The sequence below is a fragment of the Physcomitrium patens genome, chromosome 17, assembly GCF_059467195.1.
Source record: "Physcomitrium patens ecotype Gransden chromosome 17, ASM5946719v1, whole genome shotgun sequence".
NCBI classification, from domain to species: Eukaryota; Viridiplantae; Streptophyta; class Bryopsida; order Funariales; family Funariaceae; genus Physcomitrium; species Physcomitrium patens.
In genome coordinates this window covers 1,076,779-1,148,137 of record NC_143426.1, presented here as the reverse complement: position 1 = coordinate 1,148,137, position 71,359 = coordinate 1,076,779, and the positions used below count along the sequence as shown (strand labels likewise).

The 71,359-nt window shown below is 35.6% G+C and overlaps 6 protein-coding genes across 25 annotated transcripts; 3 read left to right on the top strand and 3 right to left on the bottom strand.

Moving 5' to 3' along the window:
• Positions 1-1,426: 1,426 nt before the first annotated feature.
• On the bottom strand, positions 1,427-4,810 carry LOC112294333 (uncharacterized). The gene has a single exon (XM_024544639.3). The coding sequence runs from the start codon at positions 2,678-2,680 to the stop codon at positions 1,745-1,747; it is 936 nt and encodes a 311-aa protein (XP_024400407.1). The 5' UTR covers positions 2,681-4,810; the 3' UTR covers positions 1,427-1,744.
• Positions 4,811-18,149: 13,339 nt separating this feature from the next.
• Positions 18,150-24,842, top strand: LOC112294600 (protein unc-13 homolog). 8 transcript variants are annotated; one of them, XR_012219433.2, is made up of 9 exons: positions 18,150-18,424; positions 19,031-19,281; positions 19,630-19,793; positions 20,011-21,161; positions 21,295-21,741; positions 21,931-22,120; positions 22,320-23,254; positions 23,810-23,989; positions 24,350-24,842. XR_012219433.2 is itself a non-coding variant. In XM_024545239.3 (8 exons), exons 3-7 carry the CDS (start codon positions 19,691-19,693, stop codon positions 23,252-23,254), a joined length of 2,826 nt encoding a protein of 941 aa, XP_024401007.1. In that variant the 5' UTR covers positions 18,150-18,424; positions 19,031-19,281; positions 19,630-19,690; the 3' UTR covers positions 23,810-24,240. The 8 variants fall into 8 exon arrangements, 4 of the variants coding, with proteins under 4 accessions (XP_024401007.1, XP_090100124.1, XP_024401010.1 ...); XR_012219434.2 differs by having other exon boundaries at positions 24,326-24,842; XR_012219432.2 differs by having other exon boundaries at positions 24,316-24,842.
• Positions 24,843-25,832: 990 nt separating this feature from the next.
• LOC112294356 (uncharacterized protein C7D4.12c) lies at positions 25,833-31,132 on the top strand. 9 transcript variants are annotated; one of them, XR_016498088.1, is made up of 9 exons: positions 25,834-26,793; positions 26,938-27,155; positions 27,277-27,502; positions 28,689-28,909; positions 29,110-29,325; positions 29,546-29,652; positions 29,813-29,866; positions 30,006-30,089; positions 30,488-31,132. XR_016498088.1 is itself a non-coding variant. In XM_090243999.1 (8 exons), the coding sequence occupies exons 2-7, from the start codon at positions 27,005-27,007 to the stop codon at positions 30,045-30,047; spliced, it is 963 nt and encodes a 320-aa protein (XP_090100125.1). In that variant the 5' UTR covers positions 25,834-26,793; positions 26,938-27,004; the 3' UTR covers positions 30,048-30,089; positions 30,488-31,132. The 9 variants fall into 9 exon arrangements, 1 of the variants encoding a protein (XP_090100125.1); XR_016498086.1 differs by lacking the exon at positions 29,813-29,866 and having other exon boundaries at positions 25,833-26,793; positions 29,928-30,089; XR_016498087.1 differs by having other exon boundaries at positions 29,813-30,089.
• A 9,290-nt stretch (positions 31,133-40,422) lies between these two features.
• On the bottom strand, positions 40,423-48,366 carry LOC112294346 (uncharacterized). Of its 4 annotated transcripts, none has more exons than XM_090243997.1 (13): positions 48,240-48,366; positions 46,851-47,170; positions 46,269-46,469; positions 45,889-46,011; positions 45,662-45,699; positions 45,276-45,408; positions 45,066-45,125; positions 44,294-44,889; positions 42,938-43,927; positions 41,769-42,774; positions 41,406-41,465; positions 41,049-41,191; positions 40,423-40,892 (listed from the first exon to the last, which is right to left on the bottom strand). In XM_090243997.1, the coding sequence occupies exons 2-13, from the start codon at positions 46,926-46,928 to the stop codon at positions 40,661-40,663; spliced, it is 3,660 nt and encodes a 1,219-aa protein (XP_090100123.1). In that variant the 5' UTR covers positions 46,929-47,170; positions 48,240-48,366; the 3' UTR covers positions 40,423-40,660. The 4 variants fall into 4 exon arrangements, with proteins under 4 accessions (XP_090100123.1, XP_090100121.1, XP_024400429.3 ...); XM_090243995.1 differs by having other exon boundaries at positions 47,841-48,310; XM_024544661.3 differs by lacking the exon at positions 48,240-48,366 and adding an exon at positions 47,841-48,225 and having other exon boundaries at positions 46,851-47,004.
• Positions 48,201-49,944, top strand: LOC112294345 (uncharacterized). Its single transcript, XM_024544659.3, has 3 exons — positions 48,201-48,331; positions 48,583-48,716; positions 49,474-49,944. Exons 1-3 carry the CDS (start codon positions 48,201-48,203, stop codon positions 49,560-49,562), a joined length of 354 nt encoding a protein of 117 aa, XP_024400427.2. The 3' UTR covers positions 49,563-49,944.
• Positions 49,945-53,479: 3,535 nt separating this feature from the next.
• Positions 53,480-56,095, bottom strand: LOC112294644 (uncharacterized). 2 transcript variants are annotated; one of them, XM_024545334.3, is made up of 2 exons: positions 55,639-56,095; positions 53,480-55,500 (listed from the first exon to the last, which is right to left on the bottom strand). In XM_024545334.3, the coding sequence occupies exon 2, from the start codon at positions 54,869-54,871 to the stop codon at positions 53,975-53,977; it is 897 nt and encodes a 298-aa protein (XP_024401102.1). In that variant the 5' UTR covers positions 54,872-55,500; positions 55,639-56,095; the 3' UTR covers positions 53,480-53,974. The 2 variants fall into 2 exon arrangements, with proteins under 2 accessions (XP_024401102.1, XP_024401103.1); XM_024545335.3 differs by having other exon boundaries at positions 55,898-56,095.
• Positions 56,096-71,359: the final 15,264 nt, after the last annotated feature.

Here is a 71,359-nt window from a genome sequence, read left to right as displayed (position 1 = left end):
CATAGAAAATTCTATAAGCTTTAGGAGAATTTTTGAATGCTTTAATAAATACTAAAAAAGATGCTTAAAAGATGCTTTTTAAATATTTGAATTATCAATTTTTATAAATATTATTTATATTTAGTCAAAAGATCTTGTTTTATTTACAATAAAAATAGCTTTATGGTAGGTTAGAAGAAAAAAAATTGCCACAAGAAATTGCACTAGAAACATTTATGATTAAAACTTATGAAAAAGCTATATTTGACTTACTAATCATCTATTTGTTTGTACTATTATTTTAAAAATGTATATATTCTTATTTTTTAACTTTCCTGTTTTATATTCTTTCAATTATGATAAAATTTTAAAAGATAAGAGAACTTAAATAGAATAATGCAATATCAACTTACAAAAAGATGATTTACAACCTCTTCCATGTTCAAATTATACAAAATAATAAAATACTTTTTTCTTTTTAGAGAATTTTTTTTTAAGTTATGAAAAATGATTGCTGATATTCAATATGTTGATTTAGCTACATGCTAAAAAAAATTTGATATAAAAACAAAAATAAAATGGCTAACTGTTTTGAAATTGAACAAGATTTTAGAGTATAGTTGCACACATGTAACAAAAGTACAAGGCCATAAAATCATTGGAAAAAAAAAAAAAAAAAAAAAAAAAAAAAAATTGAGAAATTGAAGTGTTAGACAATAGATTTTCTTAAGTATTTGACTTCACATGCAAGACTGGACAAAGTGATTTACAAACACTGCGACAAAAGAAATCTCTAAACCCTTTTTATTAAAATCAACGTTACTTATTAAAAGCTTTTTGCATAGTTATATTTTGATAAGGCTTAAAAATAACTCTGCCACAATCATCTAAAAAGCTTTTAAAATATTTATGAGCTGATTGAGAGGTTTTTATTTTTTTTTTAAAAAGAAAGAGGTTTTATAAAGATAGAGGAATAGTAAGAAGGTTTGCAATTTGATTATGTTCTAGTCTTTTGTAAACTTCTAAAGTCATGTTTTTAAAATGAAATTTAAAAGACAGATATATGATTTATTATAACAAAATTATTATTGTTATTATTTTTTTGAATATGTTTTTTTGTACTCAATGTATACAATTTTCAACTTAAAAAATCACTATTTTTTATGAACAAATAATTTTTTTTTTATATTACCTAGACTTTAGTATAACTTCCATGGCATTGAATGCAAGTGAATAAAAATGGATATAACATGTAATAATTGGATTTCAAATTTTAGCCTCTTTTTTAATAAGATTATTGTAGCATGGATTCATGATATATATACAACAAGTGTCTAAATCCATTTGAGATATGGAGGAAAAATACTTCTGTTAAAACAATCTTGACAAGTTCTCTGCAATTTGAAACAAAATACAAAAGATACATTGAGTTTAGTTCCTATGCAAGTTTTTGTGTATTTCATAATATTCCAGTTATGAAATCATTGATTACAAAGATAAGAACAACCAATTTTAGCAATAAACGAGTTTTCACTTGTGAAAGATTCGGAGTTGAATTTCATGAAAATACGTTATAGCCCAACAACGTATTTAAAGGAATTGGAGTTCTATGTGACGCATAATTGCATGTATCATTGTTGATAGATTTGAATTTTAAGTGATGTTATTTAAGCTTAGAGGGTGTCAAAATCGGCTTTAACATGCCTCAATTTAAAGCTAAAAAGTACGTTGGGGAGGTTGCACCCCAGGGTGGGAAATTAGGGTTTCAGAGCTTCTGAGCGACTGTTTTCACGGCATCGGCAAGTGCAACAAGCACTCGAGCCAAGATCGCGGTATCCTTGGGCTTTGGATTCTCCATCTCCACCGCCTCTTGGCGCCTGTCACTCCTGTCCATCACCTTCATCAAGCAATCGATAATCTCCTTAGACCCGTCTTTCATCGCATGCACAAAATCGTTTAAGACGACAGGATTGTCTAAGCTGGCTCTCGTCTGCTGCTGCTGCTGCTGCCGTTCGTGATGCATCTTCTTCCCCCTTCTCTTCCCATTCGAATCGGTATCCATGGATTCCATATCATTGCCCTCACTGCTCCCGAAATTGTCCTTGGTTAACAAGTTAGGGGTGGAACTGGATACGGGAGTTTTGAATTCTCGATCTTTCCATCTTACTCTGTCCTTTTTTTCCTCTTTCTCATTCTGGATGGCGTGAAGACTGTAGAAAACAATCTCGTCCATCTGCGGCGGCAGGCTGGCATCCTTGCGCTCCTTGTTGGTCATGTCTTTGAAGTAATCTTTTGCACCACCGCCGCTAACGTACTGCCACTCACGCACAGCTTTGTAATCCTTCATCATGTTTTCCCACTTGTCTTGGCACTGGCTGCCGCTCCGTTCCATCTCCTTGGTCTCCATGTGCATCGCCACAATTCGCCATTTCTCAGCTGCTGGCAGCTTTACTCCTTGGCTCTTGTATTCCTGGCAACGCTCCCGTTCTTCTTTCTTCGCTTCGATCAGTGTCAGCATTTCTGTGACCGTCCATGGCGCACTCCGACTTCGTTTCTTGTTACCTCCACACCTTCCGTTTAGGCCAGAGTCGACGGTACCCACACATCCGAGATTGTGCAGCTGTAGCTGAGTTCCATTCACTGGGCCACAAACATCTTGCTGTATAGGATCTGAGGCCTCGCAGGTCCCGTTCTCCTCCATCCGCTGTTCTTACAGGGAATCTCGCATACTGCAGTTGATTGAGCGTTTTTCTTCCACCGTTAGGTCTGATGCAGACGGCTCCCTCTCCCATTCATACCCTATCCTCACCACTCGCATCGATTTTCGCCCTCTCTTGAGTCAGGAAGTTTCTGAATCCATTTACGTGAAAATCCTTGCTCAAAAAAATAAATAAAAATAAAAATAAAAACTTCTTACTCCCCTGATCCCTCGTCACCTGCATTAGTACTTCAACATGATGTATACGCAGATTTGCGACACTAAAGATCTAGTTCCTCTTAACGTTATTGCAGGTCCAATCTATCTGTTGCATCGCATCCTCACTCGTTCGCAGAGAAACATGTAGCACTTGCACTGACAATGGCAGCAGCTCTCGAGATGTCGCGTTACATCAAGCGCTGCTTCATTGTGAGTGGCTAGAAGTTTGAAGCGTGACGCATGGGTTTCTAATATTTGTTGAAATTATGAAGACCCTTCACGTTTGATCGCTTTGTGGCGTGCACCGATCTCTGAATGCGCGCACAGCAAAAAGAAAAAAGAAAAAATGAATAACTGGGAGGTATGATGTCTGGATTGGGAATTCCATGCGATGCGGAACTTGTAGCTAGATCTCCGTGGATAAACTGAAAATAGGGCAGGAACTGGTGCCCTGCTGTTTAGTGGTAGTTAACTGAACTGCAAAAGTACCAACCGCTCCCAGGCTTTCCAAACTGTCTCTGCTTAACTCACAACTTTCATGCGGTCATTTGTAGGATCTGCATCTTCCAACTCAATCCGATCCATCGACTTGTATGTTGAAAGGAGGAGCACCAGATCACCTCTCTGAGGCAGTTTAGTTTCTTTTGTAACCTCGCTTAGATTATTGTAATTTGAACCTATCCTACAGATTGAGTGATTCCAGACTCAAGGCAGGCCAATTCACGCGGTTGTGGACATGCGATTGTGCAAAGAAAATCCATTCAAACCAAATTAATTCGAAAATAGTTCAACTAAGTCTCGATCACGGTCTATGTTCTCATTCTGAAAGTACCTGATCCTTTCCATGAACTGCAATTGGATCTCTCTTTCTGAAGCCTACAGTTCTCACTTCAAAATGACGTCTGTCGTTGGCAAAATTGTTTCCCCTCATTACCTGCTCTCGAAGATTATGAGGTATGATCAGTGGGATCGTCAAGTCTCATGCGGTGCCCACGGTTTTCGACCACTGGTGAATTTTTCTCACGATGTCACTGGTCCGCACAGCCGACAACGTGCCATTTTCTCTCTACGTTCTATTGGATGAATCACGCTCAGTTAGGCTTCAGCATTTCTCATTCCGCATGTATATCATGAATTGTTTCCGCATCAGTGTAGCAAATTCATGCACGAACGATCTAACATTTGAAGGATCATGCTTCCTTGGTGTTGATTAAGAAATGACGACATTGAAACCAGATGATGATGCATGGTGAATCGCCAACCTGTCTACCGACTGCCAACAATCCTAACAGTCAGCCTAGGGTTCACAACAATTCATGAACGCAACAATTTCCTTTATCACAGCCTGAGAACAATCTCTGACTGCTCTAGAAATGCCGCAAACAAGTTGCCTCATGGCCGATACTGCAGTCCAAAGTTACAAAGAAGGTAATGTGCATTCCACGACGCGCATTGAGTCGAAAGTTGAAGAAGCTTGAAAGATTGTTTGCGTGTTTCCTTGAATTGGCAAACTTGATATGCTGCGATCGATCGCTGGAGCGTCGCTGCGATTGACGATAGATTCGCTCGGCTGTGACTTGCCGATGTCAAGCCCGCTTCGCACCATCTGCTGGAGCTCCAAAGAGTTCTGCAAACGATGTCTACAAAAACTAGACCAGAGTGAGTATTGTCTTTTTACTTCTTTTCTTTTTCTTTAATTTTTTAAAACACTTTATGGAAATTCATTTTTTTACTAGAGCTTCTTTATCTATTTAACATTCAAAAATTACAAGTGTCTTCATAATCGCATTAATTTTGTGCTCCAAAAAGTGACAAAAAGGAAGAAACATAAAATGAAATAAAAGAAAAGAAAAGAATAGATGAATGGAAGGGTGATGAGTGTGGACATTGAATGAAGTGTCGAACGAATGAACGAGCTAGACGATGAGGATAAGACGAACGCGGTCACGCTGCAGCAATGAAACCCGGCGTCGAAGCAGGCTACGAAATCGGTGTGTCGGCGGGTCATTGGATGCATCCGGCATCGAATTGCTGGAGAGCAGCAAGGAGGCTTCGTGTTGTGCTCACTTACTGCTAAAAGCCCAATTTCACAGACAGACCATTCTCTGGAGTGTTGTTGTTGTTGTCCATGTGCAGCTGGAGCTCCGCCTGGAAGGTTCAGGGTTGAAGTGAATTGTGCAGCTTTCCTTTGTGTTTTGTTTTCTCACGATTGCCATGGACTATACGTCTTCTTCTCTGACCAATCTACACTTGCGAGAGTTGCTTACGTTCCACCTGCTGTTCTCTTCTACATTGTAAGTGGGTGTGACACAGGAAGTCTGCATTCGTTTTCGTGAAGATAACCTGGAAAACACCTGAACGAACTGAACAGTGCACAGAACTTCTCACAGCCGGCAAGACGTTGCTTGATTCACAACCTTGGAATCGTTTATGCTGCTACTTTCACATGTCTGCTGAGCTGCACCCATTCATTTATATCTGTTCAACCTGGACAATATAAAAATACAGCTTAAGATCAAACTATTCAGAGTCACAACAGTGCATAGCATTCAGCACCTTAATCCAGGATAATAGGGTAGCAAACAGCCGAATTTTAGCATCGTGGGTAAGGGTCATCAGTTTCGAGAGTGGAGGTGATTTTAGCACATATTCAGCTTTAGTGAACTTCTTCAACGGTTGTGGAGAAACCTCCTCCACAGAGAGGTCTATATCTGGTTGCAAAATTATTTTAGAATCTGAAGCACAAATGGGGCACAAGAGCTTTGTATATTCAGGTTCAATAGGGTTGGCATAATGAACAGAAATCAGTGTATGTGTGAGAGTAAAAAGTTCTCTTTTTGTTCAATTCGAAAAGATGGTTTTCAAACAATTCGAATTGTTTAGCGATTCAAGGTCAAGCAAAATGATATTTTCCAGAGTATTGGTTATACCAATGAAAGTCTCTTTGCTTGCGATCTTGAAAAGTGTTAATTTGTTTAAGGTTTATCAAATATTAATTGATGTTTATTCAAGCATCTAAATATTTTCTTGTGATTTTGTTCAAAATTAAATGCTTGTTGGTTTGAAAAGTGAATTGAGTATTAGGATATATGTTTTATGGTTGAGAACTTGTCTCAATTTTTTTTTCACTGCCCAAACTTAAGTACCATTAGGCTCCTTGTTACACCCCAGTTCTAATTAACTAGATTGTCACATCCTAGGATGGGATTCCTAGTCCAAACAAAAATTGCTCACAAAGCAATTAAGCTATCACAACATCTTCCTCTCACTCATTTAAACAACACAAATATATGCTTACGATTAATTGTATACAACATACCTCCACATACATGATACGCACACTATAATACAAAACCAATACAACAAAATTTTGTGAGAAGTGGTAGCTTTCTTCTTCATTATGTAAAACTTGATTACATATTCTAACATATGGAAATTATTTATAATCAATACTTCTTGCTCAATTTCTATTGACTAGTATCAAGATAATGCAATCTATTGAAAATGTGGTAGCTTGGTTAACTAGAGCTTTGTCTTCTTAACAAAAAAAACATGTCCTCAAATCAAACTTCAAAAATTGAGATACTCCTTTCCTTACTTCTTCAATTAAACTTCTCCATTTGTTGATTTTCTAATCAATTCTTATACAACTGGTCATTGTTTAAACTTTCAACATCTAAAATTTTTTACCTACAACTATCTTCTAAAACATCTAATTTTCAACTATCTTAACAATTATCACAATATCAATGCATCAAGGGCTAATCAAATTTTATGTATCATCTAAAGTCATATGCTTACCAATTCAAGTACAATTAGCTTTGAATCTTTATTTTTGTATTATAATACAATTATTAGCTCAAAGATAAAAAAAAATATTATATTATAGAGGAGCTTAAATAAAAATATTGTAGCAAATTATCTTAAAAATATAGATAATAGACAAGGAAGTAATAAAAATTAATAAGTGTTAATGCTATATTTTTGTAAAAAAAACTTCTATTTACTTTAAAGGACTATACATAAGGCAAATCAAAATGCAGAAGAAAAAGAATTGATATAGAAATTTTTAGAAAAGACTTAAGGTAGTTTTTAGCAAAATTTATCTTAAAAAAATAAGAATTGATACTAAAATAGGACTCATTATGAATCCTCATTAAAATAAGACACTAAGGCACAAACTTACATAGCTATAGTGATTCTAGAGTTCTTTGATTAATTGGAGAGTTGAATTTGAAAGCAAACTTATAAGAATATTTTTTGGGCATTAATTTTAGGTAAATTAAGTTTATATTAAAGTTGTAAAGGCTTTACAAAGTTGGGGTTGTTTTAAAGATGACTTTGGATTTTAAAAAATACAAAGAATTCATATTTTGGAGAATTGTGTGAGATTGATGGATGATCTAAAGATAGAATATTGTTATTGTATGAATAATATTGTGTTCAATTTGTTTTATAAAAGTTAGAAACATAGTCCTTAGAACCTTCTAGAGACAAGTTTCTAGAACCTTTTAGAAGCAAGTCTCTGGAACCTTCTAGAAGCTTCTTAGTTGGTAGAAGATGTTAAGAACATAGTCTTTAGAACCTTCTAGAGATAAGTTTCTAGAACCTTCTAGAAGCAAGTCTCTGGAACCTTCTAGAAGCTTCCTAGTTGATAGAAGTTACTTGAGAAGCTTCCTAAATAGGAGTATATATTGGAATCGAGGCTGAAGAGTTCTTCAATCTCGACAACACATCTCTTGGAGCTCTAGCTCACCTCTCTGGTGTTGTTCTTGTATTCATCTAATTAATCTAGGTCTTGCCAGTTCTTCTTGAACTTCTTGTTAGATCTCGAGTTTGTATTTCTGTGTCCGTGATAGTTTGTCGAGACTTCACTCACCTCAGATATCAGAGTTAGTTTCTTCCTCGTTAAAGTGCGGATTACCCCTCTGCTTGGAAGTGTACTAGCATTTTAGAGGTTGCGGATTACCCTCCTCTAAATTGATATTTCTTTTGTTATAATATTGGAGTCTTATTCTTCTTGGAGAGAGTAGATTACTCCTTTTCTTAAAGCTCTTAAGGCATTTTAGAGGTTGCGGAGTACCCTCCTCTAAACCAATATTGTCTTCTTGTAGAGTCATTTCTGTCTTTCTCTTAGAATGGCCAAAAGCCAAGACATGAGTATGATGGAAAGTTCGAAGTCCAAGTTATATGCTATCATGAATGCCCTCGCTACATTATCACAAAGAATTGCAGAGATTGAAGGAGTCGTGGCAAGGCTTCATAATGATGGAGCCTCTGAGATGGCACAATCTAGGTTGCACCAGCCTCAAATTTCTGCACTTGGAGAAGCAACTTTGCCTCAAGTTCGACAAGCACCGTTGGTTCTACAACATAAGGAGCTCCGAGTTAGCCTTCCCGACAAGTTCGATGGTATACGTTCCAAGTTTCGAGGATTTTTCAATAAAATCAGGTTGATAACAGTTTTACAGCTCGAATGCTATCCAATGGAGGAGTCACATGTTGGGCTTGTTAGAACCTTACTTACAGGGCAAGCTCTATCATGGTTTGCTCCTTTGTTTGAGAAACGATCGTCCATACTAAAAGACTTTGAAACCTTTTTGGAGGCATTTGCGGAAGCATTTGATGAACACAACAAGGTTCGATGGGCTACAACAAAGATCCGGTCACCACGATGTCGTATTACGTGCTTTCCTGCTCGAGAACGAGCCGGGCGTCTGGCTGTAGAAGGTAGTATGGAGATTCACCGATAGTCAAGCAGTCTATCAGTTTTTGACTGCTGGAATATAAACGACTGCAACAATGTACCGTAAATCTATACGGATGCTCTTCGACTACTTGTCGAAGTCTTTTTTTTTTTTTTTTTTTTGCCCCAGCTGGTAGGTCTCTAGACATTACAGAGAACCCCGAACAACCCAAACTGTTAATCTTCAATACCCCTTTGTACTTACGATCTTGTATCCACTGACTGTCCTGTTAGATTAACCCAATAAATTTCATTCACTCCGCATACTCAATCCTATAGACACCCTTTTAATCCTTCAATCACAGACGTAACTCGATTTTACAAAACAGTCAAGAGTATTCAAACCCACTTCATTTAAAAATCCCGATTCACCATTACAACACTGACTTCAGCAGCAATTGCCTTAGTCTTCCCAAAACTCTACGAAGAAGAAAAATCCAAATTCTATGTCTTTCCTTCCCCGACCCGAAGCATGAAGCTCCTCTCTCTAATTCCCTTGATCTTCAAAAACCTCCAATGAAAACCGAATTGGTAACCTTGCAGAAGCTTGAAAACTAGCTCCCCTCCCCGATTCCCCCCTAATCTTATCCTCTGAATTTCTTCAATCTTCCGTCTTAGATCCGGAATTGGCTCCCACCTCAAGCTTGGATCCAAAATTGGCTCTCGTCGTCAAGCTTTCTCCTCCGTTTTTACCTTTAAGAAATCCATTTACCGAAAACAACGTTCCCTGAAATGGCACAGAAAACAGGACAGCCTGAAACAGAATCGAACCCCGTAATCGAGACCACATTGAGTCGCCCGACCAATTCAGGTCCTATATTGGGAAAGATGCCCGTAGTAACCTGGATGTTCCCATAATTGGGTCAAATTGGTCCTCGCGTCAGATTGGCTAAGACTCGTAGTAAGACCTGGATTTCCCGTAATTAGACTGCATTGGGTTGACCGGCCAATTCAGGTCTCATATTGGATAAGAGGACCCGGATTGGATTATCGAAATTGGATCCAATTGGCTCCTCGAACCCGTCGTGTGAATTGGTCCTTCTCTTCTTGCTCACTTCCGTTATTGGAATCGAACGGAGCATTTCAGTATGCCTCGGCTGACTGTAACGGAGTGACTGAACCTGACCACTCAGTATTTGTACTGGAGTTGGTTGATGCTCCCAATATTCGAGGTAACTGAATATTAATAAAATTCCCTTTTTTTTTTATTTTCACTGTATACTCGTGTTACAACACGACAACGATAAGGGATGCGCTCTACATTAGTCTATGCATCGGACTTCAGACAATTAGCATGCCCCATCAATTGGGATGAAGAAGCGTTGATGAGTCAATTCTACTGGGGTTTAAGGAATGATGTGAAGGATTTGCTGTTAACTCTTCCTGATCCACAAACACTCAACGAAGCTATTAGCCAAGCTGTAAAGTGCGATAACTACCTATTCCAACGCTGCCAAGACCAACGTTGAAGACAACATACGGTTCGCTACGCCCCAACTATGTCAGCAAGCAGCGTGAATTCACTTTCAGAGGTAGAAGACATGCAAATTGATGTGGTACGTGTCAAATCCCTTACCCAAGAAGAAAAAAAGCAACGTATAGAGGAAGGTCTATGCTTGTATTGCGGTGAAGAAGGCCAAAAAGTTGAAAACTGCCCCAAGAAGCAAAATCAACATATTGTCAGGACTAGAGGCACGTTTGTTTAGGAAAATGAGGATGCCCAGCCACAATAAGAACCCTGCGGCTGGATAGTAAAATATCGCAACAACAACCAGGTTCCTTTCTTTCCGCTCAACCTGCCCTTTGCTTTACAATCCCTTTACTTATTGGCCTTCAGAAACTGAGAACCTTAGCATTATTAGATTCAAGAGCATCTACTTGTTTCTTAAACGAAGAATTTGCAAAGTGTCATAAGATCCCTTTAGTACAAAAATCTAGACCTGTTCATGTTGAGGACATAGATGGGCGACCTTTATTGTCTGGTAGTGTCACCCATGAATAATAACCTATAGAAGTGATGTTTAAGGGCCATAGTAGTCATATTATTTTCAATATTATTAGAACCCCATCAAATCCTGTTATTCTTGGTCTTTCCTAATTAGAAAAGCATAACCCATCCATAGATTGGAGGTTGAGGAAGATGACCTTTCCCACAAAACCACCCAAGAGCAAGCCTAGTAGAAAACCCCGAATAGAGAAATCCTTATTCATTGGAGCAAGAGCGTTTATAAGATCATCCAAGGAAGGCATACCGTTTGTCATTTATGCAACTCCAACTACCGGGGAGAAGATCTCGACAACAAGTATACCTGAGCAATATAAAGATTTTAAAGACGTATTTCAAAAGAAGAATGCTGACATACTACCGGAACATCAACCATATGATTGTGCCATAGACTTGCAAGAAGGAGCACAACCGCCTTTTGGCCCAATCTACAATCTATTGCAGATGGAGTTGGCGGAGTTACGGAAATATATCAACGAGAATCTAGCCAAGAACTTCATCTGTCATTCAAAATCGTCAACTGGAGCATCCATCTTATTTGTGAAGAAGAAAGATAGCTCGTTGCGGATGTGCGTGGACTATCGAGGCCTCAACAAGGTAACAAAGAAAAATCGTTATCCATTACGCTCGATTTCTGGTCTCTTAGAACAACTTGGATGTGCAAGGATCTTTACAAAAATTGATCTAAGGGGAGCTTATAACCTCGTACGAATCAAAGAAGGAGATGAGTGGAAGACATCGTTCCGTACAAGGTATGGCCACTTTGAGCATAATATCATGCCCTTTGGTCTTACCAATGCTCCAGCGGTCTTTCAACATATGATGAATGACATTTTCCAAAAACACCTTGACGATTTTGTTGTCATCTATTTGGATGATATTTTGATATTCTCTAAAAACGAGGAAGAGCATGAAAAGCACGTTCGTTTGGTCTTGGAGAAACTACGCGAGCGAGGACTATATGCCAAGTTGGAGAAGTGTTTATTTCACCAAATAGAGATGGAGTTTATGGGATTCGTTGCGACTACGGAAGGCTTGAAGATGGACCCCAAGAAGGTGGAAGCAATCGTATCTTGGGAGGTTTTGAAGACGGTTAGAGACATACATTGCTTTCTTAGTTTTGTCAACTTCTATCGGATCTTCATCAAGAATTACTCTCAAGTTGCTGCTCCTCTCACTCGATTGACATGCAAGGATAAGTTGGAATGGGGACCTCTAGCTGAGAAGGCGTTTCAAGACCTGAAGACCGCATTTACTTTGGCTCCAATCTTAGTACATCTAGACTTTACAAAGGTCTTTTACTTAGAAACTGATGGTTTGGATTTTGCTTTGGAAGTTGTACTTTCACAAATGAGAGCAGACAAGAAGCTCCATCCGGTTGCATTCTATTCTCGAAAGTTCTCTGCTGCTGAAATCAATTATGAGATCCACGATAAGGAACTTCTTGTTATAGTGGATTCTTTCCAAGAATGGCGTCACTTTCTTGAAGGAGCTGCATACCTAGTGACCATATATACAGATCACAAGAATTTGGAGTATTTCATGCCGGCTCATGTTTTAAATCGACGTCAAGCTCGGTGAGTATGTTGCTATCTAGGTTCGATTTTGTTATCACTTATCGACCTGAAAAGTAGCAAGGACTATCTTATGCCTTGTCGAGGAGATCGTATCTTATACCAAAGATTGGAGAAGTAGCGTTTGATCAACAATGTATGACATTGTTGAAGCCAGAGCAATTTCAGCTTTCGACTACTATTGTGTCAATTGATGGTGAGTTCCTGAATCAGGTACGTGTTGTGACTATTGAAGTTTCAGTAGGCATTGATATTAAGCAATGTGCCAATCATGACAAGTTCAAGGTGAAGGGAGATCTTTTATACTTTTAGGAGTGGTTATATATCCCAAAAAGACCAGCACGACTCCGAGTTCTTCAATCTCGCCATGATTTTCCAACTGCGAGACATTTTGGATTCAACAAGACCTTGGAGCTTATTTCTCGAGATTTTTGGTGGCCCCAAATGTGGAAGGATGTGAAAGATTTTGTCCTCTCCTGCAACATCTGTTCAAGATCCAAGAATCCTCGGCATCACCCTTATGGACTCCTACAGCCATTTTCGATTCCATGTCGACCATGGTCTCCAATTTCCATGGACTTCATCAAGGACCTGCCATCATCGAACTCATTTGACAGCATCTTTGTCGTGGTAGATCGGCTTACAAAGATAGCGCACTTTGTCCCTTGCAAGAAGACATCGTCCAGTGAAGTCACAACAAGACTCTTTCTCGATAATGTGTATCAATATCATGGACTACCAGATGAAATCGTATCAGATCGAGAAACTGAGTTCGTATCAAAGTTTTGGAGATCTGTCTTTGAGATACTAAAGCTGGATATCAAGCTTTCTTCGGCTTTTCATCCTCAAACTGACGGCCAAATGGAACAGGTGAACCAAGTCTTGGAACAATACTTACGATGCAGCATCAACTATCAGCAAGACGATTGGACCACATATTTGCCGCTAATCGAGTTTGCATACAACAACACCCTCCCTACGTCGACTCAATACACATCATTCTTTTCCAACTATGGGTATCATCTGAAGCTTGATTTATTAAATCCGTCAACAAATAACAATCCAACAGTTGAAGGATTTGTGAAATACCTATCAGAGCTTCAAAATACGTTGAAGCTTCAATTACAATCCACTCAAGAATCCTACAAGGCATCTACAGATAGATTTCGGAATCAAACACCTACTTTCAAAATTGGAGATAAAGCATGGCTTCTTCGACAGAATATCAAGACCAAGCGACCATGTGATAAGTTGGACTATCGAAGATTGGGACCATTTATCATCCAGAAGCAAATCAATCGAGTGGCATATCATCTGGAATTACCGGCTTCTATGAAGGTACATCCAGTCTTTCATGTTTCTCTGTTGGAGTCTTATCGAGAGTCGTCTTTTCTTAGAAGAGTGCAATGTCCGCCACCTAGTATTGAGATCGAGAACCATGAAGAATACGAGGTTGAAAAGGTGTTGGATTCACGACGAAGGTGGAGCAAGTTATAATATCTTGTTCATTGGTGCGGCTACGATATTAATGAGCGAACGTAGAAGCCAGCTGAAAATCTCGCCAATGCGTCGCAAAAGGTACAGAAGTTTCATCAATAACATCCTCATAAACCTAAGCCGGTTCGACGATAGCTTCGTTCTGAAGCTTGCTCACCCAAGAACATAAGAAAGGGGGAGAGCACTACCAAAATTCGTAGTTGATGTAGTTATTTTTTCTAAGATAAAATAGAATTTTTTCAATAGCCATAGTTTGGTCTTTTGATATGGATAGCCAAGAGATAGATACTATGCCAATCAGATTATCTCAACCGACTAGCTCACGAAGGCGACCCCAAAATGAAGAACCCCCTATACCACGACGATGATGGAAGATACCGAGTAACCAATCACTAGTGATTGTATTTGAGTCCGAGCCTGCTTACGATGGTCAGCCAGAAGGCGTGTTTGCAGGACAATTTCACAATGAGGACATGGAAGTTCATGCTTGGTCAGAAGTTGAAGGAGTAGGCTACTACCGTTGGCTTCAAGGGCCGATGAACCACTTGCCTTGTGAACAACAGTTGGAATTCATAGCAGACGTTATGCGACAGATCTTCATTTTCTTGCGTTGGTACTGATTAACAACAATATTGCTTCTCAAAGACCTCGAAGCTAAAGGAGGGAGTGATGTTAGGGACATAGTCCTTAGAACCTTCTAGAGACAAGTTTCTAGAACCTTCTAGAAACAAGTCTCTAGAACCTTCTAGAAGCTTCTTAGTTGATAGAAGATGTTAGGAACATAGTCCTTAGAACCTTCTAGAGATAAGTTTTTAGAACCTTCTAGAAGCAAGTCTCTGGAACCTTCTAGAAGCTTCCTAGTTAGTAGAAGTTACTTGAGAAGCTTCCTAAATAGGAGTATATATTGGAATCGAGGCTGAAGAGTTCTTCAATCTCGACAACACATCTCTTGGAGCTCTAGCTCATCTCTCTGGTATTATTCTTGTATTCATTTGATTAATCTAGTTCTAGCTAGTTCTTCTTGAACTTCTTGTTAGATCTCGAGTTTGTATTTCTGTGTCCGTAACAATAAGTTTGAACTTGATTAAATGATTTGTTTGAAGATTGTTGGAATTCGAAGATAATGAGGTCTCAAGAATTGGAGTTTAGAAGATAAATGAGGATTTCTAAGATATACAATAATATATTGCTTAGATTAAATTAAAAATATTTATAGTAATAATTGACTTAAATTCCAACAACTTTGTTTAATTTTAAATCAATATAATGATAAAATTTAGAAATATTATCATTAGAAGATTGGTACTAAGGTTGGAGAAAGAGATTAGCCAACATCCAAGTAGATTTTAGGTTTTGCCTTCTATTTGATAAGTTCAATCTTTTTAGAATTGATTTTACTTGTTGCTAATTAAGTGATTGAGAGGTTTGCAAATTTTGTATTAAAACCAGTGGTTAGATTATTAATTATTGAGGTATCAATTTATTATAAGATTAATTAAGAATTTATTTAAGATTTAAGATTTAATTAGGATTTGTTTAGAATTTGATTAAGATTGGATTAGATTTTTTTAAAGATTTGATTAGAATTTTAGTAGGATTTGGTTGGAATTGGTTTAAGATTTTATTAGAACTTGTTTAAGATTACATTAAGATCTGATTAGAATTTCTAATTTTAATATTTTTAAAATATTTTTTAGAATTTCTATTTTATTATTTCTTTAATATATATATATATATATATATATTTGTAATTTCTTTAAAACTTCTTTTAGATTTGATTAAAGTTTTGATTAACGTTGTTAAGATTTAATTAGATTTTTTTAGGTTTTTATTTGAATTTTTAAGACCTTATTGATGTAATTTCTATTTTATCTTCTACAACTAAGTACTCAATGCATTTTCAAGCAAATATCATAGAATAGGACACCATTGGTTAATACTTCTCATTTTATTTATTTCAAAACTTAATTATTTAAAATCTAACTTTTCATTTATAGCTCCAACTATCTTCACATCTTTATTTCTAATAAATTTTGTTATTTCTTATAGTAGTAGATTGAATTGATGCATTATAACCAATAACTTTATTATTTTTTCCTAAATTTTTGCTATCACATCTTTCATTTTAATAATATTTTTAATAATAACAAACGAAAATATTAAAAAATAAAAAAATAAATCAAATTTTTCTTGGAACAAGTATCAAAATAGGATCAAGAGTATAAAAAATTTAATAAAAATATTACTTTATGAATGGATAATCCACAACTTCTAATATACTTATGGCTTATTAAAAATAAGAAAAAATCTCTTCTTAAATAAAAAAGACAAACCTTTGATATTATAAGTGTACTCTTATTAATCTTTTAAAGATAAGAAATTAAAGATACCAAATTTTTTTATCATTTACAAACTATTTATATTATTTTTATAACATAAAAGTATTCATTTTATTTCTAATTCTATATTTATGTAAAAAAAATAATTATTCCTATGGTCATAATCTTAATGTCACCATATTTAATTTTTAAATTAATTATTTATATGATGAAATAATCAAATTTATAAATTATTATTTATAAATATCCAAAAACTTCATCAAGAAGTATTGTACAAAAGAAAAAACAAGAAAATTACATAATCACTTATTTTATACAAAAAAATTACTCCTACTTTTTTTAAATTAAAATGTCTACATTAGCAAATTAAATCTAAGATTTATAAGTATATATGTATATGTATACATGTATATAAGAACATTATTTTATGGTATTGTACAAAATAATTATCTTTTATTTGTAATCAAACCAAAGACATGATGATTTTTAAATTCTCAGAATAAATAAATGAAAAAATTACATCGAGATTGTCCATAAGGACCAATATTTATATTTATTGAACTTATTAAAACATGCAGCTGTCATCTATTTTTATTGTTTCAAGGAAGAATGAAATGATCTATTTATTTATTTGAAATCTGCTTATTCAGATCAAATAATGTAATTTGACATTGTGTAAAACAAAAACAAAAACAAACACATATAAAACTTCCTAGATTTTGATTCCAATGGACTAAACTAAAAATTCTGGTATTTCTGCAAACACATCAAACACTGTAGTATTCATCATTTTTATTGAGTATCCAGCTCATAAGGTTGATCAAAAGATTTTTATATGTCTGACAGTAATTATTCCTAACTATATACAAAGTATGAATGAAATGTATTAAAGAAGCATCTAAAATTAAAAATAAAAAAGAAATCAAAAGCATTGTTTGCTATAATTTCAATTTAATTTAAACCAATCTACCTTGTAAACCATGAAATAAAGTCAAAGCAAATTTTGTAATTCATTACATTTTAAATTTATTTTTATAAACAAGATTAAAAATCCCACAAGAAATTAAATTATTTCTTATTACTTTCAGTCCATAATTATTAAAACTCTCTTAAATTTCTAATAATAAAAATTATCATTGCAAGTTATGTTTTCAATGATCATCAATAAACCTCAATGAATATCATTGCAAAATTGTAGATATAACTTATCAAAATTTAATATTTAGACATGACCAATTATATGTAACCCTACCTTGATGCATATCTCCAAAGTAGATTCTAATATTTTATCCAAACTATAGTAAATATATAACACTATTGATGACACATGCTATACAATAAAAAGAAGGAAATCTTAAATAAACCAAGGATTTTACTAAATTTACCCATCCATCCTAGCTATTATGGGGAAAAAAAAAGAAAAAGAAAAAAAGGGACCTCTAAATTAATTTCTCCTCTGCTAGATCCAAAACCAATGAAAACCAACCACACTCATCATGATTACCATATTCTTCACATGGATAGCTTGATTTAGTAAAAACCTGGGTCTCTTTAACATTCCCCTGAAAAATTTCTAAAATAATAAATTTGCAAATGCAGTTTGGAAGAAACAAGCAAAATTAGCACACACCTCTCCAAACTTCCACAATGATACTAGAAAACTCATATTATAAGTAATAACAGCAAATAGAAGGATAGATAGATAGACCAAAAGTGATTCTATTGAAACTAAGAAATGAGTAATGAGTCTCTCTCTCCCCATCACAGGAGCTTTTTCTGTTGGAGAAGAGCCTTCCGATGATGCGGACATCCAACGGCGAGAGAGCGAACCACCAAGAGAGAGAGAGGACAAATGGCGATAGATATATAGATAGAATTGGACGGAGGAGTTGGGTGCCGAAGCATGGGTCGGGGAAGGGAAGGGAACATAACTGCTAACTATAACCCCATTGTGTAGAAAGGAGGGAGGGGAGGGGAACGCACTCCGTTTGTTCGTTCTCACTCTTGCGAACACGTCCGTGTCCCAAGTGGCCTCACGAAGAAGTATGGAACGTGGGAGCTCGTATCATTGCGTCGTTCCCATGGGCTGTACCTAGGCGGGAGGGACGAGGCTTCTTCGTGGTGGTCGTGCACGCCCTTTCCCTTCCCCGTTTCCCCGTTTCCCTCTCCTCTCGCTCGCTCTTTCACTGTGTTGTAAGTTGCTGGCACCATTGCTTCCGAAGTCGTAGATTTCGTTGGCCAGCTGCTTCGGATCTCCACCTCCACCTCCACCTCCTCCACCTTCCCCGACTCGTCCTGCTTTCTTTCTCCTCTGCCTGGTCTGGTTTGGTGATATTTCTGTCTTCGGGTGGCGGTGTAGTAGGACAGGTGAGATCGCGGGCTATTTTCCCTCTGTGCCATGGATACTCTGTTTCACTCGCATTGCTCATCAATGGTGCGGACATGAGTGTAGAGGAGTGAGTGTGCGTGATTTCGTGACATTGCCTGATGAAGCGCCTGAACTGGTTTGCGCGGTGCCTACCACCGAGGCTCGTTTGCCGGTCTGGCACGGGAATGTACTAGAGCTTACTGGTTTAGATCTGGAATGCTTGGTTTTTTATTTTCATTTTGACGCGTCGAAGGTGGTGGTGGCCTTGGTAGGTGCCACGGGTTTGAGAGTGCCTCGGTTAGATTGAATTTAGCTTGTTGTGAGTGTTCTTAAATTTGCCTGCGCCGCTTGCTGCTCGTCAACTTGACTAAGCGGACGTTTAAGTGATACTCGTTAGCTTTTGTTTTATTTTTTTATTTTTTTGCATTTTTCATTTTTCTTTTTGGAACGGAACGATGGTTTTCTTGATGCGAGGGTGTCAGGCATTACGATTCTTACTCTCGCTCTCTCTCTCTTTCTCCGCATTTGGACGGACGAAGGAGTTTGGGTGAGCGCTTTGAGTTTCCTTTTGGATGATCTGACTCCGTTTAACTTTTGATTGATAGGGGCCTCGAACCAGAGTGGAGGAGGTGGAGTGTGGACGTGATGTTTTCATTGGCACTGTTCGCTTATGAAACTACATACGGGATAGTTTCTTATCTGAAAGAGTGTGACTAGTTCTTAGAGTAGAGCTTCACAGTGTAGGCCTGGAGGCTGTGACCGGATAATGTTTATGGAAGCGCTGCTATGAAATTGCTTCCTTTGCATCATTGAGGCTTGGATTCTGATAAGGGTTCCTACTTTGGCGGGTTTGGAGGTGAACCCCCCTGTTTCCTAAGACTGTTTCATTTCCTGTTGCTTCTTCAACTGCTTACGAAAGTTCTGATGCGGCATGATTCCTTATGTCTATTTTCTGTAGTTCAGTAAAGATATTTTGCTCCAGAATTTCTCCAACTTTCGGGGTTTCATACCTTGTGAACACACTGCTAGATTGTGCACTATCTATCTTTAACGCAATTAATGCCCTTGAAACGATTCACACGGCAGGACTGTTGTTTGATTCGTACAAGCTGTACCACTTTCGGTAAAGTTTTGGAGCTTTCGTACAATGTCCAAGGTGTAGTACAATTGTTGGCTGTCCTGACTATCCACTTAACATTTGCAGAACAAGCCTTGTAGGAGCACCAATCGAGACTTTTTGTTGCGTGTGCTCCAATTTGGGAGCAATGGCACCAGCAGCACAATCTGAGGGCCCAAGAACAAGTTCAACGACGATGAGAAATAGTGAGCTGGGAAATCCCATACCAAGGGTAAAGGTCGATTTAACAGGTACTCGTAAAGGATATGTGGGAGCCATTTATTTACCTGTCGTCAATTTTCGATTGATCCTTCGATTCTTTACAATGAAGTTGTGACATAGTGAACAGATTTTATTATCATTATTATTATTATTATTATTATTATTTTAAATTTAATATTTTTCTAACTGGAAAGAGCGTATCTGTAGGCACTCTGTTATTCATCATGTTGATTTTCAAATGTGCAGAGGATGATTTTCGAGAATCAGCATATGAAATCATGCTGGCTGCAACCGGGACCGCGGCTTTAAGTGCAAGAAGCGTGGGATCAGCACGTTCTAAGCCTGATAAGGGCATAACAGCAGTGGCTGCCAGCCGTATGAAAAAAGCTCTTGGTCTCAAGTTGAACACCGGTGTATCTAGGAGAGGAGGAAAACCTCGTACAACAGCTGAGCTCATGCGAGACCAAATGTTAATTGCCGATACCGTCGACTTGAGAACACGCCGGGCTCTTTCTCGTGCTGCAGCTGGCCAGGCCAGCAGGCGCACCGAACACATGCTGGTTCCTCTTGAGCTCTTGCAAAATATTCCAGCTTCAGCGTTCACGGACTCCTCGGAGCACGTGCGCTGGTTAAAAAGACAACTTCGGATATTGGAAGCAGGGCTTCTGGCCCACCCACTTGTTCGAGGTGACTCTCAAGGAGTGGAAGCTCTTCGGCTTCGACAGTGCTTAAAGGAGATGTACTGCAGGGCCTCAGATACTGGTAAGAACACAGAGAGCATTCAAGCCTTACGAAACGCAGCGATGGCACGCGCAGGAAGGCCACTCAATGGAGAGAGTAACGAAGACGTTCTACATTGGGCGGATGGGTATCCGTTTAACATTAACCTCTACGTGGCTCTGCTGGGATGTGTTTTTGACCACGTTGAAGAAGGCACAGTACTCGAGGAACTCGATGACATGTTGGAAATGTTCAAGAAAACGTGGGTAGTTCTGGGAATTGATCAACTTACTCACAACATGCTATTCATGTGGGTTCTCTTCCGTCAGTACGTAAACACTGGGCAAAAAGAGCTCGATCTTCTGGGAGCTGCTGAGAGCCAGATGGCAGAAGTCGTGAAAGATTATAAATCCGCACGCCCTGAGCAGTGGAACCTCTTGCACTCGATACTGACAGCTATCCAGACTTGGACAGAGAGGAGGCTGTTGTCGTATCATGATTCGTTTCCTGAGGGCGCAAGAGGTCCCTTGGAGAAGGTTTTGGCTTTGGCTGTTCAATCTGCTGAGGTTATAGGTGAGGACATGCATCAAGACAAAAGACGCAAGGTGAAGATTAGTATTGCGATTAGCACCGTGGACTTGTATGTTCGATCGTCCATTCGGACAGCATTTGCGCAGGTACGCAAGTAGATGTCTCGCCCCATCCTTTTCTAGCATTTTAACATAGAAAGGTGTGCACAGAGGTTTTCACAACTATAAGTTACCGTGTGTCGCGGGAATACCATCTTTGCACTAATGACACAGTGTACAGATGATGGAGAGTGTGGATACAAGAAGGAAGGCTGCTGATGCGCCTATACCAGCTCTGGCGCAGCTTGCGAAAGATACATCTGCACTTGTGTCTAAAGAAATAGAGAACTTTAGCCCTTCGCTGAAAGAATGGCATCCATACGCAGGGGGTGTTGCTGCAGTAACTCTGCATGCTTGTTATAGTAGGGAAATAAAGCAGTATATGTCAGGGGTGTCTGCATTAACTGCAGACACTGTGCAAGTCTTGGAAGCTGCTGATCAGTTGGAGAAGTCGTTAGTTCAAGTTGTCGTGGAAGATGGAGTGTATGCAGAAGACGGAGGTAAGGCGTTAATCAGGGAAATGCCGCCTTTTGAAGCTGATCGAGCAGTGGGAAACTTAGCCAAGAAGTGGGTTGAAGAAAAGTTGCAAATGCTGAAGGAAATGGTTACTCTTAACGTCAGTAAGGAGGTATTCCTCTTTGCTGTCAATCTCCTTGTCAATTTGTCCTTCACTTGTTGTGACTGTTCATCCGATCCCTACGTCATGTACACCTTCTTGAGAGCTTCTTTCTTTGATTCTAAAACAGTTCGGGTTGCATGTTGATCGCTTGTATTACATAGCTCTTTTCCTAAGCGCCGTTCTTTTGACTTGTGTCAGAGCTGGGAGCCCAATTCCTTGAAAGAGCGTTACGCTTCATCGGCGGTGGAGCTTCTTCGTATTGTGGACGAGATGCTCAACACTTATTTTGCACTCCCTGTGTCACAGTTCCCAGAATTACTTCAGGACTTGGTAAATGGCATAGACAATGCATTAAAAATTTATGCTACCCAGGCGATTGGTAGTTGTGGTAAGCCCTTTGACCACCACTCATATTTTCATCTAATCAGTCATGGTTTTGTGATCGTTTACTGTAAGTTAGATGTTTCGCAGTTCCTTTTCTTGTGTTCGGTGCAGCAGAACTTTTGAACCAACATTTTCATTTTCGATATGTACGGCGACTTATGCACACTTTGTTAAACCCGTCCTCATGGTTTTGGTCATCTCAGGTGAAAAAGACGCTCTGATTCCTCCAATCCCACCTCTTACACGGTGCAAGACCAAAAAGTCTTGGTTTGGAAAAGGCAGAAGTGATAGAGGTAGTCCCAAGCCTAAGGGCACTTTAAAGAAGGAGCCTTCCTCAGCCGCAGTTTACGACCTTCCACACATTTGCCTGCGAATGAATACTCTACATCATCTCCTGGTTGAAGTTGATTTTATTGAGAAGAAGATACGAACTGGATGGCGAAAGGATTCTGCTCTGTCCGGTCATGTGCCTTCTATGCAACCAAATACAGAAGCAGTCGACAGCAATTTATACGAAACCAGGAGTTTGTTGAAGGAGGGAATCGACAAGCTCATGGAGATAGCAGCATATAGGGTGGTTTTTGTTGATTTGAGACCTGTTCTGTGGGACAGGCTTTATGTGGGAGGGGTAGCAAGTTCAAGAATCAGTGCCGTAATCGAAGAGTTGGATACTCAATTGGGAATTATTTCGGACAGTTCCGTAGAGCAATTGAGCAATCGAGTAATAGGTTCCCTGATGCGAGCCTGTTTCGAAGGGCTTATGCTAGTTTTGATGGCAGCTGGTCCAATGAGATCTTTTACTGTAAGTGATGCAAGTATGTTGCAGGAGGATCTCAAGAGTATGAAGGATCTTTTCATAGCAGATGGAGATGGACTACCTGCAACGCAGGTGGAGAGGGAAGCAGCCTTTGCCACTGAAGTAGTCTCTCTGTTTTCACTTCCAACTTCTGAGGTTATTCAGAGATTCAACTCCGTTTATGGAATTGGGAAAGGCGGAACCAAACCATCTCTACCTTCTATTACGGGCACTTGGAGCGCTTCTGACCCAGATACATTATTGCGAATACTGTGTTATCGAGGCGATGATACAGCTTCAAAATATTTGAAGAAGACCTTTCGATTACCAAATAATGAGTAGGTATGTAGAATCATGAACACCAGTATGTGGTTGAAACGTTTGTATGGCGGGTAGAATTGGAGGCATGCCTTCCTAATCAAAACCGAGCTTCCGAAAGAGTTTGTTTAATGTTGTCTGCTGCCTGATCCGATATAGAAAATGTTGGGGTTTTGAGACATCTTTATTTTGTTTTGAGTGCTCTTTTTGTATTGCACCAGGATTAAGGTTCTCTTGGGTGGTGGTAGTTGAAGTTTTAATTGTAGTGTACGGAGTAGCACCTGTTTGGGTCACAGTATATTATCTAGTTCGATTATATAAACAACTTCAAAGTCTTTAACAAATATCAATAGTCCGTAACTTGATACCTTAGCAAGTCTCACCACAATCAATTCAATCTTGATGATCTCAAATTTCGAGATTGTTTCATAAGTTTATTTTGAATATGTAATTCTTTATTCTATCTGCCAGGATACTACGATGGTTTAGTAGCGAACGACTTACTAGTCTTTGTGTATGTTTGGGCATAAACAGCTGTTTTCTGTTTCAGATTCCTGACTAGACTTTGTTGAAATACAGAATGTTGTTACCATCTCAACCGGTGTCAACAAATGTTTAGCTGAATGTACAAAAATCTCAAGCCATTCCATCCTTGGCTGTTTCCGCTTGTGGGAGTATACTGGTGGTCCTTTGAAGACTAAGAATAGGTGGTGTGTGTGCAAGAGGCTCGGTGCTTCTGCTGACTGGGACTCGCTCGGTGTAAGTAATTCATTTTTATATATATTCATTCAGGAAACGGGACAAAGAGATTGCTCTTGGGTATTTAAATACTCTCCGTGTCCTTTGTTTAATAGGGCGCTTATGAACACAATGCATAGGATACTATGTTTCAAATTCCTATTTAATCTGTGTAGACTGTTTTTTTCGAGTGTGATGGTTTCTGGAAAGCACCTCAATTGACTGTTGTTTTTGTTGCAGTCTTAGAAATAATTCAAAATCTTTTTCATAGTTATGAATAGCTATTTCTAATGCACATTGTAATAGCAAAGGGATGTGGATACAGATACATTCTTATTATGCATCAGACCTTAGCAGGTTGAAAGAAAAGCTTTCATCCAGGTTCACATCATTTGGAGTGCTGCTCTCACTTGACTCAAAAGTCGGAAAGAATTGCAGATCTATCAGCAATATGTTTTGATCAACAAGTCATGTAGTAGTAAGATCCTTCACAAATATCATATTTAGACATATACCGGGGCATATGAGTAAGTGACTGTAGCATAAAAAATGTGTTTTTGCATAGTGCCCTGTCATGTTTTTCTGATAATGTTTTTATTTTGTTATTATTTTAACCTTCAATTGTTAGCCATCAAGAAAATCTTTTAACAAGATCCTAAATGATTATAAATTCTATATTTAGATTGGAGTAGTTTAATAACATTTTGTTAGGCATGGAGGTGATTGGCAAGGAGGTTGTTGTCATAAAAGGGGGTTGTTGTCATAAAATAGTGTTAGTAGTGTCTAATTTTATACTGACTAAAATAATTATATTTCTAATATTTACTGTACTTTATATCAATTTTTTAACAACATAGATCTAAGTCTGAAGTAATTCTCTGTAGTTGTACGATATATCTATTTATTAAGGATTGTATTTAATATACTAATAATTTTGGAAATGATACTATTTATATGATGTGTATGTTGTAAAGACTTGCAATTAATTATAAGATTTATTGATTTTGATAAAGTTTAAATTAAGAATATATTTTAATTACCAAAGATAATTTTTATGAATTAGTATTAGTTTTGAACATTTACTTTTACACATTTGAATCCTACAATTAAGTTAAGAGTTCTTGTAAAACCGAACTTTAATTTTGTTCATACGTAAGGTTTATGATATGTATATTAGCAATAAACTACGAACTTGTAATTTTGAAAAGTAAGAAACTTTTTTTTTTTTTGGAAATTTTACTATTTTTTATTTTATTTTTTTTCCAAATTGGATGTATTTTTGGTTTTACACGTCAATATGTTGTTTTAATACATCTATGTAAATATAAGATTCAAAGAAAAGAAAACAATAGAATAGAAATCTTACCTACAAGTGCATCTAAGTTCATAATTTATTAAAATATAAAAGATTTACAATTGGCTGTAATAGAAAAAATAAAAATATTATAAATTTAAAAGCAAGTTTTCTCAATTTATCTTTTATATTTTTTTGTTCTAATAAGCCTCTTATAAATAGTCAAATTTAGTAGAATCTCATTTTTAAAAATTAGATACTAAAATTTTAATACATTATTGATTTAAATAGAATTAACTTAATTTATACTTTCTTTTTTTACAAAAGGTTTTTAAAAGAGTTTTATATTTCTTCTTATGTGTTGTTTGAATAAGAAATTGTTGTTTACTTGTTATTTTTTTTTGTGTAGATACATCAACTATTTCTATACCTCGTTGTTCTCAACTCGTTGTTGATAACTTGCAATTGTTGACACCTTGCAACATGATATTCCCAACTTAGTGTTCCCAACAACAAGCTACAGTTGGGAATGGGAAGGTGCAATGATGATGGGTTGGTTTAGTAAAAACTTGGGTCTATTTAACATTCCCTTAAATTACCATAAAACTTTCTATATAAATAAGAGTTTTAGTATGTATATGTAAAAATGTATGTAGAAATGTATGGCATGAGAACATCCACATAATAAAAAAGAGGTGTCCACCTAACAATTCTCTTGATTAAAGCAAGATATAAAAATTCAACTTATTTGAGAAAAGAAAACAATATTTATTATGCTATCAACAAAACTACATAACATTTGCAAAATAAATCTACAATACATGCATTTGTAAAACACATATTCAAATAACATTAGTACATTTACAAGAGAACCAAAAATAAAATACAAAATACTATCCAACCAAGCACAATGACGTACTTACAAAGACACATACAAATATAGTCATTAAAATTTAATAAGCTAATGTCTAAAGTTAAAGAACTAAGAACATGCACCTAGTTGCAATTGAAAAAAATAATGTTACATTTCGATCGAAACCCTAATCAGGCCCTCTCGGTGCGGTGGACGTCACATGCAGTATATCGCCATCGTCACGGTGCATCGCGATAGAATGATTGTGAGAGTTGCGTGTGTCGGATCACACAGCAAGTAGTTGACGATTGAAGCCGAGATTGACGATGGGGGAATTGCGAGTTCGAATTTTCTCGCCGAGGAAGAAACGAGTTTTTTCGATCGTGTTCATTCTGGAAAACCATCAGGAAGGCGGTTTTTGACTCGATGAGCTTTCGGCAACGAGAGTCCTTGTCCTCCGCAGAGGGGATCGATCTAAATTTCATATGCAGGGTCGAGTTAACATCGGCATTCTTCTCCTCAAAATGTCAGCTCGAGTTCCCAATTGTCAACATGCGAAGACAGATAATTATCCTGAATGTGGCAAACGTGAAGTGAAGCCGTAAACCTTTCCTCCCGCTCTCGACTTTGGAGAGTGTAGGACTGCGTGGTAACTGATTCTCTTGATCCTGTACAGAGGTGATGCCAAACGGTCGCCCTAATCTGCTTTTAAAGCTGAGACTGCACAAATAATGCTGGTCTTTCACATTCACATCCGCGACCAACCATGATTACGAGCGTATTCAAGATTCCTAAAAGCGGTGGGATTCTTAACGCGTGCAGACATTGAGAAGTACTGGAGCTAATCCTGCGCTCCTCTTGCTGAGGTTCTTTACAAGTTGTAGTCAAAATGCCGCCAAGCCTGAAGGCGAAGCTGGTTGGCACTCCGGCACGACGAAATTCTTCTCAAGGACTAAGCAGCGGTGAACGGAAACCTTTGCATAATGACAATGATTCCACAACTATAAACGAGGAGGCGGACGGAATAGAGGATGAGAGGGGTTTGATACTTCATTCTCTTTCACGCATGATGCTACAGATTTTTGTACAGCCGTAGGCTTGATTGGGATTATAATTTCCGTGCCATGCCATGTATTTCATCCTGTTGTATGAATGTGACAGTGAAACAGTGGAACGGGGCGTCTTCATGGCATCAAAACATAGCAATCCGTCGACGTTTCTTACTGCAGCACGCAGTTGCTCTCCACTCCTACGGCAGCTCATCATCTCGAACAGAACACTTGATTGATAAAGCTGCTCCTCGGCTGGAAGTCGACGCCAGCATTGCAGTGTTTCCCTCGTTGATTCTCCTATCCTTTCCCGGAATAGGCGGCCTCAACGAGCGCAGGTATCTTCTTCTCCCATTATCTTGTTCATGTGTGCTGAAAGTCTTGGTCATCTGTTACTAAGACCAAATAATGAAAATGTGGCAAGAAAACCAGGAAAATGAAATATTCAAGTAAATATGGAGTTGGTCTCGAATGTCTTGATTGTCGAGGAGATGCACTAGGTTTCAACGCAGTCGCTAGTTCGCTAGTTCGCTACAATGTTGTTTAAACGTAAATTATGCAATACAATGTTTAATTTCTCATTGAAGTAATTGTAAAAAAAATGTGTGTAAATATATATATATATATATATATATATATATATGTATATATATTGAAGAGAAAGTTATGGGATGTTCATTTCAAGAAAATAGAACAACAGAGTCGTAATTGTTTGAGTTATATATATATATATATATATATATATAGTCGTAATTGCCAGTAGTTCTAAAATGATTCAATAAATAATTGGCTAAGTATTCATTTTTAATAAGTTATTTTTAATGCCCCAGAGTAAAAAAGTTCTTGTCCAATTCACTGAAGGTAGGGTATGAACTGGTCCTATATCCATGTAAAGACCTTGTCGACAATTATTTGTCTTGTGGATGAATGAGTAGGGATACAAGCAGCATGAAAGTGAGAAAGGATTGACACAAGAATGATCGAATGGACTTTGGTTGGGGGTTTGGACTTCCTCACTTCACCTTCTGGATGCAATGGCTACTGTTCACCTTCAATGGAAGATTGCAGTTGCCATGCTAGCGTACAGGCTTTTGTGTAATGTCCCAGTCAAGGATTCTTTATGTATCAGCAGTTTCCAAGTTTATTTAATAAGTGCCTGGCCTCATTCTTGCTCTGAGAATGCGTAAATTATTTCCAGTTCTAATCTTCTCGACATAGTTGAGGCCATTGTGAACCTCGTAACTTAACGATCAATGACAATATGATTGTGGGGGAGTTGCGGGTTGCATCTTTGACGTAGTAATGATCGTTAAGCTACAGGCTTGTTGCATGGGCCAGAAGCATCAGTGCGGAAGGTATAGTGGTCAGCTGTGCGTGATGCGTTCAATTCAAAGCTAGCCTTTGGTATCTTTGAATGTGTACCTCAACTTCAAGTTTGAGCAGTATTCGGACGTCTTCAATGCTCTGCTGTCCCAAAACAACTTTTCGATGAGTTGTCCTTGAAAATTTTATCATCCGGCGCAGGAAAGAGATACACATGTTGACAGTGGCGAGTGACCTAGATGTGGGCAAACTTGGGCATGTTGATGAGCTCACAAATCAAGTTGGCAGATCCGGAACGACCTTTGCGTTTTCATATTGGCGCCTCAAAAAAATTATAAATTCACCACCTGTGTTTGATAAGTGGTGTCGTCTATTTGGATATGCGGTATCAGCTGCTACATCTGCACCTTTGTTTTTCGATGGTGGGTTTGATATAAAACTTAGCACATAGGTTGATGCCTCCTCTTGAAAGACATTATTATCAGAAACACTGGGTGATTTCATACTCTTTGAGATTTTGATGTAAGCTTTGAGTTTTACATCCAAGTGAATTTAGTTCATGCAGGAGGCATATACAAGATGAAACGATCTAACTGACTGATCTTTCAACGTCTGGTTGCAGGTGGTCCCTGGGATGCATTTTTTTGTCTAATTTTTGGAACAGCTGTGGGCATACTTGACATGATTGCATCTATTAATCCCATGTTTGCAACTATTATGGGTTTTTCATCGGCATGCTTAGTCGCCTTTTTATCAAAATGCTTGATTTCGAACCTGAAAGGCCTTGGCTTGTGTTACATCGCATTAACACTTGGATCACTTACCCAACTTCTTCCAAGTATCAACCCAATACATTTCATTTTAATTTTATTTAAAGTAACCCTTCACCTCCAGCTGCCATGCATGACCTCTCTGAAGTTAGTGTCTTTTTCATGTACAAATAAGTTTGTCGTTAGCTTCGGTTTTGGACCAGGTATGTATTTCACATTGAAATGATTTCGAAGTCGCACGTGAGGGGCTCGGCTGAGGTATTGCGTGGTTTATATTCATCAATGCAGCTTGGGTTTGGGCTTGCAATGGGAGAGAATTTAGTCTGGTGGGCAACCGAGCAGATGCCACACTCTTGTGGCCCTTCAACTCTACCATTATGGACAAAATTCATCTGGTATGTGCTTATTCCAATGATACCATTCTCAGCTTAGAATTTCATTGAAAGTGTTCAGAAAGCGTCCAAGTTAATAGAATGTTATATTTTATATAAATAAGTATTTAGTGCCTGGTTGATAACAAAGAGCGGCACCTAAATTTTTCGTAGTTTCCAACAGTGATTTACAAAAGAAAGTGGTGACGGAGTTCAGCTTGAACAGTTGAGTGCGTCTGTAAGTATCCAAACAACAAACTTATATCACAGTCAACAACCTGTGGGAGACGGGTTCCTAGGTTATGCGGTTGGGTCCAATATTCTCTTGATGGCTCGCTTTGAGCAATGGCCAGGCATGACGCTTACTGCACTCGCAGGATATGTGGTGTCGTGCTTTACAGACCCTCGATTTAGTTTGAGCACCTCTGCAACCATTTCGGCCTTTGCTATTGGCATCACAGGTTAGCTCTCCCTTGACATAAGTTTATAGTCTATTGTTTAGCGTCAGAAATTAAAAGAAGTTCGTATACCTGAATAATCTCGGAGCTAAAGCCGACTGGCAAGTAGAATACCAACGTAAATTGGCTCTTAAACCACGCCGACTAAGGTCAGAGTTCTTCTAGATCCTGAAGTTCTTCGTCTTCAAGTGTAAATCAAGTTCACTATGGTATTTCCTAAGACACCTAGAATTTGATCCTGTAGGGTCCCTGGTATACTGTATTGCAGTAAGTTATACAGGGACTAAGAATTTTCATACAGTTCACAAACCATGCTCTAATCAAGGTTTTTGGGTAATTGTTAGTTGTCTTGTATTTCTGCATGTCAGCAGACCTCAATATTGATCTTTTGAAAGTTTCAGGGAACACGTACTCTTACTACACAGGGGAACTGCCCTTAGCGATGATCATATCTGGCATTAACATTCTTGTCCCTGGAGGCATTGGAGTCCAAGCTTTTGCAAACATGCTCAAAGAAAATGGAACCTCTGGTTTTGGATTTGTGTTTGAAATGGTGGTTGCGGCTATGTCTCTTACTATTGGCCTTCTCTTCGCTAAAATAGCAACGCCGATTGCAATGCAAACAGCCCGGCCTTTAAATTTTCACTAGATAAATCTTCATTCTCTCATGGCTGATTCAGAGCAGGTGGTCATGGAAAGCTCCTATTCCGGCTCCGACATTGAGGAGTCCATGGCTCTCTAATTACCAGTTTGACACGCTAAATTGCATGACTGTTTAAGCCTTAATTGCTCAGTTTTTACACTTCATGAATATTTTAGTGGACGGGTACTAGTAATAATGGAATCAATTTGGAACATTCAATTTGATCCGCTCCTAGAAGAGAGTAAGAGACAGTGGTAGTACTGCAGGCATTAAGTTTGAGACTTCCTAGTATGCAAGGGTAAAATTTGAGTAAGCGATAAACCGAGAATCGTTATCAACATTCATGGCCATGTATTCTAATCTTGAATGAAATAGAGCTTAAAGATTGGATAAAATTTAGATGACTCGATGCAGCTTGACATTTAAAAAATAATAACACAAATAAAATACCTTCAAATAAAATAAATTCAAATAAAAAATGAAATAATAAAATTAAATCCTTTAAATATTTTTTCATTTCTAAAATTATAAATTATAAAGTGATTTTATTGACCGAATTCCGAATTCTAACTAAAGTTGTTAGTGTGCCTGCGAGGATGGACAAACCATCCGTCTAGTTGAAGTGGGATCCATCAAATTAGGATCAAAATCCTAATATATATATATATATATATATAAATAAATAAATAACAATAGTGGAATAAAAGTTGTCCATAAAGGTTGCCACTTGGCTACCAAAGAGGATCCATGTAGGCTCCACATAGGATTTTGGACTTGCTTATGGATGTCTAGGAGCACTATTGGGTGAGGTGGAGGTAGAATGGAGACAGGTTTTAGAATGGTTGAGGGTTGAGGTGTCCATAAGGTACCATTAAAAAGAAGCTTTAATTTTTATAAAACCAAAGCTCAAATATATATTAATTTCTTTCAAAAATTCAAACAATTAAAAGAATTAAAAGCATAATAGTAAATATATATATGAAACATAGATATTGTAGCAAAAAAATAAAAAAATAAAAAAATAAAAATCAAGTAATTAAAAATTTATTTGATGTTTTATAAGATAGCCTAAGATTTTTGAAACTATGTATTGTTAAGTTGCATCTTCATATTCTAGCAAATTTAATTTTTCTTTTTCATTTATTTTTTTAACATGTTCTAAAAGCACCTATTTTATTATTATTTTTTTTAGCTATTTGATCAATTTTGTAGATACAAAGAGCCATGCAATTGTATTGATCAACTTTTTTATCAATTTTTTTGTACCTCATTATATAATGGCATGCTTTTTGTCTTTCTTTTAAAATGGGTATAAGTTTTTTTTTTGTTTTTTTTCAATGTCTATGATAATAAAAACTGTTCTTAGGTACATAGTTATTAACCACACTTCTTGTATATTATATCAAATCTTTAGTTAGAATAAACTTTAATCATAATTTTAACAAATAAATTAAGTTAATGTATGTAAATTTTATTATTAATATAATTATTAAATATTTCCAAAGCATCCAACTTTTTTTATGCATTCACAACATAAATTCTTAGATAAATATATATATATATATATATATATATATATATATATATTCTATATCTTAAAAAACTTGATACTACAAAATATAGAAGGAATAGATCCGAAATACTTTAATCTAATTGTCATTTAGAAGTATATATATTTATTTAGAAAGTATGGCAATTGCTTATTTTATATATCAAGCATAGTTGGCTCCTTTTAATCTTTTAATATTGAAAACATACTTGGCAATCTAAATTTAATTAATTTAGCAAATATTATCTTCTACATATCTACACATCTCTTTATTTCTATCTAATTATTAATATATAAGATATATTTTTAAATTCCTACTTTCTTACTCAATAGTGGTTAAATAAAATATAAGATTGACTATAAAAGAAAAAATTTTAATTGAATAAAATCTTTTCAAAAAAAATTCCTCTAAATAATAAAAAAATTGCTTCTATAGTATAAAAGGCCTGATTTTAAATCTTGTATTCTTTGCAAATTGTCTATTTAATATATTAGATAGATAGTTAAAAAGTGGATAAAAGCTTAACAAAGAAAAAAAATAGAAGATATCTAAAATAATATTAAGGACATGAATCTTAAAGGGAAAAAAACCTCAATACACTCTTGTGTCACTCAAAAAGACTAAAAAATCACTCAAAGATGGTATAGTATTAAACTAGATTGGCTATTGCCAAAGACAAGAAGATTAGAAAGTTTTGAAATAAGACTAAGGACTAAAAAGGCATTCACAAGAGTGAAGAAGGCTTCACTCTTGCCTCCATATATACTCTTAACTAAGAGCTATATGGTAGTGACTTATAGAATCTCCAAAACGTGTTGATTTTGTAAGACATGTATCTTTACTTATAAGGCAAGTTTTCTAGATGTGTGCCACATAGTTAGTTTGTTCCACAAGCTATTAACACGTGGTTAACTTGTTGACCAAGTTTCTAACCTATCAATCAACTACAAACATATGTAAAGTCAAAGCAACGTCTATGAAGCTTTTAGGAAATTTCTCTATAAAATATTATGAAATAAATCTACTTTTACCTACTTCTATTTAATCATATAGATAAATATTAGAATATATATATATATATATATATATATATATATCCATAATAAATAATAACTTTGGCCTTAGTATGTACTTCACACACTTCTTAGATATTTCTATTTTTATATATATTTCTATACTATTTTTTAAAATTATAATATTTTTTATTAAAAGAATATACTTATAATCTTATTTTTGTATCTTATATTTTAAATTTCAAATTATTTTTTAGAACTTATTATAAAATCTTCATATAAAAAGTTAATATAATTTAATAGATTTTAATCTATTTTTACTAAAATTAATAGAAAAATAAATATATATATATATATGTATAAATATATGTATAAATATATATCTATATATATATATATATATATATATATATATATATAATTTTAAAAAAAAACAAAAACAACAAAGAATGTATTATAAAATTTAAAAAAGATAGAATTTAAAAGATGAAACTTTATTTTTAAAATATAGATATATAATGTATATGTAATGTATATGAAATTGTATCATATTCATATTTTATTTATATTATAATAATATCATATTATCTAAATATTACATAAGTAAAATTTATACTATTATAGTAATTAAAAATATTCAAAGTTGTGCATTAAGTGCATTTAAGATAATAATAAAAATTATAATGATAAATAGTTAAATATTAAAAAAATATACTTAAATTTTGTAGCCTTATTAGAAGGCTAAAGGATTCAAGTAGAAGAGAAGAATATAATACTTATAAGAACGCATAAACACATTTTGATCTCTAATTATGAATAAAAATTTAAAAATGTAACCATTAAAGAGTTTTATAAGCAATTAGAATATCTTTGTAATAGACACCAAAAAACTTAATATCTACCAACAAATACAAGTAGAATTTGTGATATTCCTAACCATATTAAAGGTAATGATATAATAGTAGATATGAATGCTATTCAACATTTTATTGATGTTGTGGTTGGTTATTTGGATCTAATTTTGAGTCTTCTACTATAAAAAGTTTATATAGAAGACATAAGGAATTCATTTTCTTTCTAAGAGTAAATTTTTGTGCATTTATTTTTTAATGATCATAGCAATGTGTAAACATTATAAAGGAAAAAGAAAAAAGAAATCCAAAAAAGAGGTAGAATTTGAAAAATATTAACAAAAAAAAGCTTTAATTATGATAATAGATTAGATGGTATGAATTGTTTTTTGAAGTTAAGATGTACCAAGATTAGGATTTAAAATTTAAAACTTTTTTCATACTTTTGGTATTATTCTAAATTATAATTTTGACTTAACAATGTAGATCCATCCAAATGAAGTATTTTTTTGATTAAAGACTCTTATAATAATTATTGGTAAATAAAAAATATATTATAAAATAAATAAATAAATAAATTTACATTAATTTTATTTTCTATTCATTGTTTTGTAAGAAACTTGATTCTCAAGTTTTGGCCGAATCTTTTATATCATGTTCTAGATGGCACCAAATTCCTACTTTGTTTAAATAGATTTAGTTGCAAAAGAGACTATTATATGAAATCATATGAGTTCATTATCTACCTAATATTCTTAATTATCTTCATAATATGCCAATAATATTGTATAATTTGGAAGATATTTTTTTATAGTTTTTTGTACAATCTTTAAAGCCTTATCATATACTTCACAATTTGTTAGAAGTGTAATATTAAAAATATCCTAAAATGCCCAAATAAGTAGAAATAGACCCTATTTGGAATCATTTTGTTTAAGAACACTTTATTAACAGATTTAGAATAAACTTATAATTTTAGTTGAAAGACTAAGAGTAAAATGATTATTCAAATAATTTAAAAATTAATTCAATTAAAATTAACTTTTCTAGTCATAGTACTATTATAATTGCTTCTTTTGTGATTAGAATTTTTATTAAAAATATTAAATAAAATAATTCAAATAGAAAATAGTATAATTTAAAGTTATAATCATTTAAGAATTTTTCGTATGAAATTTTTTTAATATTATATCCTTTAATCTTTTTTATTTAAAAAATTAAAAAAATATATTTTTAAAGTTTGTTTCTAAAGTGTTGACTATAATTTTAATCATATAAATAAAAAAAATAAACATAAGAGTCATAAATTGTGGTCTAAAAAAATCAAAGAAATATAATGAATGTATATTTTTATTAGAATAAAATGACTTGATCAAGTCTTTGTAAATTATAGAATCAAGATAAATACAAAAAAAATCATATGTTTGAAAATACTAGCAAAATATAAAAATAAGATTTTAAAATTACAATGTCATTGTAGCAAAAAGAATGACAACAATAAAGATATTTAAGATGTAGATTGGACCATAAAGAAGTAGAAGTACACCTTCTTTTAGCCAATTTATACAAGATAATTTTGATAATAGATTTGGTAGCAATATGACCTTAAAAACCATCTTGAATGGCAACTAGAAGGGAGTTATGGAGCTTCTTATGCATTATTGTCAAAAAAAATTGACAATAACAAAAATTTGGTACTTTTTGTATTTTAAATCAAAAAGAATTAGAAAGAATAGATATAATTCTTTTAATAATAAAAATTTAGAATTCAATATGGCCAAAAATCTAACATTCTTAGAAATAATTATTGTAATTTTATAACAAATATTCTTCTATGGTTTTGTATTCATAATTCTATTAAGAAATTATTTTTTAATTAAATAGAAATATATATAAATAGATATAAAAAATATAAGAACATAAATCTCTTAATAGATATAAGATAATTATTTTTATATATAGTCAAATATTTTTTATATAAACCACTACTGAATTTAATATTATATTTTATTAGTATAAATATTTTTTTGGATTCAATTTATATATCTTGAAATAAAAAGATAAAGATATATATATACATATATATATTTTATTATTTACTAAAAAATTATATAGCATTGTTATATAAAACATATGACATGTATCCAACTTATAAGATAAGTGTCAAATTTGTAGAGTGAGTTTCTAACATATGCACTATATGGTCAACTTGTAATACTATTGGCTAAATGTGTGATATGTAACCAAGTTGTCAACCTACCAATCATTTATAAACATGTATAAAGTCTATAAACTTTCTAAATATTTGTCCAATAGGATATCAATAATTTAACTTATTTCTACTTGTTTAAGAAAATATACTAGTAATTATAGTTATTTGTTATATTATTCTTTCTTCTAGGCAACAATTTCTATAACCAATTGTGAGATTACTTTGTTGGTTGATGAAGTCCAAAATTCGATGAATAATATTAGTAACAAACTTTAATTTTTGTTCCATACAAAGGTAATATTTAGGCTTTTTCTAACCATCAAAAATATCTTATATCAAGATAAGAAGACCATCTAATTATTTTTTCATTATTGAGGCCTTTATAGCTACCTACAAACAACACATTTTGCAATCCATCAGATATAGTGTTCTTCTCTAACAATATTATTAAGCATCAAGAGTCTCTTTTAAGATTGTGGAACTAAACATGTTATATCTTGCTATCTATTTGAAGAAAAATATGTCTTTCTTCAAGATATTCATGACAATTATAATTTTTTCTATATTTAAATAATCTAAATACTTCATCTAATACTAAGATAATCTTATGTAGTAGGATTTGGCAAATAGAATGAAAGAGCTTCAAACAACAATAAAAAATACACTTAAAAGAGACTCAAGAACAACAAAAAAAATCAGTACATACATTTTTAACAAAGAAACTTTATATAAATTTGGTGATAAGGTATGATTAGTTTGTTATAATATCAAGACTAACTGAACTTATGACAAGTTAGATTATCAAAGGCTTAGTTCAATTGTTATCAACAAAAAAATAATTCAATGATATATCTATTGTAATTATTATTAATAATAAAAATCTATCATATATTCCATATATATATATATATATATATCTATATAGTCATTACCACCTCTTATTAAAATATATAAGAATGAAGAATTTAAAGTAGAAGAAGTCTTGGATTCAAGGCAATGTTGAATAAAATTAGAATATGTCACACATTGGTATACATATAATGTTGATAAATATACATAGGAGCCATGTGAGAATCTAACAAATGTGTCAAAACTTCTTTGTGCTTTTCATCAACAACATCCATTAAAACCAAGGACTAATTATTTAATAATAAGATGGTATAAATCAAAAAAAAAACATGTTTATGAATTAATTTGTAGAATATAGACAATGAAGTGCTTAGATTGTCAATTCTTGAGATGAATCTAATAGAAATAGATGGATTGAAATTCTTAAATAGAAATAAGATACATAAAATTTTATTTTGTTGGACATAATAAATCTAAGAGATTTTATGTTAAGATAAGTTTTATAGTACTAATAAACTATTAATAGATATTAAAATATATATATATATATATATATCAAATATAAAAAAATTAATAATAAATCTAAATAGTAGAAATATTATTAATCTTTACAACAAGTATTGAAAGACAAAAAAAAAATCAATGGTACCGATTTACAAGATTGGTGATAATCTATTTGAATTTGGCAATGATAAATAAGATTTTAATCTAAATTTGAATAAAATAATATTAAATAGAAATATCTTTAATTGAATTATCTTTAACACCAAAGATATCTATCATATAAATTGTAATATTTAAAGACAAAAGATGCCATGAAAAATATGTCAACTTCTAATAATAATTTATTCTTAATTTTATTTTAAGACATATTAAGATATTTATTATAATTTTATTAATTTTTAAAGGACATAATTTATGTTTATTTATTTTTAACTACACATTTTTTTTTATAAACCAAATAGTTTAATTTTATTTTATAATTAAAATATGACTTGCAAATTCTACTATAATTCATTAAAGGTATATATCTCCCTCATCATCATCCATAGGTGCCTCTACCATGTATACCTCTTCTATCTCTCATCTACAAGTATTCTTCATCTTGTTGGCATCTTTAAACTTCCAAGCACTCTCTACCATGTGTTTGGTATGTGCCCATTGCTACATTGATTTATTTATAAAACCACATGTACTTGAATAAGAAATAGAAACATAAAAAAGTATTTGATAATATTTAACCTTATCAACTTAGTTAGATAACTTATTTGGTCCATTGGTTTGCATTTATTAAACATGGACAAAAATACTATTTCTTTGTCTTTTTACGTAGTTGTCATTATAACTCTTAATCAAACCAAAAAAATTATCATTTGATTGAAATAATCATATAATAAAATTTTTTAGATTGAAAACATATATATATATATAGATAGATAAATATATAAACCAAATTTTTATTAAAAATAATAATTAATACTTTTTTAAGTTGAACATTTTTATTATATATGTAAACCAAATTTTAATTAAAAATAATAATTAATACTTTTTTAAGTTGAACATTTTTCTTATATATATATATGTAAACCAAATTTTAATTAAAAATAATAATTAATGATTTTTTAAGTTGAACATTTTTATTGTCTATGTATATATATATATATATATATATATATATCTATCAATGATTTGATATTGTGCATTATGTAGTATTTAAAAACATGCAAAATACATGTGTGATAGTATAAGATAGAGATAAAAGATATTATATTTTGTTAAAAATATTTCTAATACCAAGTATATTCTAATATTATTTATTTATTCAATAAATTTTATTAATTTCTTTAAAATAAATACAGTTCCAATTCAAAGAAACCTTATTAGTGGTTTACAAACATTTATATGTCAACTTACTGAAAGAAAACACATAGAGGAACATATAAAAATAGTAGAAAAGACACTTACTGAAAGAAAACACATTGAGGAACATATAAAAATAGTAGAAAAGAAGTTTCTGAAAGCAATATAAAATATTCTCAAACAATGCATTCAAAGAGAGATTCAATCACATGCGTACTTGGTCATCTGTGTTTCAATATCATCACAGCTTACTGAAAGGTTTTATGATTAGCTTTCTCGAACGACAAGTGGATATAATACGAGCTTCGATATTGTACCGTCCAAAATCAAACAAAGGCACTGTTTATTTACGCATTGTCTATTATAAAAAAACCATTTTTCCGCAGGCTTCTATTTGTTTACACTGGTGCTTGCACGCAACTAACACAACACGCAGTTTTTGCACGCATTAATTTGATTAGCGCGACTACACCTAACAACTTGACTTGCAGAATATGAAAAAACCTTTATTGCTCCAGCGTTCGTTTGAAACTAGGACAACATTCTGTACAGTAATTCATGACCGAGGAAATATAGTAGAGACCCATGCATCAATTCGTAGCGGTGCACATCATTCAGTCTCTAATGCATCTTTGATCAAATAGAATGCAAGCCCTTCGATGTTCCGTCTTTGCTATTTGGTAGGCTCCCCAATTTCGAAAATGCCTAATGGATCATCTGAAAATCCTCCCATGCATTGTGAGTATATTCTACACTTTATCAGTGACTCCTCCCATCACTGCCACCTTTGCAACCTATATTGACCTGAAGATCCAGTTAAAATTCTAAGCTCCCAAAAATGTGCACTATTAGTTGCACAGTGATATCCTTCATACCACAGATGCATCCAAGTGAGCGGAAGGATACCCTAATACTCAGAAAGCCATGAAACTATAGGTGCAGTCCTGGAGTCCGTAAATGACCCTGAACCCAAACTAGGCACCAATATGATGAAGTGCGCGTCACAACAAAAGCTACCATTATTTCTTTTGTTGGTGTCAGTTCACATGCTCAAAAGCAACTCTGGCTGAAAACACTGGGGTAAAAGAAGCCCGATCTGCTGGAGAAAGGAAAGCGGTGAATCATGAGTAGAGCATAATGTTAAGCATACAAAACATTGTCAAACACGCATATGAAACTTCCATAGTGCGATGAGGAGTAAACTTCGAAGTACAATAAAAGAGATTTCTAAATTAGATACTGAATTGAATGATACCAAAACGAGATCCAAGAATTAAAAGCAACTACACGAGCTCCTTACCTAGTGTGCCCCAAATCAGTCCAGTTGATAACCTCGGCAGGTAGGGCACATCCGGAGATGAGGTAAAACCTTATTCACGTATACATTTGGACGATCAGAATTGGGAAGTGATTTTACATAAAGAGATGGTTTTTCCAGCCACATCTCTAAAAGGACCTCCCATAGCTCGGTAGAACTAGCCACCAGATGAGCTAGTAATAGGTCCAGATATGACCAGTTTTTCCTCTACTGATGATTAAAATCGCTACTAGTATTGCTTCTTGCATTCAAGATCTTGCCACTACAAGAGGAAATTTCTATCTCCGTGTATTTCGAAGGGTCCTAATAGTCATTACAAGCTCCTCTCGCTCAACTTCGACTTCAGCAAATCGCAAACTCATTGTAGAGTACCGATCCCGCATATCTCGCAACTCACCCTCCAACTGCTTTACACGCTTTCGTAATTCTACAAGATCATTTACGACTTGGTCCACATCGCCAAAGTTCTGAAGCGCTACAGCATGCACATTTTGTTGCTCCGCAAAGGCACTGGTCCAAAACAAGAAGAAACCAAAGGTTAGAGTGACAACCCACTCCCATACAGTGGGACAGCTTACATTTAAAATTGGCACTGCATCATGAGAAATTCAAGCGATAAATGGACCGAAAGCTGAGCAAACGAGGGCATAGCACACTAACACATACCTTCGCAGCTGCAATTTGTACATATTGTTAGCCTCCAACGCTTCAGCTAATTCTGTTTCTAAATGTACAACCTTGTCAACCATACTAGACCCAGCTCCAGCTGCCTTGTACTTCTGAAGTTTGCTGTCCAGCAACTCATTGACCTGTCATTTTAAATTTAAAAAAAAAAAAAAAAAAAAAAAAAACCTTTAATCAGTCTAGCTTTCTGTATCCGATGAACCCTCGGTATTACCCGATACATATGCAAGAATAACACAAGACTGTACGTCTCTCCAAATGCATCGAACAGAACTTAAAGAACATTGAGGAGTAACAAAAAGATATTCGTTATCGACATCACGAAGAACGATTGCAAACCTCTTGCAAACGGCCCACTTCACTTTGAAGAGCGGAATTCTCATTCTTCACACGTGTCAGCTGCCAGGAAAGAAACAGAATTAGCAGAATTACGAACTCAGGTGTTATTCACAACATGAAATCAAGTGGCAAGAACGAAATAAAAATTGAAGGAATTCCATAATACACGTAAAAGAATTTTTAAGAAAGACTCATATAAAGAACTGAACAACCAAAGCACAAAAAAAAATGGAGACTGCATTACATATTAGTACCCTCATCTACCCTCGGCTGCACAATATTTGATATCATGAATTAAAAAAATTGAAAATTGAAAAAGAAACTTAGGAGGTTTCCTATAAAGATCATCAAGTGTAAATGTACCTCGTGGAATTCGTGTCCATTCTTTGAATTTAGAAGTCCATTACTAGTTGTTCTGGCATCACCTGACTTCTCTTCTAGTAATAATTCTAACTCAGCAACCCGCTTCTCCAGAGCAGCATTATCCTTCTGTAGAGATGCACTATGTTGCAAGGCTTGTTCAGATTTCTCCAATCGGAGTTGTTCCGACTCCTTCAACATAGACAACGTTTTTAACTTTGTAGCAGATCGCATCTCCATATCCTCCAAATCACTCTGTAATTGAGCAACCTGTTCCTCTAATGTTTTTGAAACAGCAACAGCATTAGCATGGTCTTTGCTGATCGTATGAAAGCTTTCTTCAAGCATAGCACGGCTCTTTTCAAAGGTTTTCGTATGCTCTCGAAGATCATGATGGGCCTCCTCTAGTTCGTCTTGTAGTCGCACGACTTCCTGTTCCAAACGGCGTTGGGAATTCTTGAAAATCTCACATTCTTTCATAGCTTCATCTAACTCTCCGGTTAAGTGTTTTACAAGTTCATGGTGTTTTTCTGTAGTAGAATCCAGAGCAGTTTGAAGGCGCTCTTTCTCGCTAAGTAGGTAAGACTTCTCCTCCTCAACATCTCTTGCTTCCTGTTGTCGGAAGTCCCGGTCCTCGGTCATGTATTTCAGCTGCAACTCAAGGCCAGATACACGATCGAACATCTGCACCTTTTCTTCCTCCAAAGCTGCTAACTTATCCTCCAGGATAGTTTTGGCCAGTTCAAGCTCTGAAATCCTCACCTCATTTTTGCACCTTTCCGTTGAGAGATTTTCCAGTCGTTCTGTGAGCGATTCGATTTCTTCCAGAGCACGGGCCAAATGGTCCTGGCTGACGCGAGTTTTCTCCTCAGCAGTACGCTGAATATATTCTTTTTCCAACTTTTCACTTTCCAGAAGTTTCCTCAAGGATTCCAATTCCACAGAGCTATGGGTCTGGTCAGGATAGGTAAGTTCTGAAATATCACGTTCGAGCTCCTCTATACGCAACCTTGAAATCAATCAAGATGAGAAACCACAAGAAATCGTTAGTACGCTTCCATGCACAGATAAGCACCTAAACCGGAAAAAGATAACGGTCGCACAGACAAGTGGAGTACAAATTACATTGACAAAGCGAGCATATTGCGCAGCACATGAGAAGCTGCATGTACCTGCTAAGTCTAGTCTCTTCCTGTGATTCTCGAAGTTCTTCCTCCAGCCCGGCCACGGTTTCAGCCAACTGCTGAAATAGCTGATTGTTCGCTACCTCTCGATCTTTACTTCGATCTACTCTGTCTGGTTGACTGCCTTCTAAATTCCTAATGGATTTCTGGAGTTCTTGCTTCCCCGTCTGAAGGTGCTGAATTGTCCTTTCAGCTTCTTCCTTTTCATGAAGAATCTGAGCGTTCTCCTCCTTCAACAGCGCCAGTTCACCCTCCAAGCTCGCAACTTTTTCCAAAAGCTCTGTACGCCCCTCTTTAGAACTTTCTGAATCCATCAAGTCTGCAATCAGTCTATTTTTCTCATTAAGTTCGGAACTGTTCGATTTCAACTTAGCAAGCAACTCTAAATTCTCCTCTGTCAATCGAACTGTATCCAACTCTAGTTCCTCCACGTCTTTCTGCAGCTGTTTCACCAAGTTTTCAGAGGCGCGAATCTGAGGAGTGACATCAGAGGGCTTTGAAACAGCGCTTCGTTCAGTCGATTCTAACTGAGCAAGCAGTTCGGATTTTTCCTCTGTCAACCGGATTATGTCGGCTTCTAGTTCTTCAACATCTTGTTGCAACTGTTTCACCATATTTTGTAGACCATTGACAAGGGCATCATTAGCGCCTCCTGCAAGTGGACTCACATTAGTTTGCACTTGAGAAACCCTCTCCTCCAAATGTAATATCTTAGCCTGTAAATGCTTCACCTCATCGTCTTTGACAGAAAGTTTCTTAGCCCATTCCTTTTCAACATGAGCTAAGGAGTCTTCAGCAACCTGGGACGTATGATTACTTTTGGCAGCATCAAGAAGAACATCAATCTCGGACACCAATTTCCTGTTGTCCTGCTCTGTCTTCTGCAGCTGTAGGTTCAGGTTGCTGATAGTGTTCTTCTCCAACATGATTTCCTCCTTCAGCTCATTAATTATCCGATGAGCATCCTCCACGGCCCCTCTGAAAATTCAGGAATGAAACAATTCAGTGCCTTTCTGTTTAGATAGTCACAAATACATGAATGTGAACACGCAAAGTTAAGCTATATCATAAGATGAAATACACGTCACAGTGTTTCTTTTTCTAACATGTAAAGTAGCTTTACAAATCTCCGGCCTGATAAATTGGGTAACCAGGAAAATTGGCGAAGAATGCCAACTCATTTACGCTAAAGGCAATGCCAGCTATGGCGAATATAGCTGAAAACGGAAAATGTACAAACATGATCCTTCTCCAGTACTATGCACGGACACTGCCTTCATGAGTGGCGTAAGCCATTTGAGGTACACCAATACGGGAGACTTGACATTGGAAGATACTACCCACCGGGATTCATCAACCCCTATTTCAGATAACCGTGGGGCCTGCCTCGCTATCGATAGATTCTCAACTTCCTGTTTCAAACCGCCTCGCACAGCCTTGAGAGCAGATAAGTCCATTTCCTTTTCTTGATTGACTTGCATATTCTTCTCAGGTTTGCTATCCAACTTGTCCACTTGACTATTTGAATTGAGTGACTGTCGCTTGGAAGCTGCTGCCATCATCCGAGGATCCTCACTAGTAGATACGGAGGTTTCTCCGGAAACCCCATGCGTGTGATCACCATGTCCACTCCAATTAGTATTTTGGCTCCGTTCGGTTGGCCCGACTTGCTGCCTTCCAGAAGAAGTTGCTGGTAAGGAATGAGATTGATTCTGACCATAACTCGGCAAAGGGGATGAGGGCTTAGAGCCGACACCTGCATTATCCCTGCTGCGATCCAGCTTCATTGGCATACTGCCGAATGAACTAGAAGAGGAATTATCCTCGCCAGGGTATCCGTGCAGAGCATCAGTGAATGAAGCGGTTCCTGGTGTTGATGGAACCTCCATCGAGTCGAAGCTGCTGCTGCTGTACCGCAAGGAGGACGTCGAAATATTTCGCTGCAAAAGCATATCATGCAAGTAGAATCATTCAACAATCGATCATAAAAGCGAAGAAATGGAAATCTGATGATGATCGCTCGCTTGAATCTGTCGCATTCATATAGTCAAAATCATAAACCCATGATTCGTCTTCAATGCAAAAGAACAATGACCCTATAACTAGTTATCCTCACCTGCTGAAGTTTCCTCCCCGCTGGTGACGATGGTGACAAAGGCGGAGAGTCTAGAGAAGGCTGTCACAGCACCAACTATCAGTACCCAGAGAGAACCGTAGGTATGTAACTCTTCCCTTGCTAACACGCAATCAAACACTGATATTCCCGTGGACAAGCTTTAAACTAATTTCGCGTTCGAAGTAAATCGTGCTGTATAACAAGCGTTACCTTGCGGGGACTATCCATATGACCATTACTGCTCGCTCTATTCAGCCTGTCATGATCATCATCTTCAGAAGCTAGATCTTCCTCCTCATCCCCCTCATGAGCAAGCTTTGTCGATTTGTCTGAATCCTTGACACTGACGAGTCATAGACACCAGGTCAGAATTGTAGCAAACAAGAACACCCTACGTGCCCAATTCCCATACATTCTGAATCCATAAAAATAAAGCACGTAATGAATTTGAAAAACTAAAGAAGAGGAAGCTCGAAATTTAAATGCTTTCATATCACTAATTCAGTGATTAAAATCAACAATCGGTCACCTTCATCCACATTTCAAGCAAATCACACGTTTCTGGAAATGGTGAACATGCAAAATATCATGATTACCTGTCGTGAGATTTGGGGGTTAAGCACGTAACAGTAACCTGCCACATCATCAATGCTTCACTTTTAAGCTATACGCATTCAGAAAGAACTAATGGCTCCTAGGCATTCCGACAAATGTTAATTGAAGCAGACTGTTAAACATGATAGTAAGATCTCTGACGTATGCGCCGTGAACATAAGCAGCTAGAGCTATTTCACAAGTAACCGTACGAATAGAAGGAACGTACATGTAGCAAGGTTCCTGTGTTACAATTCCTCAGTGCCAAGCCTTTTTGCTGTGGATGTTTCGAGGCAGCAAAATCTCCAAAATTGATTGTGATCTCTCCGAGCACTCCAGAGCGTGATGAGCCCTGCTCAGCAGAGCCAAAATATGAACGAATTACCTTAAGCCGATCCCGAACCTCTTAAAGAGCCTACTGAGAACCTGACCAATTGAGAAACCTAGTCTCAAGTCCAATTGAATAGGATATACAGACTGTTATCATAACCAACTCAACTCTTGCTCTAACGAATGAGTTGCAAATTAAAAGCAGGCGCCAAGAAATACCATATGCCTACACGAAACAGAAGAGACAGTTAAAAGGGCGTTAATCCTTTTGAAACTTACGGACGAAACCATAAATCTGTACTTCTTTTCCTCATATGAATTTGTTCTAGTATCATACACCATCCTTGTTGTCTCTATGATACTGTCCGGCCAGTGGCATTCTCCATTTTTCACGACCGCCCTTGGAGTCTTGGCTACAGGCCGGTTTGTCTCGTATGGGATTACTGTAATCACTAACTTGTCCCATCCTTGAGATGGTACCTAAAACACAAATTACTCCACCTTACTCCTCAGCATAAATCACCCGCATTTCAGACACAATGTTCTGCTGATATCACATTGAAACTGACACTGCTATTTTCAACGACATGATAACCATCAGTGACCATTCAAACCTATTGCACTAAACTAATAAGAGACTTTCGTAATTATGTAAGTACCACACCTAGACCGATTCTCACATCCATCTATATAGGCGATGCCACGATTCTGATAAATTGGACGTAAGACATTAATCTACAGGTGACATGGCTAATTAAAGAGGATCAGAAGAGGATGACCCAGAACCATATAGATGAAAGAAATCGAGATTTATCTTGTACAAAACAAGAATTGGGAGTAGTAAGTAAGCAGAAGACAAACCCGAGTAGCATGAAAACCGAGCTTGAAGTCCAATTTCTCTTTCACTTTATCAGGCTTCTTCTTTAAAGACTTGAACATCTTCCCTGCCCGAATGCACTTACGGCTCGCAGCCTACTCACAGGATTCTCTTCTTTCTATCCACTGCTACGCCTGCCTGCCCTCATGTTCGATAAATCTAGAACATTATTGAGCTGCAATAATTGCAGTTACCAATGCATTTACCACAGCTCCCCACACCCAGTTGTAGGACGAACCTAGCAATCAAACACCTTGTCTACTACTGAACGCACTACTGCACAGATCCCAACGAAACCAAATACCTGCAAGCAAATACCTGGATTACATCAAAACTGCATCCTGCAGAACTACCATCACTCAACTGCCCTCACATCTTCATCCAACGTCCATTGCACATCTGCTCAGGTTTCGGAAGCAAAAAGAAACAAAAAGACAAAACAAAACAAAATGCTCCTATGAACAACGAAGGTAGGGTGGGAAACCAAATCACTCATGGTAAGCGAACTCTTGAACTGATTAATTACGACTGGCAAAAAGGTCACAATCATTGATGCAAAAGAAAATCATTCGCCTCTTTAATCCTCAAAACCATATCCTGAGCTTGTCACACTATTACAGAGAAAACTCAATTCGAGGATATCCACACACACCCTAATCTAAGACAAACTTCGTGATACATCATTGCAAGAGAAGACCGAAGTATGGCTAATCGGGGAGAAAAGCCTAGCTCACTAAGAAAACATTCTCGATTTTCCTTCACTATGCCACAACAGGTAGCCAAGTAAAAAACGAACTCAGCCAAGCACGTCAAAAATCGATGCAGAGTCCTATTTCACATACAGACCTACGCAAGCTTTTTATCTCAGATCTATTATGCCGCAAGTCAGCCTCCTCACTGTCGTAAGATCCACGCCTGTTTCGACCAAACTCCAGTCACGAAAATCTCACCACATCCGCATCTCAGCCACTCACCACTTCAAATGCAGGCCATGCCTCGCGACCAAAATTCCGATCTCACCAGCACTCAAAGCCGCGACACATCACGCTTTTCTTGTCTTAGACCTACACTTCTGTTACGAGAACCCTCACAATCGCAGATATCTCCCCGCGAAACCTCATCAAGCACCCGTCGAGCTCCACTTAAACTCCACCAAAGAACCTCAACACAAGCTCAAATATGCCATAATGCGGCCCTGCATCGCGAATTCACAGAGCTAGCGAACACGATCTGCTGAGGAGAGAGAACAATGTGCCGTTGATAAGCGAGAGAACAATGTGCCGTTGATAAGCGAGAGAACACAGCCACGAGTCGACACAAGAGCGCCTCAAAGAATGAGAGAGACAAGCTGTGGGGGTGGGGGGGGATCGCACCATGAAGCACGCGTAGGGGCCCCAGCGACCAATTCTGCCAAGTTCCAGAACCGTGTCAATGAGAAAGGGGATCTCTCACAAATGTTGTGCTGGTGAGTGTCCTGCCCGCCGGGCAATGTACGATAAGGTAAAGAAGAACAAGGTAAACTCTCACGACGAAGGATTAGGGCTTGTAGTTTAGAGTTATAGACGACGGATGAACCTCCCGGAACTACAGGTCTAGGATCCAATTCTCGGAGGCCATGAAAGTGGGTATGAAAGATACGGGATCCCTTTCCCTACTTCTGTCACGGGTACGTTGTGTTTTTTTTATAACCTTTACTTTCTGGGTAATCTTCGGCAGGCGTATATCACATGACGGTAAACTGGCAGCGCTGTGGGGTCGGAGCATGAGCCATTTCCAGACTTCAAGGCTTCCTTCCTCCAAGACGGAGCCCTCAAGTTGCGCTTTGCAGGCGCTGGAGCGACCCTGTGCAGGTTTGTCATAGTGGGTTTGATTTCTGTGTGCGTGTGTGCGTGCGTGCAAACGCTGAAGGTGAAGAATTCGAATCGCATGTAGCGCTTCCTTATGTGTTTGCGATAGAACTAGGTGGAAACCAGGAGCTATGGGATTGAGGTGCAGGCATCCCGAAGCTGGGTGAGAGCGCGAGCTATTGTTTGCAACCACATGGTGCCGATGCTCTCTCTTTGTGCTCGCCCGACTCATGCTCATGAGCTACGAAATGCGGTTTTTGTTGAATTGGGTGGGTGTAGGAGAACCACAGAGAGTAAGTAGTATATTGTAGCAATGGTTGATCCAAACTCGATGCGATGCTTCACTTGATTCGACACTGTTGTATCTCAATAACCCAACACTCCATTCATCGACGCTGTAATATATCTTACCAGAAACATGGGGCAAGTGCATTCGAAATCGGAGACTGAACATGTGAGATGGCATGTGTCGGTGAGGGATGTGTAGTGGTGTGAGTGTCGGCCGTCCAATCCTGCGAGTGTGTTGAGTTAGTGTTAGTGTTGTGTTGTGTAGTGTTAGTGTTGTGTTGTGTAGTGTTAGTGTTGTGTTGTGTAGTGTTAGTGTTAGTGTTGTGTTGTGTAGTGTTACTGTTAGTGTTGTGTTGTGTAGTGTTAGTGTTAGTGTTGTGTTGTGTAGTGTTACTGTTAGTGTTGTGTTGTGTAGTGTTAGTGTTAGTGTTGCTGAGACTGAAAGTGATATGGTCTGCTGTGCTCTGCTCAGGTGGTGGTGGAACGATCTGCATATTTATTTGCAACTTTGGGGTGCAGATAAGGATGCGGTGGTCAACCAAGCAATATCTTTTGCGGTGATGATACAGGTGCATTATAATTATTATTACTATTGTTACTTGTTTTACATTATTCTTTCATGTTTTGGTTTGTTTTGTTATTACAACTGTTGTGTTTTGTTTTGTAATGACTTGCACAAGTCAGCACTGCTCATCTTGCAATTACAATCGTCTTCTTCCTGCTCTTTTTCTTTCTTCTTCATCATCATTCTTTTCCCTTTCCTCTCCCTTTTGTTCTCTAATTTGTTTTAGACTTTGGGATTGAAGTGTGGCTTTTGCAAACCAACGAGGTAGTTTGTCTAGCGAATAAGTGAAATATCGTGTGTAGGAACAATGGTGTTCTGATAGTCCAGTTTTGTGGTTTTTATTTTATTTATTAAAAAAGAAAAAAGCGTTTGCTCCCATGTTTATGCTTGTAATTTTCCAATTTGTTATCTTTTTTGATGAACTGCTTGCTTCATGTGAAAATAAATTTTTAGTTTTATGTATGTGTTTTGTGTTTGAATATTCTTGTGTAAATCATGTGTCATTAACTTTAATGTCATGATTTTAGATATAAATGTTTTTGTTGAAATAAATTGATTAAAATAAATTAATTAGTCATTACATCATCATTAACATATAGAAATTTAAGTTATATATATATATAATGTCTATTAATTTAATAAGCATATTGTGAAATATATTAATAGTTAACAATCTGTGTTCTATGTGTATGTATGTATGTATGTATGTATGTATATGAATAAAATAATTATATGATTCAAATTTTATAAGTTTTAGAGCATACGATGTAGTTTTTGCTTATTTATTTTACTTATTCAGATACTATTTTAGGTTCATAATAGGATTCATGTTTATGATTTTGGATAAAATACTATTTATTTATTTTTACAATAAAACTGTTATTGATCAATGAATGTTAATGTAAATATATTACATAATATTTAACAATTTATATTCTATGTACATCTTTATTTAAATAAGACAAAATAATAAAACGTTTGTACACATATTTATAATAGTATTTTTTCTCAATAATTCTGATATAACAAGTTTAAAGCAAATTGTTATATATATTCAATCAACTATTTTTGTTGAAATTCTTACAATCCATATGTAAGTATATGATCTGATTTTTCTTATTGAAAATTAAATTCTGTAATGTTAATAGATTTAAATTAAAATAGTATTAGTTCTAAAAACATTATTTGTAAATTGTTGTCCAATGTCAAAAATCAAGGTTGAATTATTTTAATTATTTTGCAATACAATCAATTGATAAAACAATTTTCTTTTAAACTATTAAATATTCAATCCATGTTTACAAAATATTTAAACTAAAACGAAAAATATAAGATTTCTTTAAAACAACTACTATTAATGTCCTCTATAAGTTAATGTAGGTTAAAAAAGTATTGTGTATTATATATATATATATATATATATATATATGATCCAAAGTTAAATTGTAACAACTACTAATATTATAGTAATAAAACTTTAAAAACTAATATAGATAATAATATAAAACTACATTAAATATATTTAATTTTTGAAATATGTATTTTGATAATTTATTATAATCTATATGACAAAAAACAATTATGTTGAGCAAAATTAGAATATCAGCTCAATTTCGTGAAATTAATTATATCTATATATATATATATATATATATATATATATATTCCAATTTAAACAAGCTTTTTTATAACTAAAGAAAATGAAAAAACTTAAAAATATTGTCTACAATTAATTATTTAGTATTATCATTACAGACTTAATATTAATATTAATAATTTTAGATATTTGAAGGATTATAAGACCATACTAGAGACAAATTAATACACTAAGCTAAATAATCTACAATTTAATAATGAAAACATAATTTATATCTACATTTTTTTTTTTTGTTCTTCTTAAAATAATAAAAAAATAACAAAATGGAATATTTAAATGTACCATTTTTACAACTACTAAATAGCCAAGAAGTGCATTGTATGCAAGACAATAATTTAGTATGGTTTTGTAAGTAAAGTCAATGTTGAATAACACATACAATTGCAATTTTTGCCCTAGAACTGCAAATTGTTTACAAATACTTAGAAAAATATAAAGTGGAAATTACTCAAATATGTAAAATACCAAGGTGATTGATTCTAATTCCACTAAAGATTCTTTAGTGTACAAGCTTGTATTTGTCAAGACCCCAAAAATATAATTTAAATCCTAAATGAAATATTTAAAAAAGATTTGAAACTTAAAAGCTTATTGGATATGCATTCAAATAGGAGTGACAAATCTACACGTTTTTGTAGATAATAACTTAAAACAAAACATTGGCATAAAAGAATTGAGTTTTACAAAACATCAGAAAATAAACTTGTGAAATTATAAATATAACAGAAAAAAACAAATAATAAAATAACGAAATTAAAATAAAACGAACTTAAAATATCAATGACAAAAATGAATCCATTGACATTCAAATACATAGAAAATTTTCTCTGTGTAAGAAACAAAACACAATACAGAATTAATGTCTCTAGGCAAAAAGTATAAAATTACGAAATATGTTTGATGAATTATTACTCAAACCTTGTGAAAAAATATACTATTAATACAAATAGAAAGGTGGTACATTAAAAAGGAAAAACATAGTATGGTATGACTGATGAATTTGCAAAAGTAAAAATCATACATGTCTTGATAACAATCATATATCTAAATGGCCTTAACATCTTTTTTAAACAATTAAAGTTCTGAATAATCACTAAATCATGACTTGAAAAGCAATTGCACTTGATGGATGTGGATTAGTTACATAATTGCACTTTTGTTGGATAAGCAACATTATTGCCTGTGTGTTGGACAATCTACATCGTTGTCTTTGTAACGCATTTGCTAAATATTTAGCCTGTAATAGGTTAATTAAATTAAATTTAAATTTTATATTACTTCTGATTGCGTTGTACCAAAACAGAATGTTTAGAATTTGATGGTAAATGATCCTAACCACGAAATTCTAAAAGTGTGTGTTGTGACATAATTTTCAGCTAAATTATTTTCTTAATTTTACAACATTTGAATCCAATTATACACTATTATTTTACCAATAACTTGTTAATATAAGAATTAATTGGAGTCATCTACAATTATCAAATTAATTGCTTCCAGTTTCGAATTTTATTTTACGTACTATCAGTTCATCAATTCATACAACCAATTTCACTGTGAGTTTTTCATACATATTTGCTGTTAGTGCATTGAGTCAAACAAAGGATTTTTAATAGATATATACAAACATAGCATGTTAAGTTCAAATCTTGAAGTCGTCCATTCCAAACCTGCAAGTCTTTTCGAAAAGACTTTCCACTTGGTTTACATCAAATTGGGCTTGATTTGTGTTCCTCTGCACTGAACATTTTCAATTTTTGGAAAAAGAACAAATTCATTTTCATATTCAACTATATAAAATGCCACTGACAAGTGTAACGATAATGGATTGTTTAAATATGTTATACGTTACAACGGATGATCGTATTTTTAGACAGTAAAGGATTGGACAAATCTGAACAGATTTTTTACAGGTTTGACCTCATCAAATGTCCGATCTAATGAGGTATAACACCGCCTATACTGCTGGTAAGGCTTAGGCTCCTGCACCCATATCCACTTTGTTTGGATTCTCAAAGCTCACCAAAACATGAAGTACCACTCATCAGATCACAACCTAAGAGATACTATATATGTAGTCCTCTTGGACTGATTCAGGCATAGGATCTGAAACAAGTGAAAGTCATACAAAGTTCACAACAAAGATTCATAAATATTGCATTTTAGAAGGAAAAGTTCAAATTTTGAACAAAATGGGAAGACCATAAAAGGGCTCAGAAAAGCAGATATGATGGGTTAACAATACCACAAGCAGGCGAATCTGTTGAACAGAGCATTGTAACTCGTTATATAATCGCCTATTGATATTCAATAGCTCTAACTGGAGTATACATGTGGAGAAAACCGTCAGAGGGAAACATGTAGTGAACATATTGAGCTCTGACTAATCCCTGTTTTCCAGGCATGATCTATCTGTTTGCGCCGCATGCGCAGAGCCACACACCTTCTAAAAACACGACATGATTGGGCACAGGAAGTAGTGTTCTTTGCCAGAACAATAGTGACCTACCAACTAGGTTCATCAGCACAATGCAGTTATCATTTTCAGCGTGAGGAAAAGGATCCTCTTCTGTATTTCTGGCACGCAACCTCCACATGTTCGTGCGGATATTAGGAATTAGGCTCCAACCTCATGATAGAAAAAATGCCTCAAGTCTTAAAGGTCCTCACAATGCAAGCAGACTAGTTCTATTAGGTCGCACTCAAGAAGCCAAAGAATACGCTCACAAATAAATAATCAAATATATAAACCCCCTAGTCGTTCTTCCAAGCATACAAAACCAATGAGAACCCACTTGGACCCGATGTCTCCTTATCTTTGAAGCTGTACGTACCCGGCCATTGAAGTACCGATGAACAAGCTGCGACCTCCTTTAGCCATGGTTTGTCTGATGACAAGCAAGTCTGGAACATGAACACAGCGTGGCCAACTCGTGGATTAAATAACCAGTTGTGCACGTCCCAGAAAACCTCCACAGGGTTGCCATCCACGATGATGGTTTGATTTCCTCGAAACTTCCATGCCAACCGCTTCACTTGCACAACAATCTCACGGTCCACTCTGATATACATACGAGGCTCACTAGAGGGGCTGATCTGACACTCGATTACAATGTCATGTGCCTTTCCGCCCTCCTCAAATTGCGCCTTAGTGGAGTGATACTTTTTACCAAAGACGTGCTCGCTTCTTGATACCAGGATCGCCTCAATTGAGGCGGGTCTAGCCTTGGTCTTCTTATATGCTTCGCTGTACATGTCGCCAAGCAACAGCACTACTTCTCCGTCCGATACGACCGCCACGAAGAAACTATCACTGGGGACTGGACCACAAATGTACTTGGCTGAGGAGAGATCCCAAAACACTTCTACTTTGATACCATCCACTTCGAAACTTTTCAGACCCTGCTTCTTCCAGAACATCCAAGGCTTCATGTCGACCTTACACATGTGCTGGTCCACATCCACATTTACACTGAGGCCTTGACCTATTAAATTCTTGCACCAAGTAATCGAAAGTGGCCGGCATTTACCAGCTAGCTTCGTTTGGTATAGGCATGTGACGAGGTTTTGCGTCACTTTATTGCTCCCTGCAGAAGTATCCACCACTTGTACTCCATACTCCCCAAAGCAAGAGGGGAGTGCGTCGTGCATTATGACAATCTGCTCGCAGCACTTGAATATTCACTAAAGGGTGCAATCCGTTGAGTGCTTCAAAATCTCACTGGGATCCACCTCAGACTTGGTGGCCAGAGAACGTCTCTCGCATGCGAGATGAAGAGATCGATCTTGATTGGAGGTGACTGGTGGACAGCATCTGTTGACGAGAAGTATTTTCTTTCACTAGGCCGCGAATGCCGGCCATTGAGGTCTGCAAAACAATTCCAGTCCTGCAAACTAGGAAAACCTTTCAAATTGAAGCACAGATGTTAAGAGATGGTGCTTCCGCATTCGCATACTTTGTCTGGCGCCCTGGATGTGCTCAAACGAGAAATCTCAGCCTCTGCAGCTGATATCTGCATCGCATCTGAATCTCATCTGCAACAATGTCGTGAAAACCGACAGTCCACCCAGGAAGACAGTCTACATTCGCTCGAGAGCACCGCTCGGGTTCCACATTAGCTTGAATGTACGTACTTTACCGTTAAACCGAGATTCGTATCTGAGGTGCTGATATCCAACGACTTCAAAGATGTGCCATTCTTAGCGCTAGGAAGCAATGCCACTATTCACTGGATCACAGATAGTGAGAGACAAAAGCTGAGAAGGTGCCACATGCGCGTCTGCATCAACCAAATATCGGCGGTGAAAAACGCTTGCCGCAACACCATGAGGCACCACAAACCAAACCTGCCCTGTGCCCTAAAAGGATCCAGAAGGAACGCGAAAACACATTCAAACAGGAGCACATCTCAAAGAACCTTCAATCCTCCTTCATCGTCCCAGGCACTAGGTGCAACGTACACAGTCCTCCCCGTGAAAACAGGCTGCGATTGAGAAATCAACCTTCCACCACAATAAGCGACAACCAGGATGAACTCAAACCTTAGGTCAACCCTGAGCCTATCCTGCTTAACAACAAGTGCAAACACGGCCCACACTGAGGCAAGACATCTACGGTGCGGCTCACAAACGCTAGAAGTTGAGGCGTGACAACCAGCACATCCTCGATGCCACCACCTTGAAACCAATCACACGCTTCAACGACAGGCTCTGTGTCGCGGGCCTCGTCCCCTCAGAGACTCGTTGGGAAGAGCGCTAGCAGACAGGAGCAAAACGATAAGCGCCCACAAAAAGTAGATCAGCGGTCCCGCTGCAAGGCAGGGGTGGCCGAGACAAGAAGTGAGCGAGCGCAAAGGCTATGGCAGGGGGTGATGGGGGGGGGGGGGGGTGGGTGTGTGACGAGGGATTGAAGAGGGGAGTGGCAGAAAGCCGGTGAGAGTGTCAGTAAGCCAGCTGCCACGCTCCTTCTATCTCCGACAATACAGGGGCGCGCACTAGGAATGCGTCAGAAACTTGTCAGAGGAGGACATGGTGGAAGAATGCCATCCCACCACCCCATCTCCTCTGCAACTTACTTACATACATACGTACATACAAACAAACAGTCAGTCTCTGGCTCTCGCACGATCCCACTCTCTTCCTCTTTCTCTGCGCGATGTGCGATCCCATTCATCGACCTAAGCCCCCAAGGAAGGAGAATGAGAGAGACGATCGGATCTGACCCCTCCCTCCCCTCCCTCCCCTCCCTCACCCCGCCTTTGACCTCGCTAGCCCGCCCTTTTTTCAGTTCAACGTTACTATGACCTCCGTTCAACCCTAATCCCCCCCCCCATGGAATTTCAATCCCCGCCTGATTATTCCTCTCTTTCTCATTTTGATTCGGAATGTTTGTTACATTGTGATTAATAATAAATAAACAAATAAATTTATAAAAACAACATGCATGCTTGATTCGTTTCTTTATTTCTACAAATAACCATACTAATGTCAAATTCAACAATATACCCCATGTTGCATATATGTAACGATCAAATTGATATAATGTAAAGAATATATATATATATATATATATATATACATACATACATAAATACTACCACCACAACCTACCACCATTTGACATTTTGTTTATATTTACTTTTTTATTTTTATTTATGTTCAATCAAATGATTGAAATGTATTGAATACAAGTGGCATGTGATGGATGGGGGGTTGTGAAGGCAATAACAAAAACAATAGTAGCATTAGTAATATTCAAGATATATATATATATATATATATATATATATAATAACACATGACAATATTTCATTGACTATGAATTCTAAATGTAAACATATTAAATCAATCAACTCATTTTAACCAACATGAAAACAATAATGATATTTGGATTCATTTTCCTACTATTCATTTGTCCACAACCAAAGAAAACCAACCATATTCATCATAGTTATTATATTCCTCATCATAGGTGGATAGATTTAGTAAAATCTTATGTCTAAATAATATTCATCTAAAAATATATAGAATGAGATCCATGTAATAATTTCTATAAGAAAAAATAGAGCCTCTTAATTGCTTATTATAATATTAGTAATTTTATAATTAAAATAAATTTATAAAAAATATATTATAATAATTATTTTAAATTAATTTAATTGATTTTATTATATTACAAAGTTAATAATGATTGTCACTTTATATTATTTTTTAAAAAAAATAAAAAAAACTTATTCTAGATTTAAGTTTGATTTTTAATCATATTTCACCAATTATTAGTGGTATTCATAAAATTGAAGAAAATAAATTTTTTTAAGTGCACAAAGGTAGTTTAGCAATTGATAATCTATTTTTTCTAACTAGATTCAAACTTAAAACTTAAAAAGTAGTAAAAATAAGTAATATCTAAAATAAGTATACAATATATAGATAACAAATAAAACACTGTCAATAGATTTTATAATTTTGAAAAATTACTATTATATAATATATATATTATATTTAGTATTTTAATTTAAAATATATTTATTTTTAGAATATATATATAGAAAAAATAACAATATATTTTTTATTTGTATTCAAATAATATAAGTTTTAAAAAAAAAAACTAATTTTATTATAAGTTTATATTTTAAAAATATATAAATAGTCATATATATTATATTATGTAATTATATATTTTTATAAATAGATTTAAATATATATATATATTTACTTTTTTTATTTATTACAATTATTTTATATTTGAATTATATATACTTATGTATGTATGTACCTATCACGGACACAGAAATATAGACTCGAGATCTAACAAGAAGTTCAAGAACAACTAGCAAGAACTAGATTAATCAGATGAATACAAGAACAACACTAGAGAGGTGAGCTAGAGCTCTAAGAGATGTGTTGTCCAGACTGAAGAACTCTTTAGCCTTGATTCCAATATATACTCTTATTTAAGAAGCTTCTCAAGCAAGTTCTACCAACTAAGAAGCTTCTAGAAGGTTCCAGAGACTTACTTCTAGAAGGTTCTAGAAACTTATCTCTAGAAGGTTCTAAGGACTATGTCCCTAATATCTTCTATCAACTAAGAAGCTTTTAGAAGGTTCTAGAGACTTGCTTCTAGAAGGTTCTAGAAACTTATCTCTAGAAGGTTCTAAGGATTATGTCCCTAACATCATCCCTTCCTTTAGCTTCGAGGTCTTTGAAAAGCAATGTTGTTGTTAATCAATACCAACGCAAAAAAATGAAGATCTGTCGTATAACGTCTGCTATGAACTCCAACTGTTGTTCACGAGGCAAGTGGTTCATCGGTCCTTAAAACCAATGGTAGTGGCCCACTCCTTCAACTTCTGACCAAGCATGAACTTCCGTGTCTTCATTGTGAAATTGTCCTGCAAACACGCCTTCTGGTTGACCATCGTAAGCAGGCTCGTACTCAAATACAATCACCAGTGATCGGTTATAAGGTATCCTTCGTCGTCGTCGTGGTATAGGCAGTTCTTCATCTCGGGGTCACCTTTGTGAGCTAGTCAGTTGAGATAATCTGACTGGCATAGTATCTATCTCTTGGCTATCCATATCAAAAGACCAAATTATGGCTACTGAAAAAATTCTATTTTATCTTGGAGAAAATAACTACATCAACTACGAATTTTGGTGGTGCTCTCTCTCTTTTTTATATTCTTGGATGAACAAGCTTCAAAAGGAAGCTATCGTCGAACCGACTTAGATTTATGAAGATGTTGTTGATGAAACTCCTATACCTTTTGCGGCCCATTGGCAAGATTTTTAACTGGCTCCCACGTTCGCTCATTAATGTCATAGCCGCACTAATGAACAAGATACTCCAACTTGTCCCACCTTCGCCGTGAATCCAGCATCTTTTCAACCTTGTATTCCTCGTGGTTCTCGATTTCAATACTAGGTGGCAGACATTGCACTCTTCAAGAAAAGACAACTCTCAATAAGGCTCCAACAGAGAAATATGAAAGACTGGATGTACCTTCATAGAAGCCGGTAATTCTAGACGGTACGCCACTGGATTGATTTGCTTCTAGATGATAAATGGTCTCAATCTTCGATAGTCCAATTTATCACATGGTCGCTTGGTCTTGATATTCTGTCGAAGAAGCCATGCTTTATGTCCAATTTCAAAAGTAGGTGTTTGATTTCGAAATCTATCAGCAGACGCCTTGTAGGATTCGTGAGCAAAGTGTTTTTAGAACTTCAACGTATTTTGAAGCTTTGATAGTTGCTTCGCAAATCCTTCAGCTGTTGGATTGTTATTTGGTGACGGACATAATAAATCAAGCTTCGGATGATATCCATAGTTGGAAAAGAATGGTGTGTACTGAGTCGATGCATGGAGGGTGTTGTTATATGCAAACTCGGCTAGCGACAGACATGTGGTCCAATCGTCTTGCTGATAGTTGATGCTGCATCGTAAGTATTGTTCCAAGACTTGGTTCACCCGTTCCATTTGGCCGTCAGTTTGAGGATGAAAAGCCGAAGAAAGCTTGATATCCACCTTCAATATCTCAAAGAGAGATCTCCAAAACTTTGATACGAACTTGGTTCCTCGATCTGATACGATATCATCTGGTAGTCTATGATATCGATATACATTATCGAGAAAGAGCCTTGTTGTGACTTCACTGGATGATGTCTTCTTGCAAGGGACAAAGTGCGCCATCTTTGTAAGCCGATCTACCACGAAAAAGATGCTGTCAAATGAATTTGATGATGGCAGGTCCCTGATGAAGTCCATGGAAATAGAAGACCATGGTCGACGTGGAATCGACAATGGCTGTAGGAGTCCATAAGGGAGATGTCGAGGATTCTTGGATCTTGAACAGATGTCGCAGGAGAGGACAAAATCTTTCACATCTTTCTACATTTGGGGCCACCAAAAATCTCAAGAAATAAGCTTCAAGGTCTTGTTGAATCCAAAATGTCCCGCAGTTGGAAAATCATGGTGAGATTGAAGAACTCAGAGTCGTTATGGTCCTTTTGGGATATATAACTGCTCTTCAAAGTATAAAAGATCTCTCTCCACTTTGAACTTGTCGTCATTGGCACGTTGCTTAATATCAATGGCTACTGAATCTTCAATGGTCATGGCACGTACCTGATTCAGGAAGTCAACATCAATTGGTACAATAGTAGCGCAAAGCTAAAATTGCTCTAGCTTCAACAATGTCGTACATAGTTGATCAAACGCTACTTCTCCAATCTTTGGTACAAGATACGATCTCCTCGACAAGGCATAAGATAGTCCTTGCTACTTTTCAGGTCGATAAGTGATAACAAAATCGAACCTAGATAGCAACATACTCCACCGAGCTTGACGTCGATTTAAAACATGAGCCGGCATGAAATACTCCAAATTCTTGTGATCTGTGTATATGGTCACTAGGTATGCAGTTCCTTCAAGAAAGTAACGCCATTCTTGGAAAGAATCCACTATAACAAGAAGTTCCTTATTGTGGATCTCATAATTGATTTCAGCAGCAGAGAACTTTCGAAAATAGAATACAACTGGATGGAGCTTCTTGTCTTCTGCCATTTGTGAAAGTACAGCTCTCAAAGCAAAATCCGAAGCATCAGTTTCTAAATAAAAGGCCTTTGTAAAGTCTGGATGTACTAAGATTGGAGCCATAGTAAATGCGGTCTTCAGGTCTTGAAACGCCTTCTTCGCTAGACGTCCCTATTCCAGCTTATCCTTGCATGTCAATCGAGTGAGAGAAGCAGCAACTTGAGAGTAATTCTTGATGAAGATCCGATAGAAGTTGGCAAAACTAAGAAAGCATTGTACGTCTCTAACCGTCTTTGGAACCTCCTAGGAGACGATTGCTTCCACCTTCTTGGGGTCCATCTTCAAGCCTTCCATAGTTACAACGAATCCCAAAAACTCTATCTCCATTTAGTGAAATATACACTTCTTTAACTTGGCATGTAGTCCTCGCTTGCGAAGTTTCTTCAAGACCAAACGAATGTACTTTTTATGCTCTTCCTCGTTTTTAGAGAGTATCAAAATATCATCCAAATAGATGACAACAAAATCGTCAAGGTGTTTTTGGAAAATGTCATTCATCATTTGAAAGACCGCTGGAGCATTGGTAAGACCAAAGGACATGACATTATATTCAAAATGGCCATACCTTGTACGGAATGTTGTCTTCCACTCATCTCCTTCTTTGATTCGTACGAGGTTGTAAGCTCCCCTTAGATCAATTTTTGTAAAGATCCTTTACGTCCAAGTTGTTCTAAGAGACCACAAATCAAGGGTAATGGATAACGATTCTTCTTTGTTACCTTGTTGAGGCCTCGATAGTCCACGCACATCCGCAACGAGCCATCTTTCTTCTTCACAAATAAGATGGGTGCTCCAGTTGACGATTTTAAATGACAGATGAAGTTCTTGGCTAGATTCTCGTCGATGTACTTCCGCAACTCCGCCAACTCCGTCTGCGATAGATTGTAGATTGGGCCAAAAGGCGGTTGTGCTCTTTCTTGCAAGTCTATGGCGCAATCATATGGTCAGTGTTCCGGTAGCATGTCGGCATTCTTCTTCTGAAATACATCTTTAAAATCTTTATATTGCTCAGGTATACTTGTTGTCGAGATCTTCTCCCCAGTAGTTGGAGCCGCATAAATGACAAACGGTGTGCCTTCCTTGAACGATCTTATAAATGCCCTTGCTCCAATGAATAAGGATTTCTCTATTCGAGGTTTTCTACTAGGCTTGCTCTTGGGTGGTTTTGTCGGAAAGGTCATCTTCCGCAACCTCCAATCTATGGATGGATTATGCTTTTTCAACCAGGAAAGACCAAGAATAATAGGATTTGATGGGATTCTAATGATATTAAAAATAATATGTCTACTATTGCCTTTAAACGTCACTTCTATAGGTTTTGATTCATGGGTGACACTACCAGACAATAAAGGTCACCCATCTATGACCTCAATGTAAACAGGTTTGGATTTTTGTACTAAAGGGATCTTATGACACTTCATAAATTCTTCATCTAAGAAACAAGCAGATGCTCCTGAATCTAATAATGCTAAGGTTCTCAATTTTTGAGGGCCAATAAGCAAAGGGATTGTAAAGCAAAGGGCAGGTTGAGCGGAAAGAAAGGAACCTAGTTGTTGTTGCGATATTTTACTATCCAGTTGCACGGTTCCTATTGTGATTGGGCATCCTCGTTTTCCTGAATAAATGCGCCTCTAGTCCTGACAATATGTTGATTTTGCTTCTTGGAGCAGTTTCCAACTTTGTGGCCTTCTTCACCGTAATACAAGCATAGATCTTCCTCTGTACGTTGCTTTTTTTCTTCTTGGGTTAGGAATTTGATACGTACCACATCAATTTGCATGTCTTCTACCTCTGAATGTGTATTCACGCTGCTTGTTGACATAAGTGCGGTATGACAAACGTATGTTATCTTGAACGTTGGTCTTGGCGGCATTGGAATAAGTGATTATTACACTTCACAGCTTGGCTAATAGCTTCATTGAGCATTTACGGATCAGGAAGAGTTAACAGCAAATCCTTCACATCATCCCTTAAACCCCAATAGAATTGACTCATCAACGCTTTTTTGTCTCAATTAATATCGCATGCTAATTGCCTGAAGTCCGATGCATAGACTGATGTAGAGCGCATCTCTTGTCGTAGTGACCGGATCTTTGTTGTAGCCCATCGAACCTTGTCGTATTCACCAAATGCTTCTGCAAACGCCTCCTAAAAGGTTTCAAAGTTGTTTAGTATGGACGATCGTTTCTCAAACAAAAGAGCAAACCATGATAGAGCTTGCCCTATAAGCAAGGTTCCAACAAGCCCAACGCGTGACTCCTCCGTTGGATAGCGTTTGGGCTGTAAAACTGTTATCAACCTGATTTGATTGACGAATCTTCGAAACTTGGAACGCATACCATCGAACTTGTTCGGAAGGCTAACTCGAAGCTCCTTATGTTGTAGAACCAGTGGTGCTTGTCGAACCTGAGGCAAAGTTGCTTCTCCAAGTGCAAAAGTTTGAGGCTAGTGCAATCTAGATTGTGCCATCCCAGATGCTCCATTATTATGAAGCCTTGCCATGATTCCTTCAATCTCTGCAGTTCTTTGTGATAATGTAGCAAGGGCATTCATGATAGCATCCAACTTAGACTCCGAACTTTCCGTCATACTAATGTCTTGGCCTCCGGCCATTCTAAGAGAAGGACAAAAATGACTCTACAAGAAGACAATATTGGTTTAGAGGAGAGTACTCCGCAACCTCTAAAATGCCTTAAGAGCTTCAAGAAAAGGGATAATGTACTCTCTCCAAGAAGAATAAAATTCCAATATTGTAACAAAAGAAGTATCAATTTAGAAGAGGGTAATCCGCAACCTCTAAAATGCTAGTACACTTCCAAGTAGAGGGGTTATCCGCATTCTAACGAGGAAGAAACTAACTCTGATATCTGAGGTGAGTGAAGTCTCAACAAAATGTCATGGACACTAAAATACACACTCGAGATCTAACAAGAAGTTCAAGAAGAACTGGCAAGAACTAGTTTAATCAGATGAATACAAGAACAACATTAGAGAGGTGGGCTAGAGCTCCAAGAGATGTGTTGTCGAGACTGAAGAACTCTTCAACCTCGATTCCAATATATACTCCTATTTAGGAAGCTTCTCAAGCAACTTCTATTAACTTGGAAGCTTCTAGAAGGTTCTAAAGACTTGCTTCTAGAAGGTTCTGGAAACTTATCTCTAGAAGGTTCTAAAGACTATGTTCCTAATATCTTCTATCAACTAAGAAGCTTCTAGAAGGTTCTAGAAACTTGCTTTTAGAAGGTTCTAGAAACTTGTCTCTAGAAGGTTCTAAGGATTATGTCCCTAATAGTACCTATATATATATATATATATACATATAAAAATAAAATTTAATACTTATATTTAAATGATCTTTTTATATTTATGATTTTTTGTTAAAATATAGTATTATTATATAGTTTTTTTTTAAATCTTTAATATTTTATTTTATGTTTATTTTAATATTTTAGATAATAAATAAAAAAATATTAAAATGATCTTAGATTTTACTAAATCAACATATGTATCAAAACCATTATTACACCTCTTTGACTTTCCATTTTCAATTTCTTCCTCTGTCTCAATTTTCACCCCTCATTATCTTTGTTCTCAATATCTATCTTCCATCCTCCATTCTTAATTCTCATCTTCTATTTCCTTGTCTCCCATTCCTAGCTTGTATCTTCTATAACTTGTTATCCATCTCAATTCTTTTTCTTCATCTCTTATATCTAAGAATTTATAAATCCAAGATATATTGGTCTTGTATGTTGCTTAAGTTATTTATACATTATAAGAGTGACAATCTTATTATTGCCTTCTTCATGACTTCCTCAACGATGGCTGCTCTTAACAACTCTTCAGCTACATATGTTATCAAATCTACTGACTTATTACTTTCTACAATGTTCAAGTGGTCATCAAAGAAGAGAGATAAAGAATAATTTCATATAGCAATATCATGCAAAGAGAAAGGATTAGATTTCTTGGAGTGTGATCACTTGTGAGATGTTGTTAAGGACATGAACTAGAAGATGATGTATAAATTAATAAAATCTATGTCAAAGAAAAAATAACAAAATAGAAATAAAAAAGTACATATATTAAAAAAAAACTAGAATGAGTTATTGCCAAAGGACAAAAAAACTTAAGACTCTTGAAACTACACTAGAAGCAAGAAAAAAATTGATAAAAGTGAAGATGGCTTCACTCTTATCTCTATATATACTATATAACTAGAGGCTACATGGCAATGTTCTATGGGACCTCCTATATATGTTGACTTTGTAGGACACATGCTTTAACTTACAATGCAAGTTTTTCTACGTGTGAGCTACATAGTTAGCTTATTCTTGAAGCTAACAATATTTGTGGCACATGGCCAACTTGTTGACCACTTTTCTAATCCAAAAAGTCAATTATAGACACCGATAAAGTCAGAGCAACCTCTATGAAGCTTCTAAAAAGCTTCTATACAAGATATTATAGAATTAACTTACTTTTACCTACTTCTACTTCTAAATATTTATACAGGTAATTATTGGCTTACATGTGTATGTCCATGACATTACGCCCCCTTTTAGGAATAAGTTCTATGAAGAGCGGTCATCATATATTGAAGAAATCTATAATGCGACAAATTATATTTGCCACATACTAAGATCTTTATTCTCTGCAAAAATGGTTGATAAGACCTCTCAACAATCGATAGTGTCCCATACTTAAGCAGGAAGACTACCCTATTATTTAATCGTTGTTGATGCCTTCATAACTTCTTTCAAATAAAATATTTGGAACACTATCAGGACTTGTTTCTACCTTTAATAAAATTACCAAACATCAGTAGTTTCTTCCAAGGTTGTGATACCAAATGTCTTGTATCTCACCATTTATTCAAAGAAAAATATGTCATTTTTGATGATCTCCATCTTGATTATGTCATCTTGAAGGTTGTGACAATTATAATGTCTCATTCGATAGGTCAACAAAAAAAGACTCTTCGATTGAATCCATTGTTTATTGGTTCTCCATCTCCTTAACGTCACAACTACAAAGAAGCTATTAACAAAGATTGAAAGTAGAATGTTTTCTTGTCTAGATCTTATTTCTTTTATACGAAAGATTTTCATATTGGTTTTAATGGATATCGTCAATGAAAAGCCTCTACTGCCTTTGCTGCATTTGCAAGATTCTTTACTAGCTCCCATGTGTGTTTACTAATACCATATTTGCATTAATGGACAAGATATTCCAATTTATTTTGGTGCCGCCTTGAATCTAGGACTACTTCCACTTCGAACTCTTCATTATTATCCACTTCTATAAGAGGAGGGAAAACTTGTCTTCTTCTTTGTATGTCCATTATCTTGTATGATTCAAGAAGAGACACGTGGAATACAAGATGAATTTTTATTGACTCTAATAGGTGTAAACAATATGAAATTGGATTGATTTGTGTAGAAATAAGAAATAGTCCAAGCTTATGATAGTCCAACTTATTACAAAGACGAGTAGTCTTGATATTGCGACAAAGTAACCATACCTTGTCACCCATGTGGAATGATAGTTATTTCTTTTGATAGATATCTATATTTATCTTTTTTTATTCTTGAGCTTCTTTAAACTGCACCTTCATTATTGTATGTAGCTCTCAAAAATGATTTTTTAATCTTTCACCATAAGATTATTTGCTTCTAAAAAGTCAAAAGTATCAAGTCATAGATGATAATCATAATTGGCAAAGAAAGATGTTTGTTTTATAGAAGAATGTACTATGTTATCATAAGCAAATTCTGCCAATGGCAAAAGAAATGTCCAATCATCTTATTGATAGTTGATGGTACATCTTAAATATTGCTCCAAAACTTATTTAACATGCTTCGTTTGTCCATCAGTTTGAGAATAGAATGTTGAAGATAATTTTATATCTTCTTTTAGAATCTTGAAAAGAATCTATTAAAATCTTAATCCAAACTGAGTTTTCCTATTTGATATGATATTCTTTGGTAATCCATGATAGCAATAGATATTCTTAAGAAAGAATTTAGTTGTTTCTTCACATGTAAAAGATTTTATATATAGTATAAAATGTGCCATCTTTGTAAAATGATCTACTATCATGAACATAGAGTCATAAGAGTCTGAGATTAGAAGATCCATGTTAAAATCTATAGAAACAAAAGACCATGGTTGTTTTGAAATGGGTAATAGTTGAAGAAGTCCGTAAGATCGATGATAAGGAGTTTTTGATCTTGAATAAATGTTGCATGATTGAACAAAGTCTTTCAAACCCTTCTACATTTGTAGCCACTAAAAATTTTTAGATATAAGCTCCAAAATCTTGTTGTATCTAAAATGTCTTATTGTTGAAAAGTCATGACATGTTTGAAGAACATGTAATCATGCTTCTCTTTTTGGAACATATAATTGACCTTCAAAATAAAGTAGGTTGTTTTTGAATTCAAACTTAAAAGTATCTTCGGACTTAGAAGAAGGATTCTTGATATTATGAATAAGAGGATCAAAAGACATAGTTGATTGGATTTTTTTCACAAGGATCGAATCAACAACCAATGTTGATTTCATTACTCGAAGATGAAAATGCTCTAGCTTTAAGAAAAATATTCTTCACTGATCAAAAGATGCATTTCCTTCTTTTGGTGCAAGATAAGAATGTTTACAAAGGACGTTTGACAAACCTTCTTATTTTTGGGTCGATATGTGATTTTAAAATCAAAACTTCATAAAGACATGCTCCAATGGACTTGGCGATAATTTAAAATACGTATTGACATAAAGTACTTGAGATTCTTGTCATCTGAATATACGGTGACTAGATTAGAAGCACCCCTTAGATGAGGATGCCATTCTTGAAATGAATCCACGATTGCAAGAAGTTCTTTGTCGTGGATTTCATAGTTAATCTTGGTTGCTGAAAAAAATTTTGGAATGAAAAGCTACTGAGTGAAGTTTATCATCTATTTCCATTTGTAATAATATGACATCCAAAGCAAAGTTTGATGGATCTGTTTCCATAAAAATGCCCTAAAAAAGTTGAGGCAATACAAGATAGGTGCAAAAGTAAAATCTGACTTCAAAGTTTCAAAAGATACTTCAACTCCTTTGCTCCACTCAAGTTTTTCTTTACAAGTCAAACATGTAAGTGGGGCTACAACTTGATAAAAGTCTTTGATGAAGATTTGATAATAGTTTACAAAGTCCAAAAAATATTGGACATCTCTTATTGTTTTTGGAATCTTCCAATCTATAATCGTTTGAACCTTTTTAGGATCCATCATAAGTCCATCATTTGAAATGATGTATCCTAAGAAGTCGACTTGAGTAGTGTGGAATACACACTTTTTTATCTTAGCATAGAGTCCCGCATCTCTTAATTTTTGTAACTTTCAACGAACATGAAGTTTATGTTCATTAATATTCTTATTATAGATCAAGATAACTTTGAGGTAAGAAAAAATCAAATTATCTAAAAAATCTCAAAAAACATTACTTGTTAGATGTTGAAAAGCTGCTGGTGCATTTGCAAGTCCAAAAGGTATGACGTTGTATTCAAAATATCCATACCTATTTTGAAACACACTCTTCCATTCATCTCCTTCTTTAATACACACTAAATTATATGATCTCCATAGATCTATTTTTGTATAGATCATAGCTAAATTTATTTGATAAAAAAGTCCGGATATCAAAGATAGAGGGTACCTATTCTTAATGGTGATCTTCTTGAGTCCTCAATAATCAACACACATCCGCAATGACCCATCTTTCTTCTTCAAAAATAAGATTAGAGCTCCTATTGGTGATTTGGAATGGCATATGAAATTCTTGGTCAGATTTTCTTTAATATATTCCTTGAATTCTACCAATTCATTTTGTAATGAACTATAGATTGGTCCAAATGGCAATTGTGCTCCTTTTTTAAGGTCAATTAAGCAATCATAGAGACAATATTCTAAAAGAGTATCTGCATTCTTCTTCTCAAATATATCTTAAAATTCTTGATATTCACTAGGAATGCCACTTAAAGTCTTTGCATCATTAGAAAAAGTGTGGCATAAATGAAATAAGGTGATTCTTCTTTTGTAGGATGTAAGAAAGCTCTTGCACCTACAAACACATGTTTTATTGTGCTAGACTTATGACTTTCTACTTAATTAATTGTACTCTTAATTATATTTTTAGAGAAATCAAGGGCACAAGAAATCTAATCTATGTAAGGATTATATTTTTCTAACCATGATAAACCTAAAATGATTGGATTAGAGGGAGATCTAATTATATTAAAGATTATGCAACTACTATGACTATTTATTGCTACATTTATAGGAAGTATTTGATGAGTTATATCTCCAGAAGATAATACACGACCATCTATGACTTTTCATGAACAGATTTGATTTTTAGTACTAACGGTATTTTATGACTCTTAACAAATTCTACGTCTAAGAAATAAACTAAGGCTCCTAAATCTATCAAGGTAGAGGCTTTATAATTATTAGGTCTTAAATTCACATCTATAATAAAAGAAGGAAAGGATTCTGAGGAGAAAATAAGACCTTCATTAAAAGTTGTATAAGATTTCAGTTATATAGTCCTTATTGTACTTGGATAAATTTGTTTTCCAACACATTGTCTTCTTTGACATATGTGCCCTTCATTTTGTGATTTTGTCAATTCTTTGGACAATGTTGGACATTGTGTTTAGATTCTCCATAATACAAGCATAATCCTTCTTGATGGCAATGAGTCTTTTCTTCCTCCATAAGATGTTTAAAACATACCACATCAATTTGCATATCCTCTACTATTGAATGTATGTCTTGAGGAGATGTTAGTGTTACCATCAAATTGTAGTAATGTTGAAGCCCATATGTGTGATTCTCAGATTGAAATTTAAAAAGTTGATTGTCGCATTTGACAACAAAGTCAATTGATTGACTCAATGTTTAAGGATCAGGTAAGTTGAGCATCAATTTCTTTACTTCATATTATAATCCATAGAAAAACTAGCTAATGAATGCAGCATCATCTCATTTGATATCAGTTCTAATTTGTCGAAATTGTGAAGCATATAGCGTTACAAATTGATTTCCTTATTGTAACATATGGATCTTGTTGGTTGGAACACGAGTTGCATTATGTTTTCCATACATGGACCAAAATTCTACCAAAAATATCTCCTGATTATCCAATATTGAATCTCGTCATTCAAGAAAAGATGAAAACCGTAATAGTGCTGAACTTGAAAGAAGTGTGCCAATGAATCTAACTTGTGATCTTGGAGTTAGATAGCTTTGAGATTGAAGTTCAATCACAAGTTGTACTTGATTGATAAATCCTTGAAATTTAGATCTTGTACCATCAAACTTCTCGGACAAAGCAATCCTTGGTTCTCTAACACTTGAAGGATGTTCCACAGTGGATGGAGGGACATGATATGGTATAGATATTGAAGTAGTTCTAATCATTTCTATGTCCACTCTTTGTGCCATTTTTGTTAATCCTTATAGTGATAAGCTAAATTGATGCATCACAAGCATGAATTTCCTCAATTGCTCTTGCATTTGTACCATTGCATTCTTCATTTCAACAAGCTTTGCGATAATAACACTCAAAAAAATATCTAATATCACTCAAGACAAATAGAAGAAAGGACTTGGGACAAAGAAAATACTAAGAACAATATTAATTTAGAAGAGGGTAATCCGCAACTTCTAATATGCTTATGTCTTATCATGAGAAAGGGATATTAGACTCTTAATCAAGACAAGCCAAAGCTTTGATATTATAAGTGTATTCTTGTCAATCTGTTAAAGACATGAATTGGAAGATGATGCATAAACAAATAAAATCCATATCAAAGAAAAAAAATGAAAAAATAGAAATAAGAAAGTACATATATTGAAAAGAAATTGGAACGAGTTATTGCCAAAGGACAAGAAAATTTAAGACTCTTGAAACTATACTAGAAGTAAGAAAAGAGTTGACAAAAGTGAAGATGGCTTCACTCTTATCTCTATATATATTATCTAACTAGGGCTACGTGGCAATGTTCTATAAGACCTCTAATATGTATTGACTTTGTAGGACACATGCCTTGACTTACAATGCAAGTTTTTTTATATGTGGGCCATATAGTTAACTTGGTCTTCAAGCTAAGAACATGTGTGGCACATGGCCAACTTATTGACTATTTTTTAACCCAAAAATTCAATTATAGACACCTATAAAGTCAGAGCAACGTCTATGAAGGTTTTAAGAAGCTTCTATAAAAGATATTATAGAATTAACTTATTTTTATTTAATTCTTCTTACTTCTATATATTTATATAAGTAATTATTGGCTTTCATGTGTAGGTCCATGATAGATGTGATTGCAGCACCTAAATCTTTGTTAGTAGAATTCAAATTGAGAAGGTTGTTGCTTCTCTAATAGTTCGAACATAGTGCTATATTTGAAATTTTATTAAGAACATTTGAATAAAATAGTAATTTTGAAGGTAATAGAAAATTGAATACCATGGTGGAAACCTCAACTATTA

Excerpts from the sequence above, each read along its gene's own strand:
- LOC112294333 (XM_024544639.3), bottom strand. The coding sequence starts at position 2,680 with ATGGAGGAGAACGGGACCTGCGAGGCCTCAGATCCTATACAGCAAGAT.
- LOC112294600 (XM_024545239.3), top strand. The coding sequence starts at position 19,691 with ATGGCACCAGCAGCACAATCTGAGGGCCCAAGAACAAGTTCAACGACG. Across the intron at positions 19,794-20,010 it reads GGTAAAGGTCGATTTAACAG|AGGATGATTTTCGAGAATCA; the intron begins GTACTCGTAAAG and ends TCAAATGTGCAG. Across the intron at positions 22,121-22,319 it reads CCAGGCGATTGGTAGTTGTG|GTGAAAAAGACGCTCTGATT; the intron begins GTAAGCCCTTTG and ends TGGTCATCTCAG.
- LOC112294356 (XM_090243999.1), top strand. The coding sequence starts at position 27,005 with ATGCCGCCAAGCCTGAAGGCGAAGCTGGTTGGCACTCCGGCACGACGA. Across the intron at positions 28,910-29,109 it reads TGCACCTTTGTTTTTCGATG|GTGGTCCCTGGGATGCATTT; the intron begins GTGGGTTTGATA and ends GTCTGGTTGCAG. Across the intron at positions 29,326-29,545 it reads ACTTACCCAACTTCTTCCAA|CTTGGGTTTGGGCTTGCAAT; the intron begins GTATCAACCCAA and ends TCATCAATGCAG.
- LOC112294346 (XM_090243997.1), bottom strand. The coding sequence starts at position 46,928 with ATGTTCAAGTCTTTAAAGAAGAAGCCTGATAAAGTGAAAGAGAAATTG. Across the intron at positions 44,890-45,065 it reads CGGGGAGGAAACTTCAGCAG|CGAAATATTTCGACGTCCTC; the intron begins GTGAGGATAACT and ends ATGCTTTTGCAG. Across the intron at positions 40,893-41,048 it reads TACAAATTGCAGCTGCGAAG|TGCCTTTGCGGAGCAACAAA; the intron begins GTATGTGTTAGT and ends GTTTTGGACCAG.
- LOC112294345 (XM_024544659.3), top strand. The coding sequence starts at position 48,201 with ATGAGAGAGACAAGCTGTGGGGGTGGGGGGGGATCGCACCATGAAGCA. Across the intron at positions 48,332-48,582 it reads CTCTCACAAATGTTGTGCTG|GCGTATATCACATGACGGTA; the intron begins GTGAGTGTCCTG and ends AATCTTCGGCAG. Across the intron at positions 48,717-49,473 it reads GCTGGAGCGACCCTGTGCAG|GTGGTGGTGGAACGATCTGC; the intron begins GTTTGTCATAGT and ends TGCTCTGCTCAG.
- LOC112294644 (XM_024545334.3), bottom strand. The coding sequence starts at position 54,871 with ATGCACGACGCACTCCCCTCTTGCTTTGGGGAGTATGGAGTACAAGTG.